This window comes from Helianthus annuus, chromosome 12 (genome assembly GCF_002127325.2).
Source record: "Helianthus annuus cultivar XRQ/B chromosome 12, HanXRQr2.0-SUNRISE, whole genome shotgun sequence".
In the NCBI taxonomy this organism is placed as follows: Eukaryota; Viridiplantae; Streptophyta; class Magnoliopsida; order Asterales; family Asteraceae; genus Helianthus; species Helianthus annuus.
The window spans coordinates 17,244,456-17,316,544 of NC_035444.2; the positions used below are offsets into that span (position 1 = coordinate 17,244,456).

General features: G+C 36.3%; 2 protein-coding genes across 2 annotated transcripts; one reads left to right on the plus strand and one right to left on the minus strand.

Annotated features, from left to right (window-relative positions):
- The first annotated feature begins 17,986 nt into the window (after window positions 1-17,986).
- Window positions 17,987-21,013, plus strand: LOC110894267 (F-box only protein 6). The gene is made up of 2 exons (XM_022141464.2): window positions 17,987-18,317; window positions 19,589-21,013. Exons 1-2 carry the CDS (start codon window positions 18,199-18,201, stop codon window positions 20,832-20,834), a joined length of 1,365 nt encoding a protein of 454 aa, XP_021997156.1. The 5' UTR covers window positions 17,987-18,198; the 3' UTR covers window positions 20,835-21,013.
- A 433-nt stretch (window positions 21,014-21,446) lies between these two features.
- On the minus strand, window positions 21,447-26,107 carry LOC110894266. Its single transcript, XM_022141463.2, has 2 exons — window positions 25,962-26,107; window positions 21,447-23,799 (listed from the first exon to the last, which is right to left on the minus strand). Exon 2 carries the CDS (start codon window positions 23,695-23,697, stop codon window positions 21,733-21,735), a length of 1,965 nt encoding a protein of 654 aa, XP_021997155.1. The 5' UTR covers window positions 23,698-23,799; window positions 25,962-26,107; the 3' UTR covers window positions 21,447-21,732.
- Between the last annotated feature and the right edge of the window lie 45,982 nt (window positions 26,108-72,089).

The window sequence follows — 72,089 nt, forward strand, 5'->3', positions numbered from 1 at the left end:
ATGTATGTATGTATGTATGTATGTATGTATGTATGTATGTATGTATGTATGTATGTATGTATGTATGTATGTATGTATGTATGTATGTATGTATGTATGTATGTATGTATGTATGTATGTATGTATGTATGTATGTATGTATGTATGTATGTATGTATGTATGTATGTATGTATGTATGTATGTATGTATGTATGTATGTATGTATGTATGTATGTATGTATGTATGTATGTATGTATGTATTTATTTATTGTGGTATATATTGTATGCACATATTATATGTAAATTAAAAATATCGTTATAGGTAAAATTACCAAAATATCCTTACTTTGATGTGGCAAGTTACCAAAATACCCTTTCAGTTAACAAACAATTTGGATGGAGTTAGAGGCGGTGAGCAAAATGGATAGTAAACTATTGGAGGAAAATAATTGTTTTAAATGATTGAGGCAAAACCGTTAAAACGACCAAATCACATAGAGTAAAATGGAAGTTTACTTAAACTGAAAAATTACATATAAAAAACCAGATCCGAGTAATCCTGAGTAGTTTCTAGTCCCCACCTCATCGGCCGACTAGCGACTAGCGAGTTCTGCAACCTTGATTATAAGTAACTAGTTGTATTTACGAAATATAGATTATAACGATTCTTGGATTTATGCCCACACATAAAAAGTGGCTATTTCATCTATACTATATAATAAAAGAAACCTGATTTGGGACACATGTCATTCAATGAGGGCATCAATAATTTATTGATAAATTTTAAATTTAAATTAAAAAAATTTAAATATTATATTAGAATTTTTTTTTGATAATCAACATTATAATTTGAGTAAATTACAAGTTTTGTCATTTATGTTTACACCAAATTGGAAGCGTTGTCCTTTAGCACAAAAGTTGACAAGTTTTGCACTTAATGTTCGAAAATCTTGCACGTTATGTCCTTTAGGCCAAACTCAGTTAGATTTTTTGGTTAAATCTGGTCATCCAAGGACATTTTAGTCTCTTTACCCCATTTATTTAATAGTATTTAAAAACAAAACAAAATAATTTAAAATATTATTATTATTTTAACTATATATATAACCTCCCTCATCATCATCACCACCACCACCCTCCACCGCCACCACCACGCTTCACCTCCTCCTCCACATTCACTGCTACTTGCATCAAAAACCACCCAAAAATCAAAAACCTAAATACCAAACCAAAATCCCCAAAACCAAAAATATCAAAAACCCCAAAAAACAATTCCAGCATTGAGTCTCCGGCCGAACACAACGGTTGCAAAACAAAACAGTCGCAAAGTCAGTTGCTAGTTTTAGGACAGAAATGTCATCACTAAATTCGGTCGCAAAAGTTGTCGCAATGGTTTTTTAAGTAGTGCTTTAGGTAATTTCGAGACCTATATGCAGGATATTGCTCCTTATAACACAAATCTTTGATGCAGAATGACTACTTTCCTTTTGTTTATTGTGTGGAACAACTAAATAACGAAGGGAAGTACACCGAGTGGGAAAATGTTTCGACATCTTGATTTTGGACCTGAAACCAGTTGCTCATTGTTACAATAGTGGTCTTGGACCTGCAAATGGAGAGAGAAGAAAGAGAGTGAGGGAGGAAGGAAGAGAGAGAGAGTGCAAAGTTTTTTATTATATGTTTTTATTTTGTACACAATAGCCCTATAATATTAGTTGTTCACATAATAGTTCCTAAAGAGATAAAAAGATAATAATGCCCTCATGCGCAAGGCACATGATCAGATTTAACTAAAAAATCTAACTGTGTTTGGCCTAAAGGACATAACGTGCAAAATTTTGAAACATTAAGTACAAGACTTGTCAACTTTTGCGCTAAAGAACAGCGTCTGTAATTTGGTGTAAACATAAATGATAAAACTTGTAATTTACTCTTATAATTTTAAATAAAGGTAACTCGATAACTTTGATGTAACAACTTTGCCCAAATAAGTTCAACTGGCCATTAAATTAATAATGTGATATTATTGTAATGCTTTTATTTATTTAACTTTTTCAACTCTTATTAATTCATGTAATTGTAGATAAGTAAGATGATTATTAGTTTAGTTATATTAATAAATTCTTGGCAAGATATACATGGAACAAGAATTACTTTTTTTTTGTTAGTGAAACATACACAAATAATCATGTAACATGTCATTTTTTATAAAATAAAATAACTATAACAATATTATATGGAGGCATCTACTATTTAGTTTCCCGTCTTCGTTTTATACTTATACAGTTATACTTATCTTATATAAACTAATATTAAATCTTATTCTACTTTGAATTCGACGTGTAATAAACGAGATTTTTAAAGATATAATATTTAATTATTTGGTATATAAAATTAGATTTATTCAAGCCGTGTAATACACATGGTTTTCTTAGGGATATAAAATTTTAACTATTTACTATAAAAATTACATTCATTCAACCCGTGTAATACACAGAGTTTTAAAAGATATAACTTTTTTTTATAATTTGGTATGTGAAATTCGATTTAGTTAAGTATTCAACCCGTACAATACATGGTTTTTTTGACTACCGTTCAAAAAAAACATGGTTTTTTGAAGATATAACTTTTATATTTAGTGTACAAAATTACATTTATCTAATCCGTGTAATACATAAGGTTCTTAAAGATATAATGTTTTTATTACTTAATATATAAAAATAATTTTATTCAATACGTGTAATAAATGAGGTTTTAAAGATATATTATTTTATTATTTAGTATAAAAAATTACATTTATTTAACCCGTGTAATACACAGGATTCTAACCTAGTTCTATTATATAGAAAACGAGTCAGCTGATAGATGCCAATGGGCCAAGTGTATTAAATTTTTACAAGCTAATATTTGCTAGAATGCATTATTAATTTTTTATAGTACTGTAATCAAATTTATTACTTTGTTTATTTATAAAATGAAAAAAAAAAATAAAGTGACGATGGATCAACTAAAGTGTAAATGTGACTCAACCTTTTATAAATGTTTTATAAATGTCTTAATACAAACCCATTGTCACTATCATCCAGTCTAGATTTTTTTAAAAGGTATCCGGTCTACACGTTTAACATAAATCTAAACTAGGTTAGAACCCCGTGTATTACACGGGTTGAATAAATATAATTTTATATACTAAATAATAAAATAGTTACATCTTTTAAAAACTCGTGTATTGCACGATCTGAATAAACACATGTCTTACACGAATAATGTAATCCGTTAAAACATTTAGTCATCAAGATGTATTTTCTAACAAAATGAACTTTGAGGTACTATTTACTTATTGTAACATCTCACTTTATTTTTTGTTAAGTTAGAGAGTTGTGTATTACATGGTTTATAATATTTTACTTTGTTTTTTTATTTATTATTAGGTTAGAAACTTACGTATTACCTGATGTCGGATAATCAGCAGAAAAAAAAAAGAAATATTTTGGTAAAAATATTAAATATACAAGAGATAAGTTGGATATTATGATTTAATATTATTATTTCATTGGAGTGTAAAACGGGATAATGAGATCCTTTATTAGAAATAGGATTCTTTTTTTTTTGAACGGCTAACTACTTTCCACGTGTAAACCCACCCTTTCGGAGCTATGTCCAAAGGCCGACTACTCGACCACCGCTAGAAATGTATAAAAAATATATATGTTCTACATGTATTGAATAAATCCTTTTAATGAAACAGTTGATTAAAATAAATATTTTTATTTTAATATGTGATTATGAGTTATCGTTGTCCTTATCATCAAAATATAAAAACAATTAAAACTACCAATTAAATAAAATCTTTATCTTTATAAATATTTAAAACGCTAATATATTTTTTAGATTTTAATAATTAATATATAATTATAATAATTAATAAATTATTATCAGTTATTTTTGTCTTTATCAATAAATCTCTTCTACAAATTATAAATTTAATATTATCAATAATTGACTTTCCATAATAAATATTTAGAAAAATAATTAAGATTGACTCATAGAACGCCATGTGTCCCTAACATGGTTTCTTTTATTATATGTATAGATATTTTTATTTTAATATGTGACTATCAGTTATCCTTGTCCTTATCATCAAAATATAAAAACAATTAAAACTACCAATTAAATAAAATCTTTATCTTTATAAATATTTAAAACGCTAATATATTTTTTAGATTTTAATAATTAATATATAATTATAATAATTAATAAATTATTATCATTTATTTTTGTCTTTATCAATAAATCTCTCTACAAATTTTAAATTTAATATTATCAATAATTGACTTTTCATAATAAATATTTAGAAAAATAATTAAGACTGTCTCATAGAACGTCTTATATGTATAGCTTAAAATTACACTAAAACCATAATATGTGTTTTGAATTTAAAAAAAAAACAAAACAAAAGTGATGTCTTCTAAAGGGTCTTAAAAGTGTCTCCTTAAATCATTACCCAAATTTCCAAAAGCAATGATTCAATTTATTTTATCTGCTTTTAAATAAAAGTAAAGATTTTTCTAATGTTTCAAAATAAGAATAAAGCTGAATTCTATTTATAAAACTCATACTAAAAGTTCATTTGACTGTCGTGTCTACGGTTTGATCCTTGAGCCACACGGGTTTTGCCGATAATTTCATCGTCGTGTTTACGGGCGGGTGAGTTATCGGGTTTTCCCTGAAATTGATGGCGGACTCAGGATACTCTCGAAGTACTCCGTTTGGTACAGTGGGTGTCTCAAGAGTGCTTGAGATTGATTCTGTTGGCTATTAAAAAAAATTTCATTTGTCGGCAAACATTAACATTTATTTGATTAACAATAACAATTAGATAAAATGATTTACATTGTGCAAAAATATACGGCCAAATGGGAAGCTCAAATAGAAAGTAATTCAAAGCCAGGATGAAAAGTCAAGTTAGAAAAATTCAAAAGTAATTCACTTTTTGCATTTTTCAAAAATCTCCTCAAAAGAACGCCTATAATAAATAGAATAGTCTTGTTGTACATATTATATAAATTAAAAGATATAAAAAATGCCTTTCACATACAAAAATATATTTTCATTAAACAGTTATACCATTAAGAGAATCCCTTCAATGCATTAATATTTTAAAGTTTTTAAAGTTTCATTAATAATGTACATTTTTTAATAGTGTCAATTTATCAGGCCTAGTAGAGGTTGGGTCAAAACTCAACAAGTCATTTCGAGCTCATATCTGGTAAGCCTCCCCACAGATAATAATACACCTCCAACCAAAGACGAACCCCCAACCTTCACCCGGCCTCAGCTCTAACTCCCCCAGTTTCACCAATTGAGTTAGGCCTCATGTTTATCGAAAGTAAGTTCTTTAAACGAGTGAACCAAACCTTGTCTTTTTAGAATGGATACCATGGGACCATGCTTATTTCATTTCAATAATCATAATAATGTAAACTAAGTGGGATTCTCTAGTACGATGTGGCAGAAATTCGGTCAGTATTGCTTTGGTTTATTATGTGGAAAAATTTGTTTGTATGTGCGAAACACTAGGTATAGCAACCAAAAGATAAAATCGTGATATTTTTTTTTTTTTTGAACGGCAAATTTGGATCACTGACGGACCACTGGAGTATCATCGTGCCACCAGAGGAACCACCCGATCATATCCATCTCCAATAGGCATAATGCCACACCAATTCAGAAGGAAACCCAATAAACATGGGAAAACCCCCCTTGTGGGAATCGAACCCAGGACCTATTGGTCCCAAAGCCTTATCCCACCACCAAGATGCCACTAGGCTATAATTGTGATATGTCTGAAAGAATATCGAAATGTGTTTTAAATCGACCAAAAACCATAAGAACGAATACGAACACCGATACTGATGTCGGCCTCGATTTGGTTTGCAATGTACGTTGTTAGTAATGACTTGGTTCGTAATGTATTGACACCGTTGTTAGTATCGATTTGGTTCTCAAGGTACTGGCACTCGTGTATTTTACGATACAAAAATTTACTCTATTTTGAATCAACGCCGTTTTCAATAAAGTTTATATCAAAATGTTCTAAGATAAAAAATTAGTCAACTAAAATTTTAACAAGTACGTCTTCTGCGGCTCACATAGTTCTCCTTTTAAATCGACTAAAGCTTTAATAAGTCAATCTTCAGTAAAAAATGAACAACTTGAGCACTTACATTATATATCTTTTTAACTTTAACTGCTTTAAATCAAATAAAGAAAACTATTTTTATTAATCTTTATCGTATGTAAAACTTAAATCCAAGAACTTTTCCTCCCAAACTAGGTCTTTGAAGTTTTGTTTTGTCTTTACAAATGGACTACCACCCCCTTGATAAACAAAGAAAACTATATATGAAATTCGCTAAAGTACATTAGTTTGACTGCACACGTATAAGAAAGATCGTGTTGTGCATTCGATTCCATTCAGCATAATGATGGTCATAATGATTCATGATTACCATTTTACCCACCCCTAATCATTATTACCTCAAATCCCAATTCCCCTTCAATATCATAACCAACTCCCACCAACACTTAAAATTAAGATTTAGATATTAAATAATAATAACCATCAAACTTTTTTTTTTTGAACGGTCGACAAAAAATTATTATTAAATGTAGCGAGAAGCTACCCACCAAACTTACAAATGTTTAAACTCCAACAAATTACATAACAACCTACATACACATATTACTAGTCACCAACATCAAACCGACACCACTTCTCCCATGATAAGGCCGCCAATTTCGATCGATTCTTCACCCATAGGAAAGCCATAGATTTAATTTCATCCACTATTCTTGTAACATTCGGGACCCCCTGTCTATGAACCGATTCGTTTCTCATCTTCCACAGGCTCCAAAAGGTCACTAGCACAATGGCATGTAACGCTTTCCACTTCTTCCTCGAACCAGTAGGGACACCGGTGGGACTCAGTAAGTCGCTAATCCCAAAAGCAAAAATAGGGGGGATCTTACACCAATCAGCTATAATTTGCCATACTGTTTGAGAGAACTGGCAGGATAAGAAAATGTGTTCGCTTGATTCCGAATACTCGCCACAAAAGACACATTGATCATCCTGAACCGGAATGTTCCTTCGAGTCAACGCACATTTCGTCGGGAGTCGGTCCATCTCTGCCCTCCACGCGACAATCGCCACTTTTTTCGGAACCCAATTATTCCACTTAAAAGGACTTGCTGGAACCTCACGATTAAATGTTGCCAAAATTTTTTTAACAGAGGCAACATTAAAGGAGCCATTAGATTCATATTTCCAAGTCCACCAATCCTTACCTGGGCCCAAACACACCACAAACAATGTTAATTAGTTGCTGAAGCTGGGCCTGTTCACTGTCACCCAGAACTGGGCTGGCCCAGACCCAAGAAAACGCTGGGCCTGTTCCGTCCATAACCAGCCGGTCCGACACTAAACAGTCCTTGATACACTCCATCCTGAACAGTTCCGGGAACTTAACATACAGTGGTTGCGGGTCAATCCATAGGTCTAGCCAAAATTGAACGTTGCCCCCATTTTTCACTACTGCACAAACAGCATCCTTGAGATCGATTCCAGCCGGTAACAGATGCTGACGAATACTAATTATGCTCTTCCAAGGTCCAGAAATTGTTACTTTCGCCGGAATAGCGTTCCATGCTCTAGAGTTGTGGTGAATAGCCCAAATTACCCTCCGCCATAGACTATCCTTTTCCGTTTTGAATCTCCACCACCATTTTGCCAACATCGCTAAGTTAGCATCTCTGATTGAACCGAAACCCAACCCTCCATATTCTACCGGGGCAATTGTTTTATCCCATGCTACCCAATTCATTTTCGCTTTTTCTTCCGATCCACCCCAAAAGAATATTCTCCTTATTTTATCAAGTGCTTCCAAAACTTTAACCGGAGCTTTAAAGAGTGAAAGGAAATAAGTTGGGAGTGCATTTAACACTGACTTGATTAAGGTAATCCTACCCCCATACGAGAGGGTTTTAGCTTTCCATAAGGAAAGCCGGTTTTTAAAGACCTCCACCACCGACTTCCAATATCGTGCTAAGTTCATATTGGCCCCAACTTGCAAGCCTAGATGAATGAACGGGAATGTGCCTTGCTTACATCTCAAAAGATTCGCCATTAGTGTAACTTCTTCTTCATTTGAACCAACACCATAGATGCTACACTTAGCCAAATTCACTTTAAGGCCCGAGACTAGATAGAAACATCTTAGCATCCGCCTTAGGTTATTAACATTCATAACGGACCATTCTCCCAAGAACATTACGTCGTCCGCATACATTAAGTGGGACAAAGGCTCACCCCCACCGATGATATCAATTCCTCTAAACAACCCAATTGAGACGGCCTTTTTCATTATACATGACAGGGCTTCCATTACAATAACAAAGAGGAAAGGTGATAGTGGATCACCTTGTCTAAGACCACGTGAGCAATCGAACTCTCTTGTAGGCGAGCCGTTAACCAAGACAGAAGCTTTTGCAGAATACAAAGTAGCCATAATCCAAGACCTCCATTTACTTCGGAACCCCATCTGAGCCATAACCGAATCCAGGAACGACCAGTTGACAGAATCATATGCTTTATTAATGTCTACTTTGAAAAACATACCTTTTCGTTTATTTCTCTTTAACCAACTTAGCACTTCATTTAATATCATTGGACCATCCATAATATTCCTCCCAGCTAAAAAGGCCGATTGTTGCTCCGAAATCAGATTTCCCAAGACCTTTTTTAGACGATTAACGAGAACCTTTGAGATAACTTTGTTGATAATACCAATCAGACTTATGGGTCGAAAGTTTGCTGGACAGGTAGGGTCTTTGACTTTCGGGATTAGAGCGATGAATGAAGAGGTACAACTCTTGTTGATAGACCCATCCATATAGAATTTATTAAATAGATTAACAATATCGACACGAATACCTTCCCAACATCTCTTAATAAACTTGAAGTTGAACCCATCCGGCCCTGGTGCACGATCACCCTCGCACTCCCAAACGGCAGATTTAATTTCCTCTTCCGTGAACGGGCATTCCAGCTCTACCGCCTCGGTATCCGACAAGGTGGCAATACCCGGACAGGCCAGCTCTGGTCTAACAGGCATCGGCTCCGAGAATTGGAGCTTGAAAAATTCAAAAAGAGCCTCTTTAATGGCAAGAGGATTAGTAATCCATACACCATCTATCAACAAACCATTAAGTCGATTAGAACTAATATTGGAATTAATTACAAAATGGAAGTACCCTGAGTTTTCATCCCCATCTACGGCCCACTTCAACCTGGATTTTTGGCGCAAATCTAGGTTTTTGATCCTGTCAAATTCAGCTAGATAGTTTCTACATTCCCCCCTCTCCGCTAACTCCTCATCCGCGAGACTTCTGACCTCTGCCAAATTTTCTATTGTAGCCAACCGATCCTTTTTAGCTCTATACGTCCCCTCTTGCCTATCCTTCTCAACTTTCAGCCAAGCTTTAATGTTATCCTTTAACCATCTCAGTTTTATGGCCAGTGCAAGATCCTCCGGCCCCGAAAACTGGAAAGCCCCACATTTTTGAAGAACAAAATCAAGGAAACCCGGGTATTCAAACCATGAATTAAAAAACCGAAACGGGATATGACCGAAGTCCGATTGGGTGGTAGATAGAACAATGGGTCTATGATCCGAGACCTCCCTGGCCAACGCAATAACACTTGCATTTGGCCATCTCTCCCTAAAACCCAAGCATACTAGGAACCGATCGAGTTTGCTTAGTTTACGCCCATTGTCTGATATGTAAGTAAAGTTCCCACCCCCCATATTATACTCTACCAAACCGGCCGATAAAATAAACTGGTTGAACGCCTCTGCATTTGAAGCACTGAACTCAGAATTCAACCGTTCACTAGCATCCCTTACTTCATTAAAATCGCCCATCAGAACCCATAGGCCCTGTAACGAGTTCCTAAAGCCCAGCAGCTCTGACCAGACAGCCCTTCTACCAAGAACGTCGTTTGGGGCATAGACATTAACCAAGTTCAATCTGCACCCCGATTGAACCAGAAAACCAGAAACAACAATAAAGTTCCTATTATGGATTATATCAACACACCTGAATACCGAAGGGCACCATAGACATGCCAGACCCCCTGACCTCCCTTGTGAGTCAACTACCGCTATCTTGTACTCGGCCCTGCCCCAGTAACGGTTGAACATGAATGACATAGACTGTTGAAGTTTTGTTTCCTGAATTGCAAGGAAATGAATCCCGTGACTAGTTTTTAAGCTTCTGATCCAGTCCGATTTCCGATCACCACGCACCCCCCTTAAATTTATAGACAGGCAATTCATTGGAAACGATTTGTGACACCTTCTTCCCTGATTAATTTCTCTGTAGCATCCGCAAAACCGTTCAAATCAATGCCGATAACAGATCCCACTCGCACAGTGGCGTCAATTTCTTCCCTGAGGATTTGATGGACGTCATCCACAACTGGATCACCAGCCCCATTTGGCACTGATTCAGGGCTGTCGGAATTACCCAACCCCATTTGACCCTCATGGTCGGCGATATCTGCTACGGGTGTCTCCAAATTTTTTCCCCTATCTCCAGAACCTTCTCCCATCGGAGAGTTTAGATCCAAGGGGCTTGAATTAGACTTCTCACTCTGACCAAAAAGGCGTTGGGCTGGACCTTGAATTGAGCCCAAGGACGGGGGGCTCCGAACCGCTCTGCTCCTCTTACCCAGGCAATTAACAGGGGTTGGCCCATCATTCCCACCCAGCTGACTAGGCAATCCATCTAACCCCTTAGGCCCACAGTGTTTATCCCCATAAAACCAATCCTCAACAGATTCATACTCAACAGGCCCACCATTCTCAGGCCCATTTGCCTCATTATTATCCAACTCTGGGGTCCACTCATTACCTTTGTCTACCACATGGCTATGCACGTGCTCCGCCGTATGCTCCTCCCCATGCAAATTTGGTTTACCCATGCAGGAATTAATACCTTGATCTTTTTGAGGAGACCTTTCATCTCCGCTTGACTTTTCGTTAGCCACCGGAATATCCGCCCCATCATCGGGCGTTCTTAAGTCATTAACCTCCGTCACCGGGATTCCTCCGGCGTCTTGCCCTTCTAACCCAACTTGCTCCACCTGTCTGAATTCACCTTCCTCCAAGTCCTCCATGTCCATCCGGTGAACATCCGATTCCGAATCTGAGAATAACCATCAAACTAGTGCTAGACCTTCTCACATTCGCGAATAATTCCCACTTTTCAAAAAAATGTTAAATAATATTTTTCTCTGTTACATAATTTGTCTAATTTATTCGATATTTGATATACAATTACCATTTTGTCGACCTTCTATCACTGTTAATCAAATCACATAAGATAATCCAACGGGTTTGAAGAAACGTCAAGTTAATCCGGTGATTAGTTTGTGGTTTGTGTCTCGTCCAAATGAGATTAACTGTTTTCTGAGCTTGATAAACCGTTGCAACAGTCCTGCAAAACAATCAACACACCGTGAAGCTCGTTACAAGGAGGAGAATAGGGGGTTCTACTTGTAACATCCTCCGGCGTGAGAATAAAAACTTATTTTTAGGATAAAAGTGTGTGTATTAAGTGAGAGAGCAAGAAAGTGATCCTTAAACCTGGAGATGAAGTTTCCTATTTATAGCTGAAGAGAATTGTGAAAAAGATGGACTGATTGGCCTTGGGCCTAAGGTCGATAACAAAGGATATCCATTTTGTCTCTCCTGTCACGACCGTTAGTGTTAACAGGCGAGGGTATAGTTGGTGCACGTTGAATGAATCCACGTGTCCTGGCGATTGTCCTTGTTGTCTAATCTAACATCAGCAGTTAAGTGGAGATCGTGTAGCAGTTGTCGGCGCATGGTGATTGGTGCCACATATGTGTCCTTGTGTACTTCTTGTCTCCTGTACGATTGTTCATCGTGCAGCCTGATAGAGTATAGCCTGTCTTGCGCTCATTGGCCAACTACTCTGGCACTCGTACTTTTGTACCGTCCATCATTGTGTTGCGCCAGTTTGCTTGTAGACTGAACTAAGTGTTGGATTTGGTCATGGCCTTGCGCGCGATTTGGGTTAAACACGTGTAGCCGGCGCAAGGCCAGGGAAGCGAAACCTCTTGTAAAGGAGCCAAGTGTTAAATTTGATTTATTTTGGGTGTGGTCTCACGTGCGACCTGAGGTCAACTCGTGTAGTCGGCGCCATGGGCGAAGAATAGTGGGGGCGGGAAGGGGCAGCCGACTCCCCGAACTTTTCGCTCAATAGTGGAGAGTATGTAGTTTTTGTCTAGAAATTTTTGGGTATATACTTTTTCGACCCCCCACTCGGAAATCTCAAGCTTCGCCACTGACTCGGCGCAAGATTTGAGACCATACCTCTTCAGGGTTGAACCAAAACTACTTATCTTACGCTTAGTTCCCGAGTTTCATTAAACGAGAGAAAAGAAAAGATTTGAAAGGAAATAAATTTTAGTTGTGTTCCAGAGTTTCATTAACGAAGAGAAACTAAGAGTTTTTTCTCCTAAAATTAATCTTTCCAATTTGGAAAGAAACGGAGAAAAAATAAAAGAAAATGAGAGAATCATTTCTTTTCTCTCCTTAACTTAACTCGGGAACGCAATGTTAGTGTTCGGTTACAAGCAAATGAACCGAACATGAATAAACAACTCAATTTAAAGAAAATTGTTAAAACCGATCATGCTAAAAGTTATGCAACACAAGCAAAACGATCGTAAACTATGCCAAAGTAGGCTTTCATTTCCATCTGTAGTTAAGATAGTTTTACGTAAAATACTAAAATAGATAAAAATAAATAAATTTGAAGTTGTTTGCTTTGATAAACCACGATGGAAACGATGAAAATAATGGAGAAAAAGATAATAACAACGGATAACTATTCACTCTCATAAAACTGTTTCTTTTTATATCTATATAGTGGATGATATAATATTTTCTATTTTTATATTTCTCCTCGGTAGAATATTTTAGCTAGAGGTAATGACGGACTCATGAAATTTTTTCAAAGAGTGTGAATGAGCGGTTTAACCAAATTTTTAAGGGATGCGATCAGGATTTTACCCTATTAAATGCACTAATTCTTTTTTCAAGAGGTGCGCCAACCCACCAAGGGCTCTACCTAGGTCCGCCCCTCTCTAAAGGATTGTCGTACGGATCGTAGTTTGATAATATATAGTATCACTTGAATATCGGATAAAAAATAGAATGTAAAAAAAAAAAAAAAAAAAAAACCTAATGCAGTAATGCACTCAAATGTACGATAAAATTACGGAAAACCTTCATGATTTAAGACAGGAGTGGTTTGCACAATCATGTGATGATGTGAATCTTACTATGATTAAAACAACATATTTACAAAAAAAAAAAAAAAAAAAGTTCTATTGAGTACTTGAGTCATTATTGAGTAGAGATATTAAACTCCATGAGTTTTCATGTATGGATTCATTGCTCTTGTTTTTTATTCATTTTAACGGATGATGGTGGGTTGGGTGTTGATGGAGTGTGGAGTGGAAGATAATCCACTATTCCAGTTTGGTTATTGACTTATTGGTTATACATTTTTAATAAAATCAATTTTTATTTCTAGAACATGCTAATATATATCCTACTATATTTCTAACTCTTCTTTATGTCTTTCAAATATTATGTAAATAGATAGATTATGCAGTTCTCGTAATTTCACTGAAGTATAATAAATTTACATAGCATTTGAAGAAAGATATAACAAGAGTTAAAAATAGAACGAAATATGTGTTCGTATATATAGCTTTAGTATGTATTTATATTTTCAAAGTTTAAACCTTCAAGTTTTTTGTTTTCATTTCACGTCTAGTTCATAACAGTTATAATTTTATAAAATCATATTAATAAAGAAACAGACTATAATTAATTAGGTGTGGATAGGGGTGCAAACGAGCCGAGCTACTCGCGAGCTACTTGAGATCGGCTCGAAAAAGCTCGACCGAGCTGAGCTTAAACGAGCTCAAGCTCTAGCCCGAGCTTCGCTTATCGAGCTCAAGCCGGCTCGCGAGCAGTGACGGACCCAGATATTATTTGTTACGGGTGCGGATGAGGTGTTCAATCATATTTTCAAGGGGTGTTGTCGGGTTTTTTTGCCTAAAATATACACTAAATTTTTTTTTCAAAGGGTGCGGCCGCCCACCCTGGCCAAAGGGTAGGTCCGCCCCTGCTCGCGAGCCTAAACGAGTTTGTTTATATATATTTATATATTAAACATATATTTAAATACTAATGATTAACATTTTATAAATTTATGAAAAAAATACTAAATTATATGTAAATAATAATTACAATTAATATAAGTAAATTAGGATATGATAAACGAATCGAGCTCGAGCTTGAAAAATTACCTACGAGCTGAGCCCGAGCTTTAGAAACAATGCTCGAATCGAGCCGAGCCGAGCTCGAGCTTTCATAAGTGAAACGAGTTCTAGCTCGAGCCTGGTCGAGCTCGAACTCAGCTCGTTCACACCCCGTGTGGATCTAAGATCAAGTGCGAGGGGGAGGCCTCGCTTAATTTCATTAGTACCCTCATTAAGAAATTCAATCTTGTTACAATTTGATATAACTATTATTTACTTAATCCATTATCGATGTTACTTATGAGATTCTTGAATCCAACACTAAGACCACCCGTAGTGGGGCGGTATTTTTAAAAAAAAATTGAAAAAAACGCCCCCCACCCCATTACGCTAGGCGTTATCCGGCGTTATTTTTGAAAAAAAATGTAACCGGCGTGTTTATTAAAACGCCAAAATGGGATTGTGATGGCTTGACTTTGGTTTGACTAGCCAATGAGAGAATAGATTGTTTTTTTTTTGTTTAATGATTGGAAGGGGCATTATTTAGGCATTATTCTCACTACGCCACTTTTGCAATAACGCCCATGCTGACTGGGATAACACGTGTCGAATAATGCCCCATGGTGGGGGCATTATTTTTCTCTATCACTACACCCGGTCTAAATGTTCTATACCTTTTACATAGCTTTTTTTTCTCTTCTTAAATAAAGTTCGAACACGATGAAGATGCTATTCAATCTCCAAAGTTGTCTTAACAAATAGAAAATTATACTTTTATTTATGTGTTTTTATTCTTTTGTAAAATATATACAGAACTTGTGTGGGTATATCTTCGCAAGTCTTTTTAGAAAACAAAAACAAATGTATATATTCATTTGGTTAAACTACCAACATGAAAATAAAATATATCTAAAGATGAAATTCTAGTGGCTTCACCAAACCATTCTTGGCTTAAGTGGCAACGTAGAATACCTTTGAAGTAACCATTGACAATTTATATATCCGACGCTTTTTATACAAATTTATTTTCGAAACTTTGTAAAATAATCACCAACTTCTTTATTATTTTTGAAATGTTTGTTATCTCGATCAGAATCGGCCTAATGGTACCCGAACCATGTCAATCTATCTTGTTTTCTAGATCAACGGATACTATCTTGGTGTTTTTAGCTTAGTATTTCACAAGCCAGACCGATATGACACGTTGAACTAGAAACCCTCGGCTTCATCAATGTTACAAGCTAAATAACATGTTGATTTAATGATTTTGAACTAGCCTAACAATTATGATGAAAACCATGGTAAAAGTGGTAGGAAAGAGTCGATGCTTACCTCCTTTTTATACAAATTTTACTTCGGATGGTTTTAATATTTGACACTTTTAAAAAAAAAAAAAAAAAAAAGCTTAATGTGTTATTTATTTGTTATCTTCCTAATAATTTTTATAATGTTTGTTACCTCAATTAGGCGCGGACCTAATTTTACCCAACCCGTTTCAACCAATCTCATTTTCAACCACCAACGATAAAAAAAATCTACATCCATTTTAGAAAAGTCAATGTATTGAACTTAGTTTTTTAAAAGTCGGACCGATAGGACACGTCAAACTAGAATCCACCGACGCCACGATATGGTTGAATCAAACAATTCTAATGAAAGGTATATATAGGGGTGAGCTCGGTACTGTCCGGTACCGAAAGAACCGGAACCGAAAATCCCCAAAAGTGGGTACCGGTACCGGTACGGTACCGGTATTTGAGGGTAAAAACCGGTAAATACCGCTACCGAAGATGTCAAAAGTTGGTACCGAATCGGTACCGAAAAAGTACCCGGTCCGGTAAATTCGGTACCGGTACCGGGTCTGATTTGCTCATCCCTAGGTATATATAACCGGTAGAGAAGTATTGATGCTTACTTCTTTCATTTCCCGGCGGTTTAGTTTTATAACCTTGTCGACCAGTTAAACCGTTGAATCGTTGAATTCGTCAACTCATTTTTTTAAACTACGATGGTGTACCGTATATGAGTCATTTGTTGTAATAATTATATTTCGGTATATTTTTAAGTTTGCTGGCCTTTCACTTTCTTTTAACTACAAAAATTCAATCACTCATAATGTGGTCAATAAGTCGTGGGTCTCTCTCACTTGACATTTAGTCATAGTTGTGGGTCTCCCTTGTTCATTGTTTTTTGGATCAAACAGTACATGATTAAAGTTAAATGACTCAAATCATCTTTTCTCCTTGAAAATGTTGATTTTTCATGCATCAATAATCATTGTATCTTACATTATATATGTTATATATATAAAGTTATATATTTTTTTTCTTTTTGTATTTTGTGTATATACTATATAAGAGTTCAATGTAAAAAATATTCCTAAAAATTAAAATGTAATTTGTTAACTTTGATACCTGAGAACAAAGTTGTGTCTCATGTTTGACCTCATACCAGCCGGGCAATCGTAACTCAACAGTCAATACTCATCGAGTTCATGGGTATACCCTTCGGTATTGGTATTAGATTTACATGTTTATGGTGTTATCTATTATGTGGTTAAAAATTACATGTTAGAATGATTATTACTCGAAATCTGTTGGGTATCACCTAACAGGCTAATATCATGACCATCCCAAACCTGTTAAATTTAAAAACTAATCTTATACATGGTCTTATACCCAATTTGTCACAATTGTTCTGGTTTACATATCAAGTTTTAGTTTATTTTGTCACCCCCGGTCTTATGGAGTTTACACAGTTTAATACTAATTAAAGTTTTTTAATATTTTTGAAAGGCAAACTAATCAGAGTGATTTAGGTGTTGACTTGGGTGTCATCGACTTAGGTGGTCAACAGTGGTGGTAGGCGTTGGTCAATGGAAATAGTAAGACGTGAGATGGTGCTTATAGTTTGTGTAAGACAGAGAATTGACGACGGTCGGTGGTAAAATGTGATATCGGTGTAATATTTAAAAATGTAAAGTGATATAGTGGTAGCATAAAGAAATAAGAATTCCAAACTTAAAACTACTAGTAAAATTAATAAAAACAAAGGATATTGGATTAAATAACCTCAACTTTCACAAATTGGTCAATAGTACTTCCAAACTAACCCAGTTTGTTGATATCAGCTGCCACATCATAAACTAGTGCCACATCAATTGCCATGTCATAAAAAGCGAAGTCAGATGCCAAGTCATCAAAAAATTCCAAGCCAGATGCCACGTTAACACACAAGTGCCATATTAGCAAAAAAACTAATTAGATTAGGGTTCAGCTAGTTTGAGAGTGTTATTAGCCAATAAGTTGAAACTCAGGAATAGTATTTGTACAAATTAAAAGTTAGGAATATTATCGACCAATTAATAAAAATTGAAGTTTTTTAAATGTAATATAGTTTTTACTATTTACTAAAAAGGCCCAAACGAAAAAGAGAGAAAAGTAGCGTATTGGTCAATACTACTTACCATCAGTGGGCCCAGCTGACGTGGATATTAAACATCACAAAACAAAATAGCAAAAAACAAATTAAAAATAAAAAACGAACCCTTATTTATTTCCCCCTTTTTCTCCAAACAGAAAAACACATATAGATACAACACAACATATACATACATACATACATACATACAGAGCGAGAAAGTCATCATCTAGAGAGAGAAACAAAGGCGGTAAAGGTGGGGCACTATAACAATGATGATGAAGAACAGATGCTTATAATTTATGATGATGATGATGAAGAAGAAGAAAGAGTTGATATGTAAATATTACTATTATTATTTGTAGAACAATGTTGAGTCATCTCATTTCTCAAGTTCTAGACCTTTCCGGTACTCCTCCGCCGCCGTATCTCCTCCGTTATCAGCCTCCGCCGATACTGCAACAACCGCCGGAGCTTCCAAGTCACAGGTCAGTCGTTTTGTGCCCTAGCTGTTTAGATCGGTTATTAATGTGATTTCAGATGAATTTTGTTGTGTTTTTTGGTGCGAATTTGTGTTTGTTGGTTTAAGTTCGGATTTGATTGGAGGTTTATGGAATTGGAATTTGTTTTAATTGTTGTTTGTATAGTGATTATTGATGAAGTTTTTGTAAAATTAGGGTTTGTTTTAGTATTACAGTGAATTGTTTTCTACTTATACTGAGAATTGAGAAATTACAATGATAAAACGTGAATAACTAACTATATTAAGATTGAAATTAGAGTCATAGAATTATTAACTATGCAGTTAATATCGGTGATGTATTGGTCATATCGGTCCCCTAGTAAAATATCAGTGTCAAATATCGGTCAGAATACCGATATTATCAGCGATATTGACCGATATAACCGATATATCACTAAATTGTTGGTGTTAAATTGCTATAAATATAAATTCTGCATTATATTACATTTACCGATATTTTACCGCATTAACTGCATAGATTACCAATAACAAACAAACTTATAGATATATGATAATTTAAGTAATAATAAATATGTTAGATGATGAATAGACTTGACTAACATGACCTCTTATGCTAGACGTTTGAACTTTGAAGCGACATGTAGTTTGAAACGAAATGTAGCATATCGAGCATATGAGAAACCAAAGGCAGTAGCGTTGTCATCTTTAGATTGTTTGAATTTTGTTCCGGTTTTAAAAACTTGAGGCTGGTGCCTGATTCTTGCAGATCATTGCTGCATTTGTTGTTCCAGTTATTAAAGTTCAGGCCTTCAGGGTCATTGCCTGATTTGTAAAAAGAAAATGAATTCAAACAGAATGATTTGAACTCATGAGCAATATGGCTTTGATACCATGAAATATTTGAATCAAAGAACCAATTGATATTGATAAAATGGTATTTTGTGTGTGCTGAATAAATAAAAAAAAGTGAACACCATATCTCTTTAAGAGTTTACGATGAACCAATGATAATGATAAAATGTCAAGAACTATCCTAATATTCAACTAGAGATCTAGTTATGACTAAAATCAAACTTATAGAAATAATAATAAATATAACAGATAAGATATAGACTTGGCATATATGGCAGTATGTTTAACTTGTTTATGTGAAATAACTGAATCTGTGATCCCAATACAACAATCATCTAGATTTTTAGTTGTTGACAAACATCTTAAATTTGTATAATTCATATAGATAATTTGATTATTCATCATAACTTTATTTTTGTGTAGCTCGTGTCTTCTAAACCTTGAAGACGATCAATCAGAAGATGATTGCTACAATCTTGTAATGAAAGCTGGAAAGTTTGAAATGTTAGAGCCCGGGATAGGCCCGCCTTCAAAACGGGCCCGGAAGGACAGCACCCAAGGAAAAAAATTATCTGAAACCTCTGTTCCGAACAAGACTATGGATTCAGAAATATGGAAAGAGTTCCCAGAAGACCTGTTCGAAAACGTAATTGCCCGACTTCCGGTTGCAACCTTTTTCCGGTTCAGATCCGTTTGCCAGAAATGGAACTCGTTGTTGACTTCTAACAGCTTCTCGCTTCAATGCGGTCAACTCACTCGAACCCAACCGTGGTTCTACACCCGAACCCATGAAAATGTCAACACGGGAGCCATGTACGACCCGGTTTCAAGAAAATGGCACCACCCTAATGTACCTGTCGTACCGACAAATAAGATAGTGTTGCCCGTTGCTTCTGCAGGCGGGCTCGTTTGTTTTCTAGACATTAGTCATGGAAGCTTCTATGTGTGTAACCCGTTGACCCGGTCTTTCCGTGAGTTACAGGCTAGATCGGTCAATGTCTGGTCAAGGGTCGTTGTCGGGATGACTGCAAACGAGAAAGCGGGTGGGGCGTACCAGGTTATGTGGGTCGGGTCGAATGGCGAGTATGAAATTTATGATTCCAGAAATGACACGTGGGCGTGCCCGGGTGCCATGCCAACGTGCATTAACGTGCCGTTGTCGTTAAACTATAGGTCACAGCCCGTGACTATAGCCGGGTGTATGTATTTTCTAAGGTCGGATCCGGATGGGATAGTGTCGTATGATACAGAAACGGGGATTTGGAAGCAGTTTACGGTCCCGGCCCCTGTCCACCTGAGGGAGCACACGCTGGCGGAGTGTGGCGGCAGGATTATGTTGGCGGGGTTGCTGACAAAGAATGCCGCCACGTGTGTCTGCATATGGGAGCTTCAGAAGATGACTCTCTTGTGGAAGGAGGTTGACAGAATGCCAAATATATGGTGCTTAGAGTTTTATGGAAAGCCCATTAGGATGTCTTGTTTGGGTAACAAAACATTGCTTATGTTATCACTTCGGTCCAAAATGACGAACCGGTTAGTCGGTTACGATATGGCAAGAAAAGAATGGTTCAAGGTTCCTAACTGTGTGTTTCCACACAGTCGAAAACGACAATGGATCGCTTGTGGGACCGCCTTTCATCCTTGTCTGACCGCTAAGGCTAAGGCTTAGACTTTTGTTTCCCACGTAGTTTAGTATAGTAGCGTTGTTGAAGACAGGTTTAAAGTTTAAAACCTTTTCTACAACAACCCAACCCGACCCATTTGGGTAATGTTAATCCTGTTCAATTTTTCTCATTGTCTTTGTAATAAGACCTGTACGTGTATAACTAGTGTTGTTTTATTCCTCTAGTCACAAAAAGTGAGAATCTAAAATACAAATCAAACAGATTATAAGCAGTCCAAACTGTATCTAAATGAGTAAGGTCTCTCAGGCTACCTAGCCCTGGTTCATATCTTGGTTTTAACAGGCGTGCGAACGCGTTTAGGTCTTAGAATCTGTGACGCGTTCGGAGGCGTTTAGGTCTTAGAATCTGAAAGCGAGCTTCATGTATACGAGATGTTCTGCTTTCATATAGTAGTTATAAGTTAAGGACAAACATGTGTAACCTAAAGAAGTAAAGAAGCTTCAAAACCAAACACTTTGTACAAAGTCTATCAAATACCCCATATAATTGATTTTAATTTACTTGGTATATATGAAACCTTGTAATTTTTTTTTTATATAAAACACTTCTATAAAGAAAGAATATCAGGACACGAAAACCATGAAAACAACTAGATGTAAAGAAACAACTAAATTTTATAAAATCAGATAAAATAAACCTAAAATACTAATAATATCCATCATGTATTCATCGTTAACATTTTGACCCCGAATCACAAGTCAAAATTAACAACGTTACAGTTTTTTTTTTCAGGCAGTTGATATCCAACATATATCCAGTATAATAAAAGAACAGCAGCAGTTGCTGGACACACTATTATGCACAGTGTCCAACTGCGTAACGCACACTCGCCTCTTCAAACACCGCCACTTTCTTCATCTATCTATCTCCGCAAATCTCCGCTCACAAAACTTCCACATCCACTACTTCCTTAACATCTGCTAAAACCGCTGACTCACCAACCTTTGACTCACCATCCCCGTCATCATCAATTTCGATGGTTTCTGGTTCTTGTAAATCACCTATAACTTGAAGAAACTCATCAGGGGTAGCTGCAGGATCGAGTTCACGACAACCTTTAAGAGCATTAACCGATTCTTGACTGGTCAACAGGTGAGAAGGAATTTGATGAGAAAATCGAAATATTTCGCTTTCCGGGATTACCCTCAATTCTTTAGGGTTTATCTGCCTGTGAAAAACCGTCTTAAAACCCGCAACTTTCACAAGTTGGGTAACCGTAAAGCCTGATTCTTCATCGTACTCGTCAACATCGACAATTTCGTATTTATGTTTTACTTCATTTGGTGTTTCGCCATTCCATTCGGGGCACCAGTTTCTATATAAAGCCCAAACGTCGCCTTTACGAGGGTAAATTTGTAATAACCCGTTTTCCGCTTTTGTAAAATTAACCTTGTGTGAAAAATAATTAGTGACGGAAACTGTCTCATGTTTGCCCGTTCTGAACTCGCCAAAACCAAATGGTTTTGTGAATCCAAATATTGAATCCAACTCCTTGTTGGTTTGGAAATTAAGCCAGCGTACCTTTATCTTAAACGGGTCAACTGAGTTGACTTTTTGAATCATCGCATAATGCCTTGGCATACCGTCATCATTGTCATACGCAGCCCATACTTGACCTTCTTCGAAACACGTTTCGCATCTCTCCCGATCAAAATTATGAAAATCGGGTTCCGGAACATCGATTACAAGTGGCTCAATTGTGTTATCCATTGACTTTCCATTTACGAACTCATTATGTATTTCTTCGTCTTTTTGTTCTTTAGAGTTGACCACCGTTTGACCAGTTTTTTGACCGCTTTTTGATTTCCATTCATGTAATTTCCTCCGGATTTCGTTTCGCGCCTTTTTAACTAATCGAGCTTGAATATCGATATCCAAAACACCTTTACCGGCATCAATTTCTTCCGGATTTTTCTTCACGGAATTAAAAAGCCTGGATGACGAATACTTAAACGCTCTTTTCGAAAGCTTTTTCCTTTTTAAAGCTTCCTCTCTTTTAGTAGCGGCTTGAGCTTCTTCTCTCTCTCTTTTGACTTTCTCATAGGCTAGTTGGACCATCGTTGCAGCTTGAGAAGAAGATGCAGGAGAACCCGTTTTGGAAAACGGGGCCCACTGAAAGCTCTGACTTGTTGACCTGTGCTTTCCAGCGTTCGACGCGTTTTTAACTTTCTGACTTTTGAAACCTTTAGTCGAAACTTTCGTGAATGGCGGTGCGGTTTCCATAGCTAAAAACGGTTCATGGCAATTAGGGCACAACAGATTTTGATGTAAATACATTCGTAAATACTCGTACTGCATTTTACATCCGTGACATACTGTCCAGAACGTCTTCTGCGTTTTCGGTTTATGTTCTTTCGGGGTACTGCTTGTCGCTTTCGCTCCAGCAGTCGTACTTGTAAAATTGTAGAACCCGTTCTGTCCAGCTGGCGCCGTACTGCCGTTTTGGGCAGTTATTTGCCGCCGTTGATCATAAGCGGTTCGTGTAGTTCTATCTGAAAGCAAACTCCACGCTTCCGATATATACTTAAACGCCCCATCTGCCCCTATGGATTTGTTCTTATCGGGATGAAGAAATAACGCTAGTTTTCTGTAGTGCTTCCGCACAGTATCGTCATCAGCGAATGGGCTTACGCCAAGTATCCCGTAAAAATCGGACTCGTCATTTGTTTTATTTTCTGCGGCAATATAAATATCCAAAGTTGCTATCATTTGAGCAATACCGTCAAGATCCGGATACAAGTTTTGTGCCTTTAAAGCAAACTTTTTTGCCCCCGTGATGTCTTTTGAAGAAAATTTAATTTCAGCAATTTCTTTCGCCCGTTTAGCTTCGTCTCTATTGCACTCCATTATTTCTGCTACTTGGAAAAAATAATAATACTGTTTATGCCAGGACAGCACGAAGAATATACACTTACTTGACTCGGTCCCTTTTGTGCCCCTCCATTCAACCTTCAAAGCAATATAATCAGTGCTAAATCAGAATCTTCAATCGAAGATTGTCGTAACATGTATTCTAAGTTTAAGTTATACAAGAAGAAACAGTTACTATATTCAAGAAGATTGTATATACTTCAGAATAATCAGATTGCTTTTATTAAACTAAGAACCTTACGTACGTTCAATGATTTTTCTTAAACCCTACAATATTTTAATACCATAATTTTTAGTTTTTACCATGTAGACAACTGTGATACAAGCGGGGTTCTATTAGAGAGGTGGGGGTGCTACGTGATGGAGCGTGGTGGTTGGGTGACCACGCGTGGAACACCGCCGCCGGTCATGTTGACCACGCGTGAAGATGATGAAGTTACCGTTGAAGGTGAACGTTGGGGTGTTAAAAATAAAAATAAATAAATAAAATTAAACACTATATATATACCATCCACCTTAACCTTTAAACCCACAAAAAAATACCTTAACCTTTCAACCCACAAAACTACCATCTCTACACTCTACATTCTAAACCGAAAAATGGAAGGTTCAAGCAAACGCGGTTCGGGTTCGAAGAAAAAACCCACACGGCCAAAGGTTCGAGCTAATCTTGGCGAGCCGGCGAGATTTCACTTGCATGACGAAGCCGACCCAATCACACCATTTCAAAACCAACTGTTTCCCAACCAACCCTTTCAAAACGAACCGTTTCACAACCAACAACCAATCGTATCAAAACCAAACTTTTATTCCACCATTTCAAACCCAACCGTTTAATCAAATGTCACTCGACCCACTAGAAGATAACAATCTCATCCACCAATTCACCCGTGCATAGCGCGAACCACAACAACAAGTTGATGACGATAGTGAACCGGTTCAAGAAGAAGAAGACGATGAAGAAGTTAATATCGTCCCAATATCCGGTGGTCGGAGAGCTTGGACGAGGTCGCCTTGACCAAGGCATGCTTGCACATCTCCGAAAACAAAAAACATTCAAATGAACAAAGAAGAGACTTGTTTTGGAGACGAGTAATTGCACATTTTTCCAAACTTCCCGAGTTATTAGGGGGGTGGGGGTGCTCCACTTTTCATCACTCACAACACCCAACCAGCTTCCGCCACGTCATCGAACTTCATTCCATCACTAGTGATGGATTTTAGTGGTTGGGTGTGGTCGAACCGGGAAGTTTGGAAAAATGTGCAATAACTCGTCTCCAAAACAAGTCTCTTCTTTGTTCATTTGAATGTTTTGTGTTTTCGGAGATGTGCAAGTATGCCTTGGTCAAGGCGACCTCCTCCTCGCTCGTCCAAGCTCTCCGACCACCGGATATTGGGACGATATCAACTTCTTCATCGTCTTCTTCTTCTTCTTCTTCTTCTTCTTGAACCGGTTCACTATCGTCATCGTCATCAACTTCTTGTTGTGGTTCGCGATATGCACACGCGAATTGGTGGATGAGATTGTTATCTTCTAGTGGGTCGAGTGACATTTGATTAAACGGTTGGGTTTGAAATGGTTGGATTTGAAATGGTGGAATAAAAGGTAACACTTTGTACTTTCTTTACACAACACTTCAATAAATCTTCACAAGTTAAAACTCGAGATCGGTAACACCAAATAAGGCCATCCTACTTATCCTACTTTCATTCCTAATAACCGCATTCTAGAATCTTCCTATTCTAGATTATTCTTAGCCTACAGAAGCCTTATTATCATATCTTCACAAACATAACTTCTAATCATAACATCACAACATAACAACAAATAATAATTCAATAATGTAACAAAACAGATACTTCAATTGTAACCAAATGAAAACAATTTTTTCACACACACACACACACAAAGAAAAGAAAAATCATACACATTGATTCCACAACGTATAACTGTTTTACCAGCTTTAATTTCACAGATCAGAACTAAATTCACACAAAAAAATCATCAAAATAATAAGCAAACAAAAATCACCAATAACAAATTCGACAAATTAATCAATAATTCAACAAAACACACAAATTAGGGTTCAATCGTTGATCTACAACGATACACGACATGAAGATTACCTAGAACAACATCGATCATAACAGAAACCCTAAAACTAAAAATTGAATGAAAATTAGCGTAAATTAGCATACGAATCGACATGCATACAGTAGATATGAGATTGAAAACAGACCTAATGCAGAAATTGTTGGTGAATTTGAGTTATCATCAAAAGCCTTTATCACCGAGATGAAATATTCTGTGTGTGTGTTTGTGTTTGCCCCTTTTTACTCTTGGAGAATAATATTTTTGCCCAATTGTCACAATATATGCACTCTTACAATTTTGCATCTTAACCCTAACCCAACTCCATCTTTAGATGTTACCCAACCATGGTTAAGTTTGACTCAATGCTTGTACTTGGGTTGGGTTGGGTCTAGCCATGGTTAGCCCATTATCAGATAATAACGATTGTCATGTTGTGTCGTGTCGTGGTTTATCGTAATAGTTATATGTTATTGTCATTTTTAGTCCTTATAATGTGTTTTGTTTCTAAAGTTTGTTTAAACGTTGTAGTTAAGGGTTTGTAATAATCGAACTGTTAATCGAAACCGAACCGAAATTGACCGAAACCGAATTAAACGAAAGTCGGTTATCGACTTATCGGTTATTTTGTTACCATCAGTTAACCAAAATTAACCGAACCATTTATATTTTCATATATTTATAGGTTTTATACCTCCATTTCATGTATTTAAACTTCTATTTCATGTATTCATACATTCGTTTAATGTACTAATATTTCATGTATTTATACCCACATTACATGTATTTCTAAGCAAAAAAATTAGCCCTTGCCTAATTTGGTTATTAACCGAAACAAACAGAAAACTGACAAATTAACCGAATTAACCCAACTAATTAACCAATGACTTCGGTTACAGTTATGGTTAACGCTAATAACCGAACCGCACCGTGGACACCCCTAGTTGTAGTAAACTTATTTCACAAGTTTTTTAGATATTAAAGATAAAATAATTATTTTTTGTGTATAAGGGCAAGCGGGGTGGAGCCGTGATGGGCTTCCATCACGCGTTATAAACATCAAAACACCACCGCCACCTCTTTAATTCACGCGTGAACTTTAGCACTCGTGAAATTTTCCACGCGTTGAGTTTTCAAAAAAAAAGGGAACGTTGGGCTTGAAATATGATCGTTTGAACGTTTAGGGTTTTATAAAATCCAAATATTCCCCCAAAGATTCTACAAAAATTCAAACATTCTTCCAAAATCAATAAAATTCATTACTTCCTTCAAATCCAAATTCAACACAAAGATGGAAGGTTCAAGCAAGAGAGGTTCGGGTTCGAAGAAAATAGGTTCGGGTACGAAGAAAAATCCCGTAAGACCCAAGGTTCGAGCGAATCTTGGCGAGCCGACGCGCTTTAGGTTGCAAGACAAACCCGACCAAGTCCCACATTTTCAAACCCAACAATATCCACCCTTTCAATCACAACCGTATCAAAACTAACCGTTCGTTCCACCGTTTCAACCTCACCAATTTCAACCCCAATCGTTTCAACACTTTCAAACCTAATCCCAACAAGTCGACCCACTAGAAGATGATATCCGTCATTTTGCACGTGCGTATCGTGAACCACAACAAAATCTCGACGACGATGAAGATGATGATGACGTTCAAGAAGAAGAAGACGAAAAAGAAGAAGAAGAAGAAGACGTTCAAGAAGTTGTCCCGTCATCCGTTCGGAGAAATTGGACGACCGAGGAGGAGGTCGCCTTGGTGAAGGCGTACTTGCACACCTCCGAAAACAAGAAATATGCCAATGAACAAAGAAAGGAAATGTTTTGGAGACGGGTCATGCTTCATTTTAGCAAACTTCCCGATTCAACGGAACGAAACATGGATCAAATGACGTCGAAATTGACGGATTTGAACTGGAAAATTAGTAAATTCAACGGTTGTTTCAATCAAATGGTACGTTTTTTTACAAAGTTAAAACTATTTTTTTTATTTTAAAAACAGAATTCTGTTTTTATAAAAAAAATCAGAAAACGAATTTAAAAAAACTGATTTTTTAATAAAAACAGAAAAGTGTTTCTTTTTTATAAAAACAGAAACTGTTTCTTTTTTATAAAAATAGAAACCGTTTCTTTTAAAAAAAACAGAAAACAACTTTTTTAAAAAAACAGAAAACAATTTAAAAAAAAAAACAGAAAACTGCTTTTGTATAAAAAACAGAAAACAATTATTATTTTTAAAACCAGAAAACTGTTTAAAAAAAAAGAAAACAGTTATTTTTTTAAAACCAGAAAACTGTTTTTTTTACAGAAAACAGTGTCTTTTAAATAATTTTTTTTTATTTTTTATAGAACCGAAATCCAGAAAGTGGAGCGAGCGAGGCGACTATCATGCAAACCGTCACCGAAGAGTATTGCCGACTATACAAAAAGAGGAGTTTTCCACACGTGGCGGCATGGAAGGTTGCGAGACGTCACCCGAAGTGGGTACCGGTTGATTTGGTCGACATGGGTGGGCCTACGGCTCCAAAAAAAAGAGGAGGTCCGAAAAGATCAAAGACCTCCGAGTCAGGGAACTACACGACTTCCGCGTCGGATAACTTGCCCCAAATGAATTTAAACGACGACCCCGTTGACGAAGATCAACCCGTTGACGACCCCATTCAAGAAGATACACCTACAAGGCCGCGCCGCAAGAAAAGTGGTGATTCGTCAAGCAAAGGAAAGAAGCGGTGGCGGAGTCGATCTTCATAATAGAAGAGGCGAAATTGGCGGAAATAAGCGATTCCAAAGAAAGAAGAGAAAAACTTGTGTCGGCAAAACTTCAACGCGAGCACGCGTATATGGGACACTTAAAGGCAGTAGAAAGACAAAATGATTTAAAAATCTTGTGTGAGCCGCACACCCATCTCGAAGAACCGTTTAAGTCGGTCGTAATTCAACAAAAACGCGAGATTTGTGAAAGGTGGGGATGGGAGATGCCATCCGTTTAATTTAAGTTTTTTTTTCCAATGTTTAGTTTTTTTTTTACTGTGTAATTTAGGTTTTATTTAAATGAAATTTATAATTTTAGTGTTTTATTGTTAATTTATAATTTAAAAAAAATAAAAAAAATTGTGAGTGATGGAATTCCACCACTAGTGATGACCACCCCCACTAAAAAAGGGTCCTAATATTAACACATGGCAAAAACTTATTTACACATGGTGTATACGGGCCGTATACAGTTATACGGCCCGTATAGAATGAAAAAAACTAACAAAGTCTGTGCCAGCAGACTTTGTCAGTTTTTTACATTCCACACGGGCCGTATAACTGTATACGGCCCGTATACACCATGTGTAAATAATTTGTCTGGTCGTATACAATGTATACGAACGATCTATACGGGTCGTATAACCGTATACGGGCCGTATAACCGTATACGGCCCGTACGAAACGAAAATTAGATTTTACCCAAAGTATTTAAGGGATTTAAGGTGTCAATCACACGAGACATTTTACAGTCGTTAGGTGGTCAAATTTTTCTAAAAGTAGAAAAAAAATAAAACATTAACAAGTAACAAAGATTGAAGAACAAAAAAACGTGTCATATGACTGTAATAAAAAGGAAGGGTGAGGCATTTGTTGAGAGTTGTAAGGAGAAGTGTTTTAATCAAGGGTGTCGTCATTACAACCACTTGTTTTCAACGGGGATGTAATGCAATGATTCTGCTAGTGGTCAGGCTTCCAATGCTCACACAGGGTGATAAACAACGCTGATATGAACACAAACCAACTGCTTTGTCTTGAGTCGTCGGGAAAACTTTTTCCTCAGGGGAGGGTGAGTAGTATGAGTCTGATTCCATTGTGGTTCGTGAATGTTTCGAATCATCATAGAAGACGTGTCGGGTTCTGCTATAAGAGTATCAGGATTTTGTTGGTTTGTTTCCAGGTAGGGTTTAGAATGTTTGAAGTATTCTTAGTTCAATACCAACTCTTCTGAAAGACAAGAATACAACGTTCATGTATCACAAGGAATGACCGATCTAAAGCAGAGAACCTGATTTAGATACACAAATTCATCACCGGTTTCTACAGCACAAGCACATACACAATTTGTTGGAAGAACCCGACACGTCTTCTGCTAGTTACTCTTTTCTTCTATTTCAACAAATCTTTCAAGGTCTTAAGTAATGGACAATTGGTTAAAAGATGTAGAAGAGTTTGTGTAGAGATCTTACGTACAAATTTGCATCATCCTTACGGTTACAAATGAAGTATTAAAAGATGTAGAAGAGTTAGTTTCTTGACAGTATGGTTTCTCGACAAATGAAGTATTATCTGTCCTTGCTGCCTCTTCGGTTGGTAAAAGACATAGGATGGTTTCTAATACAGGCTCTTTTAGAGAAGCATTGGGATTCAAGGGTTTATGAGTAAAAGATGTTAGTTTCTTGACAGTATGGTTTCTCGACAAATGAAGTATTATATGTCCTTGCTGCCTCTTCGGTTTGTAAAAGACATAGGATGGTTTCTAATACAGGCTCTTTTAGAGAAGCGTTGGGATTCAAGGGTTTATGAGTAAAAGATGTTTGTTTCTTGACAGTATGGTTTCTCGACAAATGAAGTATTATCTGTCCTTGCTGCCTCTTCGGTTGGTAAAAGACATAGGATGGTTTCTAATACAGGCTCTTTGTCAGTTGTGGTTGATTTATAGGAGGAGGTTATGAAACGAATATATGTTTATGCGAATTCCCAACATCCTTCGTTTATTCTCTTTAATATATTAGAACGATCCTTGTTTTGTCACGTACATGCGTTTAATTCCCAACATCCTTGTTTTGTCACGTACATTTCATAAGAAACTTTTCGTGCACTGAACCTTCAGTTGTGTACGCAAATTCACCACCGATTTCTACAACACAAGCACATACACAGGGAGAATGTTCTCGAAACCACCGCACTCCACCACGTTCTGTGGAAAAAAACCACATCATCTGTTCATTATTGTTCTTGAAGATGAAGATGAAGAAACGAGGGTTTATTCTCTTTAATCTATTAGAACGATCCTTGACTTGAATTTGTGGATTTCGGTTGGGTCAGAAACTTAACAAGAGAAGCAACTAAAAAAATACAATTGATTACTCGGTCGAATAATGGGTCCGTTCAAGTTGAGCTTCCGGATGCAATTTTCACAGTGGTACCAATGTCCTACTACTACAATCCTTCCATATGGCGAGTTATTTCAGTCTTGCAAGACTGTTTGTCGGGCTTCCAATGCTCACACAGGGTGAAAAACAACCCTTGATGTTGAAACTGGTTTTACCTCATGAAAAGGAAAGAAAGAAATTTTTTTTAGAGAAGCGTTGGGATTAACGGTTTATGACTCAAAGTTAACATTCTGATTCAGGAAGCAGATGATTTGAGAAACTAACAAGGTAAACCTGAATTTTCAAATTTTTAGACACTTACTTGAACTGTTAGTAATGCTAGATGTCATTTTGGTTGAACCACAACCTATTACAGCACTGTATGAACCTGTGTTTTGAAAATAGGCTTTGTTCTTCGTTTATTGGATCGTTCTAATAGATTAAAGAGGTTTTTACCATTTTAACCATATGTATACGGGCCGTATACGGTTTATACGGCCGTATACCCTCGGTAAAAAAAATTTTACCGATCGTATACAATGTATACGATGATTGTATACGGGCCGTATATTTTTATATAGGGCTCGTATACTATGGGTAAAAATTGGTAAAAATGGTTTATTCTCTTTAATCTATTAGAACGATCCTGATTCTGATTTAAACAATGGAATTTGTGGATCAACAGAAATAACTGAGAATTGGTAAAACCATTTTTACCCTGAGAATACGGGCCGTATACTATTATACGGCCCATATACACCATGTAAAAAAATTTACCAGACCAATTTTTACCCATGTTATACGGGCCGTATACTATTATACGGCCGTATACAGCATGTGAAAGATTTTTTACCGATCGTATACAATGTATACGATGATTGTATACGTCCCGTATAATGTTATACGGCCCGTATAACATGGGTAAAAATTGGTAAAAATTGGTTTATTCTCTTTAATCTATTAGAACGATCCTGATTCTGATTTAAACAATGGATTTTGTGGATCAACAGAAATAATTGAAAATAACTCGCCATTCTCTTGCACCTGTATACGTTGATTGTGGATTTAACATGCAAGAATTGGGTCCATCGCATGATAGAAGATACATATCGTCCGTTCAAGATGAGCTTCCTGATGCAATTTGTTGGAATTTGTGGATTTCGATTGGTTCAGATCTCGGAAGTACTGAACAACAGAAATAACAGCTTCGGTTTCATCAACCATCTTTGAAAACCGGACGGAATCTACGAAGAAACTGTTGGAATTTGTGGATTTCGATATGGTTGGTGTAAAAGCTCACATTTTACTACGTTGACCATGTTTTTTGACAAATCTTCTGCTGCCTGAGTCTGAATCTGAAAGTTAACTAGACCCCTCAAGTTGTCATTCATAACAATTTAGCGTCTGGAGAAGAGTATGTTGATATAGGAGAGTTGATGCAATTTTCCAAGCATTTTATCGTGTGTTGTAATTTTAATGAAGCAATGAAGATTGAATATGCAAACCGCATCCGTCTTCTGTTATGATTCGAAACATTCCGAATAACTAGCAGAACCCGACACCTCTTCTGTGATGATTCAAAACATTCCGAATAACTAGCAGAACCCGACACGTCTTCATAGCCATATTCCCACTCACAAGTTATTGATCTTTGGGTGGTGATTTACTCCCGAACAAACCATGCCCACCTTGACCAGAATAGATAAGCGTATCACTCGATCCACTTACATTCGAATAACGCTGAGAATCCACAACGCTTATGGCCAGATTCTTTCCTTCAATCTTGGCAAAATCAATGCTTGCTTGTTTTATTATCACGAAAGTACTGAACAACCGAGATAACAGCTCCGGTATTTATCACCAACTCATCTTTAGTAGTGTTTGTTTGAGAACCTGATTCAGATACACAACGGTCTCTTTGCTTCGTCCACTAGAACTATTTGTGTATGCATTCTTTTGGTAGTTAACAACGCTAATTAGAAAATTTTTTTTGTAAAATTACTCATATCGATTGGTATAACAGGATGGATGTGACACACACAGATAGAAAAGCTGTCACAATTGTCAAGACTGTTTGTCGGGTTTCCAATGCTCACACAGGGTGATAAACAACGCTGATACGAACACATGTGTTTCGAAATAGGCTTTGTTCTTGGTTTAATGAAGTTACACGTAACATCTAGTTATATTCAGATTTAAACAATGCCCGCCTCAAATGAGATAACGGACATCCATCAAGCTAAAAAAGAAAACTTGTGTTTCCCGTAGTCACAAAAGATTGCGGTTTGTATTTCGCATAGCCACCGTTTCCGTAGTAAAAACGGTTGGGTTTGCACATTCAATCTTCAATACTTCATTAAAATACCACTAGTAGAAGAACCCGACACGTCTTCATGTTACAGAGAATGTTCTAGAAATTGAAGGAAAAGGGAAAAGATTTGTTGAAATCGAATTTGACAACTATGACAGCTTATTAAAAGTAGCAATCACCTCCAATCATTTCCTGGTCAAATCACACACTATAAAGTTTAAAGTTATCGTGTGTTGTAGTTTGGAAAGATGACCGAATAGAGATCTGAATAACAAACTGTGGACAACTTGTTTGTGTCGGGTTCTTCTGCTAGTTACTCGATCAACGGATTGATCGGTAACGTTACTCTACTTGTGCTCCGATTTAAGCGGCGTGTTCCGATCAACATTGTTAAAGGTGATGAAGAGTTTAGAAACCCTAGAACGATGGTGTTTTTACCGGAAAAAACGTGATACTTGAAAAAACATCCTTATATACGGCCCGTATACAGTTATACGGCCCGTATACATTTGGTAACATCAAAAACCTCCCAAAATAAATCCATTGAGCCATATAGTTTTTACAAATCGTATACACATGTATACGGCTCGTATAACTATATACGGGCCGTATATAGTAAAATCAAAAAAACATTCTCTGCGCATTTTCCTATTCAAAAACATTCTATACGGGCCGTATATTTTGTATACGGCTCGTATACACTAGGGATGTGAAAATAAGATATAGGGGGTGTGGGAACAAGGGGAGCCCTAAAAAAACTTGTGAGTGATAGAATAATGGTTGATGACATGACGGAACTTAATTGGATGTTGTGAGTGATGAGTGATGACCACCCCCACCCCCTTATACGTTTCTGTTGATGTCATCTAAGTTTTTACACGTTGCCATCAATGTCATACAAGTTTTTTACATGTTTTAGTATGACTGTTGTGAAATTGTTATTCGTATCTATATTATATCCGTGTACTATTAGAAATATATTGGAATTCTTCTTATTTATATGTGTATCACTTTTATTTTACGTATCTACTTTAGTTTATTAAAATACTAGGTTAGAACCCTGTGTATTACACGGGTTTAATAAATGTAAATTTTATAGGGTCCTAATATTAACACATGGCAAAAACTTATTTACACATGGTGTATACGGGCCGTATACAGTTATACGGCCCGTATATAATAAAATAAAACTAACAAAGTCTGTGCCTTCAGACTTTGTCAGTTTTTTTCATTCCATACGGGCCGTATAACTGTATACGGCCCGTATACACCATGTGTAAAGAATTTGGCTGGTCGTATACAATGGATACGAACAATGTATACGGGCCGTATAACTGTATACGGCCCGTATGAAAAGAAAATTAGATTTTACCCAAAGTATTTAATGGATTTAAGGTGTCAATCACACGAGACATTTTACAGTCGTTAGGTGGTCAAATCTTTCTAAAAGTAGAAAAAAATAAAACTTTAACAAGTAACAAAGATTGAAAAACAAAAAAACATGTCGTATGACTGTAATAAAAAGGAAGGGTGAGGCATTTGATGAGAGTTGTAAGGAGGAGCGTTTTAATCACTTGTTTTCAACGGGGATGTAATGCAATGATTCTGCTAGTGGTCGGGCTTCCAATGCTTACACAGGGTGATAAACAACGCTGATATGAACCCAAACCAACTGCTTTGTCTTGAGTCGTCGGGAAAACTTTTCCTCGGGGGAGGGTGAGTAGTATTAGTCTGAGTCCATTGTGGTTCGTGAATGTTTCGAATCATCATAGAAGACGTGTCGGGTTCTGCTAGAAAAGTATAAGGATTTTGTTGGTTTGTTTCCAAGTAGGGTTTAGAATGTTTGAAGTATTCTTGGTTCAATACCAACTCTTCTGAAAGACAAGAATCCAACGTTCATGTATCACAAGGAATGACCGATCTAAGGCAGGGAACCTGATTTAGATACACAAATTCATCACCGGTTTCTACAGCACAAGCACATACACTGTTTGTTGGAAGAACCCTACACGTCTTCTGCTAGTTACTCTTTTCTTCGATTTCAACAAATCTTTCAAGGTCTTAAGTGATGGACAATTGGTTAAAAGATGTAGAAGAGTTTGTGTAGAGATCTTTACGTACAAATTTGCATCATCCTTACGGTTACAAATGAAGTATTAAAAGATGTTAGTTTCTTGACAATATGGTTTCTCGACAAATGAAGTATTATTTGTCATTGCTGCCTCTTCGGTTGCTAAAAGACATAGGATGGTTTCTAATACAGGCTCTTTTAGAGAAGCGTTGGGATTCAAGGGTTTATGAGTAAAAGATGTTAGTTTCTTGACAATATGGTTTCTCGACAAATGAAGTATTATCTGTCCTCGCTGCCTCTTCGGTTGGTAAAAGACATAGGATGGTTTCTAATACATGCTCTTTGTCAGTTGTGGTTGATTTATAGCAGGAGGTTATGAAACGAATATATGTTTATGCGAATTCACAACATCCTTGCTTTATTCTCTTTAATCTATTAGAACGATCCTTGTTTTGTCACGTACATGCGTTTAATTCCCAACATCATCTGTTCATCATTGTTCTTGAAGATGAAGATGAAGAAACGAGGGTTTATTCTCATTAATCTATTAGAACGATCCCTGACTTGAATTTGTGGATTTCGGTTGGATTAGAAAAACTTAACAAGAGAATCAACTAAAAAAATACAATTGATTACTCGGTCGAATAACCGGTCCGTTAAAGTTGAGCTTCCTGATGCAACTTTCACAGTGGTACCAATGTCCTACTACTACAATCCTTCCAACGCCTGATTCCGATATAACCCTCGATGTTGATGAGTGAAAGAGTTAACATTCTGATTCAGATTCAGGAAGCAGATGTTTATGAGTGAAAGAGTTAACATTCTGATTCAGATTCAGGAAGCAGATGTTTATTAGTGTTTTGAGAAACTAACAAGGTAAACCTGAATTTTCAAAATTTTAGATACTTACTTGAATCGTTAGTAATGCTAGATGTCATTTTGGCTGAACCACAACCTATTACCATTTTTTACCATGCGTATACGGGTCGTATACTGTTTATACAGCCGTATACGACTGGTAAAAAATATTTTTACTGATCGTATACTATGTATACGATGATTGTATACGGGTCGTATATTGTTATACGGCCCGTTTACTATGGGTAAAAATGGTTTATTCTCTTTAATCTATTAGAACGATCCTTGTCTTGAGAACCTGATTCTAATTTAAACAATGGAATTTGTGGATCAACAAAAATAACTGAAAATAACTCGCCATTCTCTTGCATCTGTATACGTTGATTGTGGATTTAAGTTGCAAGAATTGTGTCTGTCGCATGGACTCAGACTCATACTACTAGCAGAAGAATCCGACACGTCTTCTGTGATGATTCGAAACATTCACGAACCACAATGGACTCAGACTCATACTACTAGCAGAAGAACCCGACACGTCTTCTGTGATGATTCGAAACATTCCGAATCACTGCCGTTTTTTCTCTTCCGGTTACCAGGCCTATCATCTCCGTCTACGTTTGGTTTCAGCTACTGGAGTGAAATATTTGTTGGAATTTGTGGATCAACTGAAATAACTGAATACAACCGGTCAAATCACACACTATATAAAGTGTAAAGTTATCGTGTGTTGTAGCTTGTAATAGATTAACTAGACCCCTCAAGTTGTCATTCATAACAACTAAGCGTCTGGAGAAGAGTATGTTGATATAGGAGAGTTGATGCAATTTTACAAGCATTTTATCGTGTGTTGTAATTTTAATGAAACAATGAAGATTGAATATGCTGTCAAAGTTGTCAAGACTGTTTGTCGGGTTTCCAACCTTCTACAGCACAAGTTCATCACCGGTTTCTACAGCACAAGTTCATCACCGGTTTCTACAACACAAGTTCATCACCGGTTTCTACAGCACAAGTTCATCACCGGTTTCTACAACACAAGTTCATCACCGGTTTCTACAGCACAAGTTCATCACCGGTTTCTACTGCACAAGCACATACACAATGGACTCAGACTCATACTACTAGCAGAAGAACATGACACGTCCGGTGATTGTTGATACATGGAAAAACAAGGACCATTCACCTCTTTCAACCTACCAAAACACCAAAATCCGTACCGGTGATTGTTTATCCATACTATTCTTCATAGCCATATTCCCACTCACAAGTTGTTGATACTGAGCTTCCTGATACATATCGTTCGTAAGAAACTTTTCGTGCACTGAACCTTCAGTTGTGTACTCTTCAATCTTCTTGAGTATTTTTCTAACTTTATGCTTGCATCCACCACAGTGAATATTAACTTTGAGTGAAAGAGTTTGGAAACCGGACGGTAAAAACGAAGTAACTGTTGGAATTTGTGGATTACAGAGGTTTTTACCATTTTTTACCATATGTATACGGGCCGTATACGGTTTATACGGCCGTATACTCTCGGTAAAATTTTTTTCTACCGATCGTATACAATGTATACGAACGATGTATACGGGTCGTATATTGTTATACGGCCCGTATACTATGGGTAAAAAATGGTAAAAATTGGTTTATTCTCTTTAATCTATTAGAACGATCCTTTTTTTGAGAACCTGATTCTGATTTAAACAATGGAATTTGTGGATCAACAGAAATAACTGAAAATAACTCGCCATTCTCTTGCACCTGTGTCCGTCACATGATAGAAGACGTGTCGGGTTCTGCTAGAAGAGTATTCTGAAAGACAAGAATACAACGTTCATGTATCACAAGGAATGACCGATCTAAGGCAGAGAACCTGATTTAGATACACAAATTCATCACCGGTTTCTACAGCACAAGCACATACGCAATGAAGTATTAAAAGATGTTAGTTTCTTGACAGTATGGTTTCTCGACAAATGAAGTATTATCTGACATCATCTGTTCATCATTGTGTGAGATTAGCCAAACGAGGATGAAAGATACTCAAACCATCTGATCCCGTTGTTGCAAACTCCTTTAATGTGAGATTCTTCAAGTTTGCACATTTTGAGAAAATACCAATGTGTTTGTCAGCTTTGTCAACACACAAAGTGACAGAATGAAGCAATGAAGATTGAATATGCACTAGGGTTTTTTCTCTTTCGGTTACCAGGCCTATCATTTCCATCAGCCATTATTTGCCCTTTTTCCTTCGGTTTCTGGTTGATTTTGAGGGTGAGGGTTTTGCATTGATTCCTGCGCTCAAATCATCTGCTTCCTGAATCTGAATCTGAAATTTAACTAGACCCCTCAAGTTGTCATTCGTAACAACTAAGCGTCTGGAGAAGAGTATGTTGATATAGGAGAGTTGAACCCGACACGTCTTCTGTGATGATTCGAAACATTCCGAATAACTAGCAGAACCCGATCCACTTACATTCGAATAACGCTGAGAATCCACAACGCTTATGGCCAGATTCTTTCCTTCAATCTTGGCAAAATCAATGTCTGCTTGTTTTATTATCACGAAAGTACTGAACAACCGAGATAGGCACAATAACAACAACAACTTTCCATGATTTGGAGACTGATCGGAATCGAATCAGTGATTTTACTGCTAGCCGTTTGATTATTTCCTCATGGATCTCGAAAGGCACGTTGTCTGACATCTTGATTTTGATTACCAACTCACCATATCAATTTCTAGGTAGTTAACAACGCTAATTAGAAAAAAACGTGATTCATATACACAACGGTCTCTTTGCTTCGTCCACTAGAACTATTTGTGTATGCATTCTTTTGGTAGTTAACAACGCTAATTAGAAAAAAATCTGTAAAATTAATCATATCGATTGCTATAACAGGATGGATGTGACACACACAGATAGATAAGCTGTCACAGTTGTCAAGACTGTTTGTCGGGTTTCCAATGCTCACACAGGGTGATAAACAACGCTAATACGAACACATGTGTTTCGAAATAGGCTTTGTTCTTGGTTTAATGAAGTTACACGTAACATCTACTTATATTGAGATTTAAACAATGCCCGCCTCAACTGAGATAACGGACATCCATCAAGCTCAAAAAGAAAACTTGTGTTTCCCATACTCACAAAAGATTGCGGTTTATATTTCGCATAGCCACCGTTTCCGTAGTAAAAAACGGTTGCGGTTTGTATTTCGCATAGCCACCGTTTTCGTAGTAAAAAACAGTTGGGTTTGCACATTCAATCTTCAATACTTCATTAAAATACCACTAGTAGAAGAACCCGACACGTCTTCATGTTACGGAGAATGTTCTAGAAATTGAAGGAAAAGGAAAAGATTTGTTGAAATCGAATTTGACAACTATGACAGTTTATTAAATGTAGCAATCACCTCCAATCATTTCCTGGTTAAATCACACACTATAAAGTTTAAAGTTATCGTGTGTTGTAGTTTGGAAAGATGACCGAATAGAGATCTGAATAACAAACTGTGGAGAACTTGTTTGGGTCGGGTTCTTCTGCTAGTTACTTGATCAACGGACTGATCGGTAACGTTACTCTACTTGTGCTCCGATTTAAGCGGCGTGTTACGATCAACGTTGTTTAAAGGTGATGAAGAGTTTAGAAACCCTAGAATGATGGTGCTTTTACGGGAAAAAACGTTGAAAAACATCAATCTATACGGCCCGTATACAGTTATACGACCCGTATACATTTGGTAAACATCAAAAACCTCAGAAATAAATCCATTGAGCCGTATACTTTTTATAAATCGTATACACTTGTATACGGCTCGTATAACTATATACGGGCCGTATATAGTAAAATAAAAAAAAACATTCTCTGCGCATTTTCCTATTAAAAAACATTCTATACGGGCCGTATATTTTGTATACGGCCCGTATACACTAGGGATGTGAAAATAAGATCTAGGGGGTGTGGGAATAAGGGGAGCCATTTTATATAGTAAATAAAAAAATAATATATTTTTAAAAACCTCTTTTATCACACGTGTTGAGTAAATAGAATTTTATATATTAAATAATAAAAAAGTTATATTTTTAAGAACTTCGTGTATTGTGCGGTTTAAATAAATGTAATTTTATATACCAAATAATAAAAAAGTTATATTTTTAAAAAACCCTGTGTATTCACGGGTGAAAGAAATGTAATTTTATATACTAAATAATTAAAAAATTATATTTAAAAAAACTCCGTGTATTGTACGGGTTGAATAAATCTAATTTTAAAAAACCCTGTGTATTCTTATGTAACACGGGGTTATAATCTAGTTATTATTTATATTAAATATAAATTCTATATAACTTCTAATTTGTTTTTTTCTTTAGGGTCGGTTTCGATTCTTTCACAATAATATTACCGAATATATGTGGCAAAACAGGTTATAGGTTATGAGATATTATTTTTGTATAAAAGATTTATATTAATTCATATATGATAATAAAGGAACTAAATGAACAGTTCTTATATATTATTATTATCATTAATCAATACTACTTTTAATATTATAATAAAATACATGTACGATTTTGTTCGGTATCGGTACAAGAAGGTAAAAACCAGCATCAGCCAGGTATAGAAAACGCCAAAAGTCGGTACTGAATTGATATTGAAAATCTTTTAGTTCGGGAATTTCGGTACTGCTACCCGGTACCATTTGCTCATCCTTGATCACGGGTGCCGTAGATTTTCTTCAACTTTTAATGATTTCTTTTTTTTTTCTTTCAAGGGTAGGGATGGGCTCGGTGCTAACCGATACCAAATCGATACTGGTACCGAAAATACCGGTTACGGTACCGGTATATGAAGGTAAAAATCGGTACTAGGAACGGCAAAAGTCGGTACCGAATTGGTACTTAACATCTTTCGGTTCGGGAAATTCGGTACCGGTACCCAGTACCGTTTACTTATTTTTGACCACAGATTTCATACGAACAACATCATTACCATACAACTTATTTATTGATTTCCTTTCGGTTATCTTTTAGTATTTTTTTTCTACATTTTCTTTTTATCTTGTCAACGGTTACGTGCGCAACGCGCTCGTAGTGATTTCAAAACACATGTAAACACAGACTAAATAATAAAAGAAGTTCGCCGCAACACGGCGACAGTGATAAACCTAGTAGTATTATAAAATACGTAATGTAATAAAAACATAGAGCACATTTTCAAGTATTAAATAAATTGAGTAAAGTTAAATTCTATACAATCTTAAAGGACAAAGTCGGTGGTTTTTCACCGACTTTGTCTCCTTGCCCCCTTATTTTTATGATATTGCAATTTTAGCCCCTTGACTTTGTAACTTCAAAGTTTCATAAAATGACAAATTTAGTCCCTAAACCTTATACTTTGAATTTTCAAAACCACAACCTTATCTTTCAAACTTTGCTAGCACCAACCCTCTACTTTGGTTTTCTACCATCACCCCCTTAGCTCTTACATAGTTACGCACCAACTCTCTTCGTTTACATTTCCACTAACACCCCCTCATCTTTTACACATTTCCGCCACCACCCCTATTTTTTTTACACTTTGTCTTTTTTAGACTTTGCTTTTTTACCCCTTGCACTATTACTCCATTTTTACACCCGCCCAACTTTAAAAAAATTGCAATTGTAATCCCTAGACTACAACTCCCACTTTTGCAAATGCCAATGCATTGTGTTTTACACTTTGTGTCTACCTTTGTGTTTTACACTTTTTGTAATTGTCTTTTACGCACTGCGTTTTACGAATCGTGTTTTGTCTTACTATATGTTTTCACCCGTCGCGCGCCGCCGCAACGCGCGGCGGTCAAAATACTAGTTTAATTAATATTTAATAATTTAAATTAAATAATTATTATCTACAATTAAAGATGGTCTAGAATAATGACAAGCGTTCTCAAATTGATTTCTTTTATTATATGTATAGATGTGTCCTAACATGTAGTCATGTACTATCACAAAGAATTTATGATGGTATGTAAAGTGAAATTTATTCTTATGTTTTATGAATGCACGAGTAAAGAGTAAAGACTTAAAAGTATAGTTTGACATCCTGTGAGAGGCCCAACAAACTGAAATCTATTATTTTGGACTAATACTCATGTATTATCCCATTATTAGGATTCGGCCCGATAAACCCAACATATTGAGGTTAAGACCCCAATAATCTGGTATCCAGAGCCCAACTTATAAACCAGATATTTAAGGGAGGCCTCTAATGCTTAAAACTTAATAATTAACATAAAGTTCTCTTCGTTAATGGTAACACACACCCTCCTAAAATTCATATAATGCCCACTTTATAGGACTTAAACCAGCACAATTTGAATGGAGATAAGCATTTGATAACACTAGGCCAAGAATTATTACTGTGGTTTACCACTTTAGTGTTGTCATATGAAAATAAATACACGAATGGTTTTTGTGATATGTTAACAACACGGTTATGGTTTCAACTTTTTAGAAATTATAAGTTTGGTCTTTATTGTTTGTAAACGCGTAATACGGATGGTACTTGGTGGTACCAGACGTTAAAAATCTATTAAGTTTTATAAAATGGCTAAAATTCCATACTATAAAAGTAAAATAAAGAGTTAATTACTGTTTTCGTCCCTGTGGTTTGTCAAAAATCACTATTTCAGTCCATTAGTTTAAAAATTGCGATTTCAGTCTCTGTGGTTTCACTTTCATAACCATTTCAGTCCCTGTGGTTTCACTTTCGTAACCATTTCAACCCGTTATTTTGTTAAGTATAGGGACAGAAATGGTTACAAGGTGGACTGAAATGGTTACGAAAGTGAAACCACAGGGACTGAAATCGTAATTTTTAAACTAATGGACTGAAATAGTGATTTTTGACAAACCACAGGGACGAAAACAGTAATTAACTCTAAAATAAATAAACATTTAAAAAAAGCCCCTCACCCCCTTCTATCCTTTTTCCTTGATTGATGAATCTTCGGACCCGCTCACCTAGAGATGTAAACAAGTTAAAAGCTTAAATCAAGCCAAACTTAAATAAGTTTAAGTTTCAACCCAAACAGAGCCTAGATATAACTTTATTTGATAAATGAGCATTAGCTTCACTTATTACATTGAGTATAATCACAAGTCAAAAAATTCTCATTATTTAAATACTTGTTAAATTTAGCATACTTATATGATAATTATTCTTTATATAATTGTATTAAACCCGTCGAAAAAACTAACCTCCTCGATACTTTTCAAAATAAAAACAAAAACTTTACATCATCTCAGCGGGAGTTGAATTGTGGAAAAAACTAGTGTCTAATATGTATACAACTTTAACGACGTATACATAATTGCTTAGATAACTTTCATATACTTGTACATATATCAATAAAATATGTATATGTATACAACTTTAACGGCATGTACATAAGGATGCACGAGGTGGAGCGGTAAAGTGGTGGGGTAAACTAGTTTCCCACTTGTGTATATCGTCGCCGTCAAAGTTTATCTCATGGGGGCAGTTGATTTCGGTGATTAATCACAATAATTTTTCTTTTGTTTTTCCTTTAAAAAAAGAAATTTATTTGGGCACACCACCCCTTATGTTTGGGTGCAAGAGGGGAGTGGGAGAGGAGAGTTGAGATGACATAGTTTGATACTTTGATTGGTTATGGTGAGAGTTTACCTCTCCTAAAGAGGTGACCACCCCTTACACACTAAGCGCTTAGATGACTTGAATGTTATCATGCATAACTTTGTTTTGATTTAAAGATAAGTCAACGTAGATAACAATAGGGTCTGTTTGGTATGGGGTAATGAAATTAACGAAGGAATGAATTGGACGAGGTAATGCAATGGACGAGTGAATACAATGGATCTGTTATCATTCCATGTCTTGTTTGGTTATCATGTGTGAATGGAATGAATTATTAATGTGTATTGTTCAGTAGGCATGAAAAAAGAAGTAATAAAATCAGCGGTGAGTGGTGGTGGTGGTGGTGGTCGGTGGTAGTGATTGTGGGTGATTATAGTTGGCGGTGGTGGGTGGCGGCGGCGATGGGTGGTGGTGGTGGCGGCGAGTGGTGGTGCGGCGGTGACGACGAGTGGTGGTTGCGGCAAGGTGGCCTTTGGTGGGGGTGGCAGCAGAGGTGGCGGTGGTTGGCGGCGACGGTATGTGGTGGCGGTGCTGGTGGTGTCTACTGTAGTAACCCGCATCTTGGAAGTCAAAGTCAAAGGAAGAAAAGATTGCTAATTCGATCTGTCACTCCTTGCTTACTTATTGATTTGTACTCTTTGACGTATTAATCGATACTTTAATTTATGTTACTTTAGTTGTATTATGTGGAGTAAATGCAATAATCACAGTCTAATCGCAGTTTATCGCTAATCTATTTTAACGCTATCTCATCGCTATCGCATCGTGTCACACCCCAACCAATGGCGGAAACATCGGGATGAGACGAAGTGTGAAGATTGCTAGAGACATCATAACGCTATTTGTGACAATATTTAGAAAATCCAAATTTCATTTCATTTCATAACTTCAAATAGTCAACATTACAAGATATTCAAATACGACAAGTTTAACAAAACAACATGATAACATAACAAAATTTTGATACAACATTTTAAACCCTAACGTCTATATGTGTATCTAGGCATCAACGCTACTTCATTTCATAGCATCATCGTCCTCAACCTGTAACATGTTTAAAATAAAGTTCAATGCAAAAGCAAAGGCGAGTATACAAGTTTGATACGTACATAGCAAAAGATAAGTTTGAACAATTCCTCATAGCAAGCATGTGATTCAAGATAAACATTTAAACATGGCATGTGTCTAACATATCAAACCAAGAAAACGCAATATGCTCAAGACATAACCTCAAGTTTACGGGCGGGTCGTTAATCCTATAGCGCTACATATGTCAAGGTTTGGCTCGTACGAAGTTAATGATAAGTTCAACACATAAGAATAACCCAAGTTTAAAGTATCAAGTCATCACGTATACAAGCATGTTATAGGAACGTTCATGTGTTTAACAAAGTGTTCATGTGTAAGTTAATAGGTAAACATGTTACACCCCAAAAGTGGTAAAAGTAAAAAGGGGGAAATACGAGTATACTCACAAAGTTTGCATATGTTTTCCGATTATCCAATTGTTGACGAGTAGAGATTTAGAGTCCGAATGTATAAGGGTTAAGGTTCAAGTATGTTTAGAGTCGAGATTCGGTGTTCAAAACAACATAAAAATAAGATATGAGAATAACATGGAAAATAATCATTTAGTACATATGATGCTTGTTCTTGACACTAGGAAACTCGAAGGAGTTTAGATGTTTTCATGGAACAAGGTTCCATTAGAATCGTGACAAGTTATCATAGTCTAGGATGATGTAATCTAGTACCCCGACATATGAACACTAGTTCATCATCAAAGATTCGATTATTCGAATAATATATTTAGGTTATATAATATATGTCCAATAGTTCAAGCATGAGGTAGAAGATTAAAATCTTCATTTTGGTACCTCTAAATGTCATAGAAGTCATGTAGGAGGTAGGAAGATCAAGTCTTCCATTTAGGCACCTCTATGTGTTCACCACTACACTTGATGTAAAAAAAACAACCAAGGAGGGTCATGAACATACAATAAAGAATAAGAAATATACACACTAACTAAGAGAAATCATCAAATCATGTGAGGATTGTATGTTTGGACAACCCAAGTTGTTCCATAATCACTCATGTATCAAAGACAAAGTTTGACATGACTTGTGGGTTAAAAACCCTAAACAAAACACCAAGTTTATGAGGTTTAATCCTCTGATTTTAAATGTCTCAACCTTGTTTTTAAGCTTAAACAACCATGGGATAAGTTGTAAGCATTAGGACATAGGTATGAGATGTGTTAGACACAAGTTGCATAGGTTTAAACAAGTTTTTGATGAACATAAAAACAAACAGAAAGTTTATGGACCATTTCGGGGCATTTCCAGGTCTGATTTCTCCAAGGAGAAGTCTAGGAATCGAACCCCATGATTATACAAGCAAGTAGGAAAAAGAATCGAGTGAATCGGATAAGAATTGAGTGAGTTATGCTCATTTTCGTGAAGGGGTGTCAATCTACTCGAACCCTTGCTTTCAGCTACGGTTTGGTGGATGTTTTGTGAGTTTTTAGGGTTGCAAAAGTGGTAGGGAGGCTGGTTATAAGTGGTATTTATAGGGGAAGGATTAGGGTTTCAATGGGTTGGGCTTTGGAAGTGTTTAGAAGGGGTTACCCCTTGAAACTAGCCCACAAAACCCAACTATATGGGGCTGAATTTTGCTGAATTGGGCTGCCATATTTCTTTATTTTTTTTATTTTTTTAAAACATTATAATGAGTAATTTTGTTACTTAAGTTGTGTAATAATATGCAACAATGTTTCCCCTAACTTGTAACAAGGTAAAATATGAAATAAAACATGATTTAACTAGGTAAAAAGTGTAATGTACAAGTTTTATTTACGAAGCAAGTTCCGTATTTTACAACGATTACGATGAAAGAATGGTTATAAGAACACAAGATTTCCAAAGATAGAATTTCACGTAAGGTTTCTAAATGTAGGATGTTTGAAAACGCAGGGCGTTACAGTCTCCCCTCCTTTAGGAAATTTCGTCCCGAAATTTATTCAAGAGGAAGGCTTGAAAGAGTTTTTGGCATAAAGGTGATCATTAAGAATTGAAACTTGGGAAGTTTGAAAGTTTTGAAAAGTACCAAATTTTGGAGAACGTCAAGGTAGATTTGCAAGGGGAAGTTTTTAAGGATAGTATAAAAAAAAATCATACTTTCGTAAAACCTGTTTATTGAGAGGAACGAAAAGGTTTGTTACTTTAAATAAAGCAATAGAGGTATACTAAGTATAGTTTCACAAGAATCAAGAATAGGGAGGCTATTTTATAGGTAACGAGGTAAGTTAGGACTCAAATGTTTAAACAAGCTGGATTGCGAACGAGTTTTGTATAAAATAATACGAGTATAGAATGAACGAATGACTCTTAAAGAGTACAAGTATGTGAATAGCATAAGTGTTGGATAGATGAACGTAGTGTGTTAAGGATGAAGTCTCGTCATGAATAATCGGATATAATGCGTTTGTGAGTTGCGTGAAGTTGTATTAGGTCCAAAAGGTCTGCAACACACTGAATTTCTCATGGCACGTTTTACGAAATTTTGGTAACATGGTGAAAACACTTATATATAGGAAGTACCAGCGGCGTATCCACCATGTTTTGACCATGTTACGTCCGTTTCGTCTTCGGTGTCATGTTACGTTCCGTGTATTACCATACGCAGTAGCACACTCTATGGTTCTCATACGCCTATCACTATAATCTCGTGTGCACCCGTGATTATTTTGATCATCGCATGATCCGCATAGCTTGTACTAGTTGTGTATGAATCGTGGTATACATAAAAAGTTTAGAATGTGTACGTACAAGAATATAGTATATAAGCAAGTCCATGCTTAAGTATGTGTGGGACCCACGCAAGCGAATCCCTCAGGTTACGCTCGCGTATAGGTACGAATGTATGAATCATGAGTAAGGATGAAAGTATGAGCATAAGTTTAAGTATGAATACGCATGTATGTATGAGCATAAACATAAAACGTGTAAGTAGTATGTGTACAAGCAGAAGCGTAAAACGTATAAGTAGTATGTGTATGAGTACAAGCATAAAACGTATGAACATAGGTGTAGGTATGAAAAATAAATATTGCGTATATGGTGTACGTTGAGGCATCGCGGATTAGAAAGGCTAAGTATGTAGATACGAACGATATAAATGGTGTTATCGCGAGATATCGACTAAAACGTGTATGACGATGTGCATGTATAGTTGTTCCAACAAAACGTTGAGTTTATCGAATCAAAATTAGATTGAGCCTGGTTTGAAAGGTAGAATATAGTTTGTATATGTAAAGGAACATAAAGTACTCGTTGGTTATGTATAACGTATTTTGTAACAAATAGAAATGCTAATTTTGTTTAAAAGGGTTTACGTAATCCGAAAAATGGTCGGTCCCTATGAAGTCTTCTTGCCCACGTGTTTTGTAAATTGGTGTAGGAAAAGGGTTTTCGTTAAAAAGTAAGTTCGTTTCATCAAAGAAGAAATTATGAATTTAGGAGGTTCTTGTGAAAACTAGGATCCTTAGAAGAGAAATTTAGCAAAAGGACTTAGTGATTAAAAAAATTAACAAATGATTTGTTGATGTTGAAAAGGGTATTTGGTAAAACAATCATATAACTTCTATAAGATCTTATAAGTATTTGAGAAAGGTTGGTTGGATTTTGATTAAAAGTAGAAGGTGAGCATGTTTTAGTGATTAAGTCGAATATGAAGTTCATGGGCAAGAGTTTCATTGAGCCGATTAAATTGATAGGTAGCATTTCGTAAGGTTTTGAAGTTCGAGCAATAAAACGTTTTAAGACATGATTATGAATTTCGCGTATATGAGTTGAGTGAAAATAGATTGTAGAATAAGAAGTACTTTTGATAAAACAATGCATTTTGAAATCGGTATGAGTGGGTATTTTGAATAATGATAAACAATTTGGGTATAAAATATGATCGAGTTTGCATAATAAGATATTTTGAAGAGACGTTTTGGTAACGATCACCTAGGGAAGGGAATCACCCCTAACTCGTTGGTGATGTCGTTTTTTTTTTAAGAAAAAGGGGAGTGGAGTTAGTCGTCAAGGTAAGGAAATCACTCCAATCTTAATGATATGTCTCCACTCGTCGTTACAAGGAATATGAAATTATATTATATGAAATCATGCATATATAAATGTATGGAAAAGGTTCAATATGTTGTGTGCATGAAAAGAGAATATCGAAATTATACTCGAGTTTGAAAGATTGCATCGTATAAAATAAATATTAGGAACACATGTTGATCAAAATTTGGATGGTTCCAAAACGGAACTTTGACTAACCAAAGTGGTCGAAAAGTCTTTTGAATTTGAGGAGCATGCTTTGGCCTAATAGGTAAAATACTCTCGCCGACAAGTCGGTTAACGGTATTTACCCTTCCGGTTACTACATGTCCCAAATCAATCGAAATTTCGAGACTTGGCGGGATTTATAAAAAAAATAACAAGGAGTGGAACTAGTCGACAAGGTGCGGGTTTCACCCCTAACTTGACGATTTCGTATCCTAAGTGTGGTTGGTACTCGTCGGGTCAAAATTTAATTTCGACATGTTGACGAGGGTCCACTAGAATTTGAAATTTGAGTTTTACCATTAAGATGTGGATTTCACTCCTAGCTTAATGGCGATATCTCGTGTAAAAAGGAATATGTAGATTGAGAGTCGTTCACCAAATTGTGGGTTTCACGCCTATTTTGGTGAATTCGTCTCATTTGTACAATATGAGTGTTATCGGATTTAGAATAATCGAGTAAAATGCATGAGGGAAGTGTATGTCGAAGGAGATACACAAACAAGTATAAACACATAAGAAAGCATATCAAGGATGATACTTAAATAATGAAATAAAACAAGTATTAACACATAGAGAAATATGTCAAGAATAACACATAAAGAATCGAACAACGAAACAAGTGTTAACACATAATAAAACAAGCATTAATGCGTAAGAATAACATGTCGAATATTACACATGAGTAACATACATGTTTAAAAGAGCATAAATAAGTAACAAATAAAGTATCATGTAGTAGTCCAAGCAAAGCATACGAATAAGGTTCTAAAACTATAGACTAGGCTAAAGCATTCCTACTTTTCCTAATTCCCTATAGTTATGGCTCTGATACCAATCTGTCACACCCCAACCAATGGCGGAAACATCGGGATGAGACGAAGTGTGAAGATTGCTAGAGACATCATAACGCTATTTGTGACAATATTTAGAAAATCCAAATTTCATTTCATTTCATAACTTCAAATAGTCAACATTACAAGATATTCAAATACGACAAGTTTAACAAAACAACATGATAACATAACAAAATTTTGATACAACATTTTAAACCCTAACGTCTATATGTGTATCTAGGCATCAACGCTACTTCATTTCATAGCATCATCGTCCTCAACCTGTAACATGTTTAAAATAAAGTTCAATGCAAAAGCAAAGGCGAGTATACAAGTTTGATACGTACATAGCAAAAGATAAGTTTGAACAATTCCTCATAGCAAGCATGTGATTCAAGATAAACATTTAAACATGGCATGTGTCTAACATATCAAACCAAGAAAACGCAATATGCTCAAGACATAACCTCAAGTTTACGGGCGGGTCGTTAATCCTATAGCGCTACATATGTCAAGGTTTGGCTCGTACGAAGTTAATGATAAGTTCAACACATAAGAATAACCCAAGTTTAAAGTATCAAGTCATCACGTATACAAGCATGTTATAGGAACGTTCATGTGTTTAACAAAGTGTTCATGTGTAAGTTAATAGGTAAACATGTTACACCCCAAAAGTGGTAAAAGTAAAAAGGGGGAAATACGAGTATACTCACAAAGTTTGCATATGTTTTCCGATTATCCAATTGTTGACGAGTAGAGATTTAGAGTCCGAATGTATAAGGGTTAAGGTTCAAGTATGTTTAGAGTCGAGATTCGGTGTTCAAAACAACATAAAAATAAGATATGAGAATAACATGGAAAATAATCATTTAGTACATATGATGCTTGTTCTTGACACTAGGAAACTCGAAGGAGTTTAGATGTTTTCATGGAACAAGGTTCCATTAGAATCGTGACAAGTTATCATAGTCTAGGATGATGTAATCTAGTACCCCGACATATGAACACTAGTTCATCATCAAAGATTCGATTATTCGAATAATATATTTAGGTTATATAATATATGTCCAATAGTTCAAGCATGAGGTAGAAGATTAAAATCTTCATTTTGGTACCTCTAAATGTCATAGAAGTCATGTAGGAGGTAGGAAGATCAAGTCTTCCATTTAGGCACCTCTATGTGTTCACCACTACACTTGATGTAAAAAAAACAACCAAGGAGGGTCATGAACATACAATAAAGAATAAGAAATATACACACTAACTAAGAGAAATCATCAAATCATGTGAGGATTGTATGTTTGGACAACCCAAGTTGTTCCATAATCACTCATGTATCAAAGACAAAGTTTGACATGACTTGTGGGTTAAAAACCCTAAACAAAACACCAAGTTTATGAGGTTTAATCCTCTGATTTTAAATGTCTCAACCTTGTTTTTAAGCTTAAACAACCATGGGATAAGTTGTAAGCATTAGGACATAGGTATGAGATGTGTTAGACACAAGTTGCATAGGTTTAAACAAGTTTTTGATGAACATAAAAACAAACAGAAAGTTTATGGACCATTTCGGGGCATTTCCAGGTCTGATTTCTCCAAGGAGAAGTCTAGGAATCGAACCCCATGATTATACAAGCAAGTAGGAAAAAGAATCGAGTGAATCGGATAAGAATTGAGTGAGTTATGCTCATTTTCGTGAAGGGGTGTCAATCTACTCGAACCCTTGCTTTCAGCTACGGTTTGGTGGATGTTTTGTGAGTTTTTAGGGTTGCAAAAGTGGTAGGGAGGCTGGTTATAAGTGGTATTTATAGGGGAAGGATTAGGGTTTCAATGGGTTGGGCTTTGGAAGTGTTTAGAAGGGGTTACCCCTTGAAACTAGCCCACAAAACCCAACTATATGGGGCTGAATTTTGCTGAATTGGGCTGCCATATTTCTTTATTTTTTTTATTTTTTTAAAACATTATAATGAGTAATTTTGTTACTTAAGTTGTGTAATAATATGCAACAATGTTTCCCCTAACTTGTAACAAGGTAAAATATGAAATAAAACATGATTTAACTAGGTAAAAAGTGTAATGTACAAGTTTTATTTACGAAGCAAGTTCCGTATTTTACAACGATTACGATGAAAGAATGGTTATAAGAACACAAGATTTCCAAAGATAGAATTTCACGTAAGGTTTCTAAATGTAGGATGTTTGAAAACGCAGGGCGTTACACATCGTAACTCGAATTACAAGTTCTGGATATTGTTTTACGTGTGTGTGCTATTTATGTGTTACTTGTGCATGTTTATATTTGTTTTGTGGTGATTATTCGAAAACACAATCGCAACTCTATCATAACGCAATCTCATCGCGAACTCGAATTATAAGGTTTACTTTTATGATGTATGTTAGTTAGGTTATTTGTGTTATTATTGTTTAATATGATCGCATCGCTTACTCGCAACGCATCGCAACGCTCAAGGCACGAAACGAAAAGTCGGAAACTAACTCGCACTAACCATTCGATCGAATGGTCATCAGTCCGGATGACCATCCGATCGGACTGCCCTCCGATCGGACTGCCCTCCGATCGCACCACTACACCGCCTCTTCTCTCCTCTCACCTATAAATAGCACCTGTCACATCATTGTTCATGTGATGTGACACCTATCGTTAGACCAACACACTTTTGGGATTATTTTCTCTTGATTCCTCGCGATTCTTGTAAGTTTTCAACTCAAATCTTGTACTTTCTTGATCTACACACACTTTCTCATCATTTTCACCATCAAATCTTAACTTTTCACCATGAAATCGGCTGATTTGGGTTGTCCTAGGGTGATGTCATCATGGGTTCTCATGAACTTCAAAGTGTGACCTCATTCCACCAAGAACAACTCAGATCTAAGAGACTTCGACATGTTTAAACACTGATTTCGTCATAATCTAAACTTTTTTTCCAACTGATTTCCACTTTTCTTCAACATTCTCAACTTTTCACATAAAACCGATAGAATCTAAGCTCGTTCAGGCCTTCTACTCATTCTCTAGTGAAGTGTCGGTCTGAGAACGGATTTCTATCTAAGAGATGACTGACTTAACGGGTTGAATATGAAGTACCGTCAAGAACAGTTAGCTGGTCGGACGGGGTGGTTCCCATCCGATCGGATAACTTGGGCTTGCCGAGGTTTCCGTTGTTTGACACGTTGTCATACCGTCTCGCTTTAATCGCAAAACTTTCCAAACTTAACAAATTTTTACAAGTTTTCAAAACGAACAGGTTGCTGAACGGACTGCCGTCCGATCGGATTGCCATCCGATCGAACGACAATCCGATCGGACGACTTGTAACTTTTTCCACTTAAACATTTTCACAAATTCAAATGAGATCAGTTTCAAAACGAAAGGCCATCCGACCGAACGGTCATCCGTCCGGATGACCTGAATTGTAGAAACACTTCTAGATTTTGAAAATGCTACAACGAAAACTTCAAAGTTCACATCATACACAAACACATCCATCCTAGACGGAAGACCCTCCGACCGAATGGCCATCCGTCCGGAAGGTCATCTGATCGGATCACCCTTCGTCTCCCGCATCTTCAGCGCACCGTTTTACGGACCGTTCAACGCTCATATTTTCGTACTGTGTTCAGGCTAACCTCTCAGCGCTCCCTTCAATCCAAGACTGTGTTATTCATTTAACATGATCTGTGAGTAGACTCGATCCCTTTTTGCTTTACGCACTTTTAGGTGTTACATACGTTACCTATATCAAATCACATCTATCACACAACGCAACACATTTTATACGCTAACCACTCTCGCATGTTATATGTGTTATACGTTATTGTTGTCTGACAACTTAGCAACGATAGTACTATAGTTTGGACTCAGCACCTGTCATGGACATGGGTTGTTAAGGGTATTTCTTCACGTGTCACAGTGGTGATATGTGTTGCGCATTCTACAACTCGCAGTCATGTCTATGCGTAATTCATTGTCGATAACCTGCTTGCTTCGGATTACTACGTGTTACATGCTGGTTATGTGTAAATCGCTTTCGCTACTATCTATACTATTAAACTTGTATGCTCACCTTTACACTATGTGTATTGACTTTATTTTAACGTATGTGACATGTGTTTACGATGCTTGTGCTTTGCTTGCTTTGTGGAATCAAGACTAGGAGAGTCTAGAAACAAATAAACAATTTATGAGTTGTCGAAACTTTGATTTGTCTTTGAGAACAACTTGTCTGTAATAACTATTTTATTTTGATATGTTATGGTATGGGACGTAACGTTAAATATCTGGTAATTTAGTTGTTATGGATTCTCTTGGACAATCTGTTTCGCTCAGTGCCACGCTCCGATGTTTCCGCCATCGGTTGGGGTGTGACATCGACGATGGTGGTGGGCGGCGGCAGCGAGTGGCATTGGCGGTTGGTCGCGGTTGTGGGTGATAATGGTGGCGAGTGGGTGGCGGCGGCGACGGTGGCTGTTGGGGTGAGGTGGTGACGGGTGGCGGCGATGGCGTTGGTGGTGGGTGGTGGTGGTGGGTTGTGGTGTTGATGAATGGTGCAGGAGGGGATGGAATGGAAAAAAAACGTGGGGGTGGAAGGAATGATTTTGAGGGAATGGAATGTCTTTTGGAATAAGTGATTCCATTTCATTGACCAACCAAACATCCTTTTCTTCATTCCCTCGTAATCATCCATTCCATTCCACCTATTATTGCTGCATACCAAACAGTACCTAAGTACCTTACAAAAGTATATTCGAAATTTTATAAAAACTCATTCTTTAAAGTTATAAATGAAAAACAAAAGATGATTAAAGCTTATGAATAAGACACACATGAACGTTTTATTAAAATAGAGATGACCGTATTCTAAGTTTTTTCAAAGGCCATAATGTAACATTCAAAAGCAAACTTCATATGCTTGTACATATAGCATAAAACTCGTACAATTTCACTGCTTCATGAATAGTAAAACATACTAACAACCCATTGTTGGCTTTGTCTGTGTATATATGGGATTGGGGGTGTTTGGAATTGCTTATAAAACAACTTATTGACTTATATTTCTTGCAAAAGTAGTTTTTTAGAAAATGATGTTTGGGTAATGGGTTGAAAAAGAGGTTTTAAGGCTTTGAAAAGGAGAAATGAAAAAGTTAGGAGAGAGTGACTTTTTGAAAAAAGGAGATAAGGAGGTGGAAAAGTCAATAAATTGTTAGGGTGGGGTTCGGCTACAGAGTCTATTTTTCCTACAAAGTGTACAAAGTCATAAAACACCATAATTTCAACCATAAAACACACTCCACACCCACAAATAACATAGTGAAAATCACTAAAACACAATATCCAAACCCTGTCCGTCCATAAAAACTTCAACAACACCATCGTAGAACTATGAATATAAAACACAACATGATAATCAACATAAAACACACTAATGTTATTCATTCAATAATCAAAGCCTTATCATCCAAAACACAACATAAAACCCACAAATATGACGTTTTAGTATTCTTCATTTTGTTATTTATGGGTTTTGAGTGTGTTTTATGGTTGACATTATGGTGTTTTATGACTTTTTACACTTTGTAGGAAAAATGGACTTTGTAGCCAACTCCCACCCTGGGTGGGGTTCGACTACAAAGTCTATTTTTCCTACAAAGTGTACAAAGTCATAAAACACCACAATTTAAGACATAAAACACACTCAAAAACCACAAATAACAGAGTGAAGATCACTAAAACATAATATCTAAATCCTAACAGTCCATAAAAACTTCAAACACACCATCGTAGAACTATGAATATAAAACACAACATGATAATCAACATAAACACACCAATGTTAGTCATTCGATAATCAAAGCCTTATCATAAAAAACACGACACAAAACCCACAAATATGGCGTTTTAGTAATCTACACTTTGTTATTTGTGGGTTTTGAGTGTTTTTATGACTGAAATTGTGGTGTTTTATGACTTTGTACACTTTGTAGGAAAAATGTACTTTGTACCAACTCTTACCCAACAATCCCAAACACCCCCTTAAAGTTTAAAATAGGTGAATTGAAATTTATTAATCTTAATTTTCATCTGTTGGTCGACAATAATCGCAACTTAAGATATTCCACCTGATAGTAACAACTTGCAAACATCTTTCCTCCACTGAGCCTTTTCTAACATGAAGTCTTACCCAGTTAGGTTTTTTTTTTACTAATGTGGCAAAAAAAAACTTGGTTATTTTGCTGGGGTGGTTGTTATGTGGCACCATCACCACCACTATCAGCCACCCCACCTGCTACCACCACCACCATCAACCATCGCCACAACCCCCTGTAACATCCTAACCGACGGCAGAATACGTCGGGTGTATAGATTGTCCATAACTCATTACACTTATTTAAGTTGTTTTATTTAATCAAACCAAATCCCATAGTCATACATAGAACATATAGTTTGCAAACAATATAAACATAAAAGATTCTCTTGATTTATTTAAACTAAGGGCATGTTTGGCTAAGCTTTTTGAAAATAACATATTGACTTCTTAGCTTTTTGGAAAAGTCAGTATGGAGTGACTTATTGTAACAACCCGACTTTTCGAATCGTTACCTGTGATCGTATTTCTTTCGTAAACGCTTGTACTCTTGGGATTCGATTAACGCTATGGGTTAAACTACGTTTTTAAACGCATATTACAACGCTATTTTGTAACGTTTACCACTTAAACGCATTTTATCGCTTGATTACATCGCTTGTTACTTAAACGCTATCGCAACGCAAACTCAACGCAGACTCGAAACGCGAATTTAACTTTATTATGTGTGTTATTTGGGTGATTATTTGTTGAATGTTATGTGGTTATCAACATATCGCTTATACGCTTATACGCTCACTCGCAACTCGATTAAACGCAACGCAACGCTCCACAAACGAACCAAAGTTGGAAAACTAACAAATACGCACCCGACCGCCCGAATGGACATCCGCCCGGATAGAGCCATCCGGACACCGCCACTCGCACTGACTTAACCCTCGCCCTTCCCCTATAAATACTAGCCGTACACCCTCATTCTAACACTTTGACACCCCATCTGCTCCCCAAGTCTCAGACGTGATTCAAGGCCATTTTGTAAGCTTTTTTCCCCCAAATCTTCATCAATCTTCATCTCTAATCACTCCTACTCCATTTTCTTCATCAAAATCACACACACACTAACCTTTTTCTCGAAATCACTGACTTTGGACCGCCCGAAGGTGGTTTCCACTCGTTTTTCTTAGGCAATCTGTTGTGGAACATCATTCAATCGAGATTGGTTCAAGATCTAAAGGATTTTCACACTTTTCAACTTAGTATGAAGGATTTCAACACTTTTTCAACTTATTTCTAAACTTCTTTTCGGTTTTTACACAATATCGATGGAATCTGGTCTCAATCAGACTCTCGACTCGTTCCTTAGTCGAAAGTCGGCTTGAAAACGGATTTCCACCGGAGAGATGGACCGATTAACGGGTCAAACATGAATCTTCATCAAGAATAGCACGTTTGCTCGAATAGGCTGGGCCCATCCGGCCGAATGAACTGGTTTTGGTATGTTCCGTTGTTTGACACGTCGTCACGCCGTCTCCGTTAACTTAAAACTTTTTACTTAGAAAATTTTACAAAACTTCAATCACAAATCATCCGCCCGAATGGCCATCCGTTCGGATGACCTGTCCCTGACAATTTCCATTGTTTTAAACGTTTTTAACTAAACTATGAATTTTAACGGTTCACAAACAACCACAACCTATTCGAATGGCCATCCATCCGAATGGCCATCCGCCCGGATGACCATCTGTCCGGATGTGACCCATCCATTCGGATAGACTGTTGAACACTTATCCCGTCCGACATTTTGTTTACGACCATTTAGCCTCGAGGAAGACTTATGCTTCTGTTTCCGTGCATAGGCTGGCCTGACGCGCTCCCTTCAATCCAATCCAGATTGTGTTTACTTGCTAAACACACACTGTGAGTATACTCGAACCCATTTTCGTTTAACGCACTTTTGGGTGTTACATATGTTCTATATCAAGACACAACACACAACGCAAACACTTTTCAAACGCTAACCGCTCCCGCATGCTATACGTGATTTGTTTAATGGTTGTTACTATGCTTATACAGTGTTACACTAGACCGCCTCTAGCAACAATAGTACTATAGTTTGGACTCAGCACCTGTGGTGGCATGGGTTGCTAGGGATCACATTACTTTACTTCACGTGTTCGCTTCAGTGAACATGTGTCGTGCATACTCTACAACGCAGTCTCGTGGTTAGGTTGTATCATTGTTGGTAGTTAGTTACATGCTTCGCCCGTTACGTGTTACATGCTGCTTATGCGTAAACGCTTTTTATACTATTACTATACAAACTTGTGTACTCACCTTTACTTTATATATTGACTTTATTTTAACGTATGTGACAGGTTGATTGGATGTTGTGCTACAAACAAGTTAGGAGTCTAGAAACCCACCAAATAAAATCTGAGTTGTCGGAATGGAACTTGTTTTTGAGACTGAATATTTGTAATGACTATTATGCTTTATTTGTTTAATAGTATGGGATATTGAACCTTAAAATATTATCATTAATAGTTGTTATGGATTCTCATGAGCAATCTATTTCGCTCAGTGCCACGCCCCGATGATTCCGCCATCGGTTGGGGTGTGACACTTATTGACTTATTGGCTTTTTCCCTCACATACACCCTTATTGCCAAACATCATTTTGAAGCTTATGACTTTTCAAACATCCTATGTGTAGCATCAAACTTGAAAGAATCTTAAACTGTATTTCTTGTAACATGTAAAAAAATAAATGGTCAACTAAAAAGTTGGTGAGTCAACATAGTGTAAGACCCTAATATGATTTAACAGAAAACATACAACGGAAATGTGAACCATAAAAATAACTTTCTTTATAAACACTCATTAATACTTGTAATTACAAATATTACATCCTTTGTTCATACTCAACATGTATACAATAAGACTTGTATTTCAGGGACTACGTGACCACACTCCGTACAATCCACATTTGGAATCGATCTTCAGCCATTTTGTATTTCATATGGAAGACCTGTATAACCTGCAGTCACCATACATCCACATTATTAGAAAAGTAAGTGACTTTATACAATACATAAATGGCATATAAATGATTTTTAATGAAACCAAAGGACCACATCAAATTTCCTTTACAAGTGCGGATCCTTCCGATTACAATCTCGAATCGGATCCCCGAATCCTAACCTTTGACTCTTCTGTATTCTTCCTTATATAACTGCACTTTCATTTCAATTCTCATAACGATATGGTTAGCAACATTAAGATACATATGTACATTCAAATTCCATATTCATATCGTCATAACCCACCATCCTATCTTCCTTCATGTAGTTATTAGGCCTAACATGAAACTATTATATACATCACGCCTGACCTTTACATACATATTAACAACATACAAGTGCACTTATATGCTTGTATTCATTTCGGTGTATTCCATAATCAACCAACGATGGTTAAGTTTATTTACAAACTTTGATCACTACTCGTACATCACCTAAATGGGCTCCCCCATGATTTAGAATGGAATGATGGCTAACAACCCCCAAAAACGACTTTAAACCTCAATTCTCGTCACCAGGGCCGTAGCATATGCCCTAGGCCAAAATTTAAAAGAACTTATAAAGAAATACATTCATAAAATTTTAGTCATCAATCTCTGCTTTTTATCTCTATGTTATATCTTTAGTCTCCACCCAACAGTTAACCCTAAATCTTGATGGTGAACAATGAAGAACATTAATGATAAAAGGAACACTTGGGATCTAGGATTTTTTAGATAAAGTTATGGAATATTTAGGATATGGGCTTTTGCAAATCTGATTTGAGTGGTAGGGTTATTGGCGATGGTTGAGATGGAGGACACGATAGGTGAATGAAGGTGGTTGGGAGTTAGGAGGAGGGAAATGGTTCAAAAATGAGATTTTTGTGAAATTCTGCTGCAGATTAGTTCCATGCGGACCCCAAGGAGAACCCATACGGTCCGTATGGACCATCAGAAATTAATAAAAAAATCAGTTTTAGCCCCTTGAACTGTTTGGCTTGTTATTTGGTGCTCAAAACACATATTTAAGCACGTTTTCGATATTCTAATGTGTATGTAAGCATGTATTGTGACACCCCAACCGATGGCGGAAACATCGGAGTGAGACGAAAATGAGATTGTAAGAGACTTCACAACGACTATTTGTGACAAGTATTTAATAAGCAAAATTCATTTCATTTCTAAATCGAAGATACAATGTTTGGAAGCAAAGTACAACATCTTGTAACACAGAAATCAAATACAATACATGAACTAAAATTTAAAATACGTTTCTAACCGTCCTACTAGATTTCTTTCAACGTAACGTCATCAAGATCCTGCAATACATATTTGTAACACCTCGTAAAAACACATCCAATGATATATCGACACGTGTACTAAACCCTAATAAAGTCAAACGTTGAATTTGAGGTACTAATTTTGCGAAAAATCAAAAACTTTGATTATAGAAGGATTGGGAATGATAACATGCTTAATATAAGCCTTTGAATAACATTACACGGTAATCATATTCACAAATGAGCCATTTGTTGATCGCGAGTAGCCGTTTGCGTAATTAATTGAAAGTTTGCGCGATGAAGGGTTAAAAGTGTCAACATGTTAATTCTTACCTCTGAGTGACCTTTTAACAAACCGGGAGCTTCATGATGTTTGATTATACTCTCGGGAATGCCAAATATTGGCCATCTAAGGCTTTTATGCCTATAAGCGACGTTACGCGCAACTTTGCAAGTTTGAGGGGTTAAAAGCGTCAATATGTTTAATTATACCTCTGAATGACCTTTTAACGAACCCGAAGCGTCGTGATGTTTAATAATACTCTCTAGAATGCCTAATATGGATTAGATAAGGCTTCGATGCTATTAAACGATGATATGCGCAAGTTTGCGCATTAGAAGGACCAAAAGCGTCAACTTTTGAATCTACGCCTTTTGGTGATCATTTAAACGAACGGGTGCATAGTAATATTTAAACACATGCTTAGGAATATCCATTATGGGCCACGGAAGGCTTGGATATCATTAAACGACATTTCGCACTACTTTGTGCGATTAAAGGACTATTTGCGTCAAACTGCAAAAATATACCGAATCGAATGGCAGCGAACATTTCCAGAACTTGACCATAATTTAAGCATACCATAAATATCCTCTAAATAGCTTAGAAATAGGCTTTGAGGGGTTTGGTGTGCAAAAATAAACTTTTGAGTCAAACAGGGACTAAAAGCGTCAAAAAGTGTATAAGTTTGCATTTTCGCGCATATCTTATGTTCTGAATATATCCGGACATCCAAAAATTTATGTAATCATTAAAATATTTTATTTTAGTGATTGGCATGATAAAATTCCTTTCGTCATGTAATTTGGATCGTTTTTCGCGTCCGTACGTGTTTCGTCGTTATTAACCGAACAACGCAACCGTACGGCCAAACGAACCGACATCCGAGATGTTTTTGAGCATGTTTCATGTCCCCTACACTTTGGCATCATTGTAGAGCCTTGAAAATGGCTTAACGGGCCTTAACCGTGTCAAAAAGGGCCTTACAAGCTTGTAGGGACTAAAGCAGTAACTTTTGAAAGTCAAAAAGGGATTAGAACTAGTCCAGGGACTGTTCTGGTAGTTTATAAAAGTTTAAAAGCTGAACAAAGAGGATCTTTTAACCAACCAAAGACTTCGCTATGCTCAGACTAACTCTCGGGATGCCTAAGAATGTTTACTAAGTGCCTTAGTACCTTGTTTTAACACGACATAATAAATTGGAAAATGTTGTGTCATTTACGTAAACGTTTGAAGGTTAAATATTAAGTAAAAATGAGAGGGGCTGTCCTTGTCAACCTCAAAAAGATTAATTCTGAACTTGGTTACATCTGATATAAAATTTCAGGGACCAGTTATGACATTTCAATAGGAAAAATGAGATTTAAAAGCTGAAAATGAATGTAGGGACCGAAAATGGCAAGCTGCCAAACTGTTTGCTGGTCTTGGCCAGCCACGCGGGCTGCGAAGCCCAAAGGGGCTGCCTACGCGGGCCGCGATCCAGTTAACAGCAGCAGCGATCCAGTTAACAGCAGCAACAACCTGTTTCTTGTTGTTTGTTTTAACATTTTTGAAATCCAAAACCATCAAACTCAAACCTGGGACTTGTCCACTGAATTGTAAAACCGGATTACACATGTTATGATCTTGTTAACATTTCCAACACTTGGCATCCATCCATGGTCCCTCTAAAACTATAAATAGAAGTTGAATTCATTTTATCAATGCACACCATCCTTTCAAAATCTGGCTCTCTCTCAAATTCAAGAGGATCCTAGGTATTAGGGAACCTCCTTTGAGTTCTTTTCAGTCCATTGGACCCCTTGTAAGTGTCCTCTTGTGGCTAGTTATTTTTATTTGGCTTAAAAAGCCGAAAAGTCAAACGTTTGCGATAAACACTTTGACTTTTAAACGGTCGAGCCATCGTTCGCAACGAACATGGCTACGTGATCGTAATTAGGTAGGTATTAAACCCTCAAAAGGGCACCTCCTAATTATCACGTTTGCTTAGTTAAATGTCGGGTCAAAGTAATTAAAATAAAAGTCGAACGAATCGGTTTTTAAATAAAATTCATAACTAATGATGCAAAGGCAATAAAATTAGTTTTGTCACTTTAATAACTTGGTAAATATTAATTGAGCATGTCTAGGCATGTTCAACCCGACAATTCTAAGTTTAGGCTCGGTTCGCAACCGAAAGTCGTAAAAGTTGACTTTTGCTTTGACTTTCAATTCTGACCCGATTTAGTTTAGTTTAGATATGCCTTAGGATTCCTTTAGGACCATATTATAAGTTAGTAAAACCCTCTGAGGTTATACTACATGGTTCCTTATTTATCCGATTCATTTGCATGTTTCCGTTAATTGCTTAAATGTTGACCATTATGCTGTTTTAACCTTAAAATGGGATTTTTGAAAATATGAGAGGAAAAAAACCTTTATTACTGATTTATAAACATGTCCTAAAAATTCGACATCAGTTTGAGGTCTATATTAGGAGTTATGCTCAATATCGTAATTAGAAAGCTTTTTTATTAATTAAACGGCATTATTAGCATAAAGCCTATCTAAACCCAAATTTTGACATCAAACTTTTTACCCACTGATGTAATATAATATTTTGGATTTTTGAAGATTTTTATTTATTTTTAAACTGAACATAACATAGGGTTCTTGCTTTAATTCGGTAATTGTCGGTTATACCCCTTTTTGCTAATAAAATGAGTTTTACATAACATTTTGATACCAAACTTTTTGCTACTGATTTTATATGATAAATAAAATATTTTGAACTTTATAAACTGATCAAAAACTCAGATTTCCTATTATAACAAAAAATCGCTTAAAACCGACTTTTACGCATTTAAAACGCATAGTATGGGTTAAAACTATTTTTGACATATAAGACTTAATACCTACTGATGTTTTAAGTAAATTTTTTTACTTTAACAGTAAGCAAAAGTTTTGAACTCAGATTTCCAAATTTGACCTTTAAAGCTTATGTGAAATTACCAAAATGCCCCTTCGGTGCATAGTTTGGTTATAAATGATAAATTTCACATATATGTAATACCCTACTGATATAACTTGTTAAATTAAATATTTTTACTGATCATTTCAGACCTGAACCTGAGAATAATATTTAATATGTTTTATAACCTTTAAAATGACCAAAATACCCCTACGGGGCTTAACTTGATTTTAAATTCGTTTTGGGCATAATGGAAGGTATCTTACTGATATCACAGCATATTTAATGCATATTAACTTAGGAAACCTGTTCATGACTCATTTGTTTACTCGTTATGCATTTTTCGCGTTCGGTGCGGTTTTGTAACTAGTTTGCGTATATTAACCGAAATGGGTCAAACCTTATCATTTTTATCTCAAAATCCAGAATGTGTTTAGTTTACCCATATTATACAAGTATTCAAACTTGTCGGGTCTAAATCACATTCTAATCCGGTCTTCGCTTAATCTTGCGTTTTGAACCATATATCTTTCTTTAAAACTAACCGGTCTAAGTTTAAACTTAAGTAAGACCCGTTAGGAATCTAATAGGTTATTAAAACCTTCGTTCCAGATTTAGGAGCCCAGTAAAAGATATTTGCACTTGCTGATTGTATACGGCTGGGATAAATTTGTATAATTTGCTCAGGTAAATACTTTTAACTTATTTTCCCTTATACGGGCTTGGGGTACGGTATATAAAATACCGCTTGGTCGGGCATTGAATTTTTAATCATATGAAGGTTAATTCATTGAGATGACCCGTTTAATCTGTTTTGTTTGTTTTAAGCCTTTGAGGGGTTAATGACCATGTCCTGGATATCCTCGGCTCATTCATTGAAATGGCCACGACTTAAGCACGGGGTGTAGGCATACACCTGCCGGTGCGTATGTAAAAAAAATAATATACCCGCCTATTCGAGAATAACTCACCGCGGGATATATTATGTGGTTTGTCTATTAATCTTTAACCCGGTATTCAGCCCGGGCTACTGAACGTATAACGAACATATAATTCTTTTACAAGTTTATTTTTAAATAATTATCCCAAGTTATAAAAGATATTTTGTGCCTTGTGCATTCAAATAAATTTTCTTAAACATTTTCCAAATGAGTCGGTTAATTGTATTTACCAGTATAAACTGACGTATTTTCCAAAAAAGGCTAAGTGCAGGTACTAGGCGAAATAGGCTGGCTACTCCTAGCATCAATAAAGAGTCTTGCAAGCTTAGATGTTTATAAATCTGAGAGTTAATTACATAGTTAGTCCTTGTGTTTTGCACAAAATAACATACTTAGGTACTAATAATTTAAAATCACCTTCTAGGGTATTAACTTTTCATTTTGTAACGTTTGGAGGTATTAAATTCTTGGATATTAACATAGTTAGTCCCTGTGGTTTGCACAAAATAACATATTTAGGTACTAATAGAATGTGATTTTAAGCCTACAAATAACGTTAATACCTTCAAACGTTACAAAATGAAAAGTTAATACCCTAGAATGTGATTTTAAACTATTAATACCTAAAAATGTTACTTTGTGCAAACCACAAGGACTAACTATGTAATTAACTCTAAATCTGATGAACAATGTTCCTTTTATCTTGATCCGCCTATGGATCCCTTACAACCGTTTCTGTAATAATTGATATTACTTTCATTCAGTTTGTAATATTTTACTTTTAGACTTTCGCTGTGCATTAAACTGTGATTATTGACTATGATGATATCATCTACGTCACGATACTCCCCACCGGGCCCAGCGGTAATACGTGGAAATATCGGGGTGTGACAATATTAAAGTACATGTCAACACAAAAGAGCATTGGCGAGCATACAAGTTTGAATTACTAGCATAAGTATAAAAGTTTAAACAAATCCACATGACATAATTGCATACTAAGGCATATCATTACAACACTAGCATGCATCACATAATTGTCAACCTAAAGATTCCACTAGCGTAATCTTGTTGTCGCAACGACAAGACCGTTTTGGTATAACTTAACATGACCATAAGAATATGGGCGGTGTGCTACTCCTATAGCGCTGTACATGTTAAGGGAGGCTTGTACGGAATTAATGACAAAGTGTAGTGCAAGAATGGCTTATAGCATGTACGAATTTCTAAGCATCACGTATTAAACATGTATAAAGGATTGTTTGTTTGTGTCAAACATGTTTGTATGTGATTGTGTGAATTTAATAAGTCATATGTATTGCACCCCAAAAGTGACTAAAATTAAAAAGTGGGTCATGTATACTCACAATTTGCGTAGAGTTTCCACGTAAATGAGTCAGAAGAGTTCTTGAGTTTGCAGAACACAGAAGTTACCCTAAGAGGGAAACGAAGGTGTGTGAGTTGCGGTTTTGTTTAACATATTAAGAATGTAAAAATAAGTATGAACGTATAAAAGTATGGAACCATAAAATGGTCATGCAAGGAGGTAGGATAATTCCATCCATTTAACCTCATTATATGATTCACCAAAGCACGAAATCATCAACTTTGTTGATGATTTCGATTGGTCATGAACAAGAAAAATAATACGAATGTTGACCTATTAAATCCACAAACGACCAAGTGAGCAAACGAGATGCGTGCATCCCAAGCATGGAAAGTGTTTGGGGACGTGATATCGTCTTATCTACTTGTTGGAAATCGTTTGAGATTTAATAGTATAGAAAATCACCAAGTGAGATAGTGGAACAAGTTTGGAAAGCCAAAACTTCCATGGTTCACATTTTCACCAAAATACAAGTCTCGCCGTATTAAAGATGGTGAGCTTGGATGGTCTCAACACTTGTAGGTTTTCTAAAACCTTCTCAAAACAGAAAGTTTAAAGGGTGGTTGCACCTATAAACTTATAGAATTAAACCATACTCAAGCTCCCTAACCATAGACTTGGTTAGAAGCAAGGTATGTACAAGATTTCACAAGTTTGAACATGTTTATAAAAATTTAAGTAGCGTTTTCTTCCCAAACAGAAAGTTGGACCTCAAAATGGTGATGTTCCACCTTAGTTTACCATGGTAAACTTGTGGAAACACTCCTAGAGATGTTCCAAGCTTTCAAGAAGAAGAAAAAATGAAGAAATATGAAAGAAAGTGAGGTGAAGGCTCACTTTTGGAGTTAAATGATTCTGCTCTCAACTTGTATTTTCAGCTGATTAGAGAGTGTTTGAAGGTTTGAAAAAGTGAAATGGAGGTGTAGGAGGCTTGGTTTTATAATGGTGGATTAGGGTTTGAGTTTAAATGAAGTTATACGGTGATTGGGTGAAGAAGGTGGTGGAGAATTTGGCCAACCCAAGTGCTGGAAACAACTTTCTGCGGATCAAGGCCTCTCGCCACCTGCGAGCTGAAAGGCCTATTAGCTCACCCCCCGCCAGAAAGCCATTTTCATCTGGAAGTTTGTTTTATTACAATTTAACTCCCAGACTTTGATATGTTTATCTTTTTATGTTATTTTTCTTATATTTTAGCCCATTTTTAGGTATTTAAAGTGTATTAAGGTATTGTATGAGTGTGACGCAATCATGCATAGTATTTCTACGTATGTCGAGTCTCGGTTTTGTGTATAAATATGTATTCGACGATTGATTGCGTACAACATAAGTATGTATCACGTATATGTATATAATGAATTTCCATTATGATCAAAGCCTCGGATTACAAGATTGGAAATGAAATATGAATGCTACACGATTACAAGTTTCTAAAAATAGAAATACGAATACAACTTTCTAAGTAAGGAAAGTACAGAAATGCGAAGCGTTGCATGTATAACAAAACATGTATGAATAACATTACAAACAAAAATATAATCTTGATGTATGGCTCGGTTTTTGGATTAAACATTTGTAAATGTTTATGTATTGTACAAGCATGATTAGGAAAAAATAATACAAAATATGATTTACATTATGATCAAGTCTCAAATTACAAAGAATTGAAATAAAAATATGAATTACAAGATAAATGAAAAAGAATGAAAATTAGGGAATGTTACACCAAACCAGGGGTAAAATGGTCTTTTTACCTATACGCCTCGTATAGGCCAATACGAGGCATATACGGGGGCGGATTTGGTCAATAAAGACCATTTTACCCCTGTTTTGGGCTGTGTATACCCGTAAGCCAGTGGTAAAACAGTATTTGTTGCCCCTTGTATACGTATTATATAGGCCTATACGAGACATATATAAGGTTTTTTTTATAAACACTTTTACACAGTATTTATCGTTTTAGCAAAGTTTGATAATAAGTACTTTAAAAAATAAATAAATAACATTGTTAAGTATGGTATTGTATATGTCTCGTATAGACCTATGGATGTAATATCGTATCATATGGTATGGTGTACTATAAGTCTCGTACAGGCGTAGTATTGTATAGTATCCTGTCGTATTGTATAAGTCCCGTATTAGCTTCATATAAGCCTATAGATGTACTGTTGTGTTGTATTGTATCGTATATGATATGATACGATACGATCTTATACTACACCTATAGGCATATACGATATCTATACTACACCTGTAGCTCTTTCCTACACCTATAGGCCTATAAACTAAGGGACATATAGTACACCTATAGGCCTATACGAGACCTATATGATACGATACTATACTATACTACACTTATACAAGAGCTATAATACACCTATATGCTTATACGGGGCGCATACTACATATATAGGCCTATACGAGCCTTATACGAGATCTATACTATACCTATAGCCCTGTACGAGGCCTATACTACACCTATAGCCTTGTACGAGACCTATACTACACCTATTGGCATATACAAGACCTATACTACAACAATAGGCATATACGGGACCTATATTACACCTATAGTCCAATACAGAACCTATACGCTACTATAGTATACTATACTATACTACGCATATAGGCCTATACGGGACCTATACTAATACCTATAGGGCTATACGAGACCTAAACTACACATATAGGTCTATATGGGACCCATACTACACCCATAGGCCTATATGAACCCTATAAGGGACCTATACTACATATATTGCTCTATATGGGACCTATACTGCACCTATAGGCCTATGTTCGACCTATACTGCACTTATAGGCCTATACGAACCTATACTACACCTATAGGCCTACACGTGACCTATACTACACCTATACTATACTATAGGCTTATACGGGACCTATACTACACCTATACGATACAATACAATACAATACAATACAATACAATACAATACAATACAATACAATACAATACAATACAATACAATACAATACAATACAATACAATACAATACAATACAATACAATACAATACAATACATACAATACAATACAATACAATACAATACAATACAATACAATACAATACAATACAATACAATACAATACAATACAATACAATACAATACAATACAATACAATACAATACAATACAATACAATACAATACAATACAATACAATACAATACAATACAATACAATACAATACAATACAATACAATACAATACAATACAATACAATACAATACAATACAATACAATACGATACAAAACTACACTAAATAATGATATGCGATACAATAGGATATGATATGATACTATATTACGCCTATAGGCATATACGAGATTTATACGACATTATAAGATACTACACCCCAACCGATGGCGGAATCATCAGGGCGCGGCACTAGGCGAATCAGATTGCTCAAGAGAATCCATAATAACTATATTGCGATAATATTTATTACATTCGTTATCCCATACTAACAAAAATACAATCACATAAGTCATCACAGATTTCTTGTCCTCTCGAACAATTCAAATCCAACAACCTAGATTTTAGGTGAATTTCTAGACTTCCTAGCTTGATTTGATGTAGACTTCGACTAAACCTGCAACATACGTTAAAATATTGTCAATACAAAAGTATTGGCGAGTATACAGGTTTGATATGTAATAGTATAATAGATTAAAGAGTGATGCGAATTTCCACATGCATAAACGTAATACACGGCATATATACTCACAAAACTGATACTACCAGCTAAATCCTCGATGCTCGATTCTTCAATGGCATAACTAGACCCCGTCGGGCGCAATAGTACTATACTAGTCGTGGTGGGACGTCACGAGTATAAGTCCTAGCACATATGTAACTAGCATCACGTATATCTATGCATCCAGTCATTCGCAAGTGATAAATTGATTGATTTAAATGATTCGTTGATGAGTTCGATTTATAAGGAACGTATGTTACACCCAAAATTTGATAAAAAGGGGTCAGGTATACTCACAGTGCGTATTTGGCAAGTAACCACGACTTGGTTTGGATTGGTTGAGAGTGCGTCTGAGTTATCCTGGTTTACAGATTGTTAAGCGATGGTTAACGCATTAAGTAGTGGCGAGAGAACCAAAATCGGGTCGGTCATTGATGCTTGAGTTCGTTCGGTCGGCTGGACATGCTGGCCGATCGGTTAGCATGCTGTTCGATCGGTTGGTTGAACCTTGGGTTGCTGTTCGATCGAACTGCGGTCTGATCGAACGGCAATTCGTTCAATCGTTCTGGTCATGCCACACTTAATGGGTTTTGAGAAAATTTCAGGCGATTAGACTGAGGTAGCGTGTCATCGTGGTAAACCACTAAAGTCCCATCAAATCCGACCCGTTCTAACGGCCGGGAACCACCCCGTTCCATCAGATTTGGCCGTTCTTAATGGTTTTTCTTATGTTTATCCCGAATACATGCACACCTAGGCTAGTTAACATGGATTAGGTGAGATTTGTTATAAAACAGATGGAATTACTTGGATTCGAGTTGTTTATGGTGAAAACGAGTTCACTCTTTGAAGTTCTTGTGAACTTATGAGGACATCATCTTCAAACCACCTCAAAACCTTGGAATCACACCACCTTTTGGTTAGGAAACATGGATTTAGACTAGATTTGAGTAAAAACGCATGGAAATCACCCAGATCCAGGTCGTTCCTTAATGGGATGACATTACTCTTGAAGTTCATAAGGACTCCATGGTGATATCACCCTAGAATACCCAAAATCCAGAGATTTCACGGTTAAAAGTGGAGATTTGAAAGATGGAAAGGTGTAGAATTGAGTTTAGATTAAGGAAGTACGAAATTTAGGTTAGAAACTTACAAGAATCACGAGAAATCGAGAGAAAATAGCCCAAGAGCTTGCTGGTCGAGTGGGAGCTTTTCATCAGTGTGAAAGGTGAGTGAAATGGGGTATTTATAGGCAAGAGAGGGAAGAAGAGGTGAAAGGGGCATTTGGATGGGTTGGCTCGTTCGATCGGACAGGCTGTTCGATCGGATGGCCCATTCGATTGGCTGGCCGGTCCGTTCGGATGGCCCATTCGATCGGCTAGGCCATCGTTCGGACGGCTTGTCCGTTCGGATGTGCCTTGGCCAGTTTTGTCCGGCGTTTTGCGTCGTGATAGCTTCGGGCATATATTTCATTCATATTTATTTATTTATTTATTTATTCATTATTATTAATCACAAAAGGGCCGTATATATGTATCTATATTTCTAGTATTCGGTGCGGTGATCGAGTTACGCGTGCCTTCGAGTGCGTTCTTCGATGTGATATGCCACAATGATTATCGGGGTACTACTTGCTCGTATTGTCATCATCGTCACGATGGCTGGAGGCATGGTACTCACCCGAAAGTCCTTGTTAGCGTTAATTATTTGAGAAAATAGCTTTGTAATAGCGATAGAATATGCGTAAATATTCGATTATACTTCGATTTAGCGATGTATCTGATATAGCTACATTATGATCTGAATCTCTGGTGCTAGGCGTAACGAGTGTAACGAGTAGTAACATCGCACGAAAGTGCGGGTTGTTACAGATTACAAGATTGGAAATGAAATATGAATGCTACACGATTACAAGTTTCTAAAAATAGAAATACGAATACAACTTTCTAAGTAAGGAAAGTACAACAATGCGAAGCGTTGCATGTATAACAAAACACGTATGAATAACATTACAAACAAAAATATAATCTCGATGTATGGCTCGGTTTTTGGATTAAACATTTGTGAATGTTTATGTATTGTACAAGCATGATTAGGCAAAAATAATATAAAATATGATTTACATTATGATCAAGTCTCAAATTACAAAGAATTGAAATAAAAATATGAATTACAAGATAAATGAAAAAGAATGAAAAATAGGGAATGTTACACCAAACAAGGGGTAAAATGGTCTTTTTACCTATACGCCTCGTATAGGCCAATACGAGGCGTATACGGGGGCGGATTTGGTCAATAAAGACCATTTTACCCCTGTTTTGGGTTGTGTATACCCGTAAGCCAGTGGTAAA

Excerpts from the sequence above, each read along its gene's own strand:
- LOC110894267 (XM_022141464.2), top strand. The coding sequence starts at position 18,199 with ATGTTGAGTCATCTCATTTCTCAAGTTCTAGACCTTTCCGGTACTCCT. Across the intron at positions 18,318-19,588 it reads CCGGAGCTTCCAAGTCACAG|CTCGTGTCTTCTAAACCTTG; the intron begins GTCAGTCGTTTT and ends ATTTTTGTGTAG.
- LOC110894266 (XM_022141463.2), bottom strand. The coding sequence starts at position 23,697 with ATGGAGTGCAATAGAGACGAAGCTAAACGGGCGAAAGAAATTGCTGAA.